Source organism: Vicia villosa, unplaced genomic scaffold (genome assembly GCF_029867415.1).
Source record: "Vicia villosa cultivar HV-30 ecotype Madison, WI unplaced genomic scaffold, Vvil1.0 ctg.002723F_1_1, whole genome shotgun sequence".
Taxonomy (NCBI): Eukaryota; Viridiplantae; Streptophyta; class Magnoliopsida; order Fabales; family Fabaceae; genus Vicia; species Vicia villosa.
Window position 1 is genome coordinate 145,670 of NW_026706012.1, and position 72,089 is coordinate 217,758.

The window sequence follows — 72,089 nt, forward strand, 5'->3', positions numbered from 1 at the left end:
TGTCAAGCACTCTTAATTCAGCAGTCAAAGTCTGGAATCTTGAAAACATTGCTTCAAGTTTCTCATCTTCCTCCATCTTGAAAGCTTCATACTTCTGGATCAAGGCAAGAGCATTTGTCTCCTTGACTTGGGCATTACCTTCATGAGTCATTTTTAGAGACTCATACATGTCATGAGTAGTTTCTCTGTTTGATATTTTCTCATATTCAGCATGAGAAATAGCATTCAGCAGAATAGTCCTTGACTTATGATGATTCTTAAAATATTTCTTTTGATCATCACTCTTTTTTTTTCTTGACACTTTTACTCCACGAGCATTTACAGGATGTTTGTAACCATCCAAGACTAGATCCCATAAGTCACTATCTTGACCAAGAAAGTAACTTTCTAGTCTGTCCTTCCAATACTCAAAATTTTCTCCATCAAAGACAGGAGGTCTGTTGTAACCACTGAAGCCATTGCTTCCATTGTTACTATTGTTGTTGTTTTCAGCAGGAACAAATGTAGATGTTGTTTCAACCATCTTGACTTAGTGTTTTTCCCCCTGAATCTTTTGTCTAACATGGTTAAGTGCTTGCACCTAGAACCGCCGCTCTGATGCCAATTGAAGGAGTGAAAAACACTTAGAAAGGGGGGATTGAATAAGTGTAAATTTAAAACTTGGAAGATAAAAACAATGAACACAATTATTTTTATCCTGGTTCGTTGTTAACGAAACTACTCTGTCCACCCCTGACAAGGTGATTTACCTCTACTGAGAATTTAATCCACTAATCCAACTGATTGCAATGGTTTTCCACTTAGATACCCTCTAAGTCTTATAGAGTCTACATATCACAACTTGATCACTCTAGGAATCTTTTTACAATCAATGTAAAAATAAAGTTTACAAGAGTTTGTTTTGCTTCTAATAAAGCTGTAATCACAACAGTGATATTTCTCTTAAGTTCTAAACTTAACACTCACTAAATATTACAAGAGTTTGTGAGGTTGATGATGAAGTTCGTAAGCTTTTAGAATTTGACAGCGTTTCAATATAATGGCGCAAGAGTTCTGTCCAGCTTCTGATGAGAACTTCTTTATATAGGCACTTCAGAGGAAATGACCGTTGGGAGCATTTAATGCTTTGTGTGAATAGTACAACGCCGCATTTAATGTTTCACACTTTTGTCATCTACCTCGAGCCTTGCTTTTCCTGCTTTTACTGACTTTGCCTTTTGTAGCTTCTAACGTTCCTTTTGTCAGTCAGAGATTAGGCTTAATAGCCTGTCATCTTGTACTTTCTTCTGGACTCATATTTGTTGAATAACAACGTTTGAATATCAGAGTCAAACAGCTTTGGTGGAGAGCATCTTCTGTCTTCTGACTTTGAAGAGCTTCTTAGCGTGATACCATCAGAGCTTCTGCTTCTGACTTCGTTCTTCTGATGCTTTACAATTCATGTTCTGATTCTGCTTGATCATCTTATGATGTCTTGCCAGAGCATGTTCTGATGCAGCCATCCAAAACCTTCTGAGTTAGTGCTTCTGAGCGCTGATTTGTGCATACTCTATATATATCTCCTGAAATGCAAAATGCAAAGGATTAGAGTACCACATGTCTTATACAAAATTCATACTTAATGTTATCATTAAAACATAGAATATTGATCAGAACAAATCTTGTTCTAACAATATTGTGGTAATAGTGACCCATGAGATAAATAAATTTTTAATTAATTAAAATTAAAATATAAATCATTTAAATTTTTAGTAATAATAAATAAATAGAGACAATACCAATTATTTTGTATTTCAATACCAATTCAATTTCAATTCACAAGCCACAATCAATTTTATTTGAGGGCAAGCAGTCTAACTTATCAAAATAATTTTTACACATTCAAATCAACTTGTAAAAATAATTTTTAAACATCCAGATCAATTCTGAATCATTGGAATGTGAAACCAAACATATTCTTATGGTTTAGTATTAGTATTTTTTATCTATAGTGTGTTTGTTTAGTCATAATTTGTCTTCTAACATTCCATTTCCAATGCATCATGTTCCCAAAGGAGATGTTCACAGTAATTTAATTTTTTTGCTACTATTTAGATAAAATATTACTCCTATGTGAAGCACTTGATTAAAGATAACAGTTTTTAATCGAGGAAATCCTTCTGCAAATGTAATTAAAATAATCTATATGAATACTTGAATCATAACATTACTGAAACTCTTATTGTCAAAAGATTAGTTGAATGCTCATGGTTTTGAAATTCTTATAGTTTAATGCATTTTAGTTAATTGGCATCTTGTCATTAAATTTATAATTTTTTTAAACCAGATATACACATGACTTTGGACGTGTGATACAAAGACAAGTTGTTACCATTTTCCAATATCAATTCATATATGCTTGTACGTAGATGAAGGTTAACATGGTGAATCATATTTACTGGTCTATCATGGTGAACTAAAAGTCACCTACTATTATGAGTTAAACAAGTTTTCTTCAATTTAAATAAAAAAACTAATATACTACATTAATGACTTTATAATTTTTACAAAAATACCTACAAATATAATTACTTAGTGGTCTAATAAATATTTTATTTATAAATTATGAAATAATTAATAAAATAATGTAAATAAAACTTAAAAAATGTAAAATAAAATACATTAAAATACCGTTGCCTTACATAAAACAAAAAGAGAAAAAAGAATATGCATTGACAGTGTAAAATATTTTTACACTGTCAACCAATCACAACCATCTATTCAATTAAAATACAGTTTTAATTTAAAAAAAAATAATATGACATAGCAAATATAAAGATTTTGATTGGTTGTATGTGTAAAGTTAATTTTCACTGTCAGTGCACTACCTTTAAACTCAAACATAAAACATTAAAAATTAAAAAAAAAAAATATATATTAGAAGATGGTACATTAAATATTTGAATATCACAATCATACTTTAAAAGATTATTATTAATTACATATACAATATATAATTAAATAACTAAATAAAAAACGAGAAAAATAAGAAAGTGGAGTCGGGGAAGAAAGTAATATTAGAAAATAAGGTCTTTTGTGTAAGATTTTTTAAACATTTTTAATTAATAAAAAAGAAATTATATAATAAGAAATTGAAGAATTCCATTGAAGGAGTGGAATGATACAATATTAGCAACCTCTACCGCACATTTCCTAGTTTCCACTATTATTTACATATTTTTTTATTTAAAAATGTTGCATTTTATTTATATATAAAATTTTAATTAATAAAGTTATAGCTTTAATTGTAATTTGTGATAATTATTAGAGTCTAGCTAAAAATATATTATAGGATATAAATGTAAATATTTAATTCATTAGATATTACTTGTATGTTAGGTTGCTTATAATCCATCACAACGATTGAATTTATTTATTATTAAATCAATGGTAAATTAAGTAGTTCACCATGATAAAGAAATAAATTAAGTTCACCATGATAAAGAAATTAATTAATTAAGTTCACCCTGCTATCCTCCACCATGTATGGATTGTTTTATTAGTATTGGTTATTAGTATCACATTCATTTGATTATTGAATATTAAAATGTGAAATATTTGAGATTAACAACTAGTTCATGATACATCTATACTATAAAATTATGGTTCTAGTTGAGTTTGGACTAATTTGTTTTTAGACAAACTGAAATAGTTACTATCCTCTCATGAAATAATCTATGTAAAATTTTTGGTTGCAGTCCATTTGCAATGCTTTTTCCATTTTGTCAATTGGCTTCTCGGGCGTGGCATAATTCTGCAACATGCTATGCTATGAAAGGGACAAATTTGTATGAAATCTTATAAAATAAACAATGGTAATAGTAACATATTATACTATAGTTAAAGGCGCATCTAAGGTGGGAGACCCTCATAGGTCTCTCACGTGAGAGACAGATTTTTTTTTTTTTTTGGGCTCAAATGAACAAGGACCATTAGATTAGGATTAGATTAGGTGTCTACACTATCAACCAATGCACTATCACACACAATATCACTACCTTCCCTTACACATTCTCCTCCCTCTCCATCTCTCACATCCTCTCTCTTCATTCTTTTTTTGCATAATTAATTTGTGTTCATGAACATAATTAAATATGAGACATATATTTATTACTATTAAATAAATAAATATTAAATAATTTGACCTATATTTATTGTGCTATTAACAATAATTAATTCCACGCTATTTCTCTTACAAATATGATTCATTTTTTTTACATTTTTATTAATAATATTTTAAATCAATTTATTATATTTATAGCTTCTTAAACATATTAATCCATTCATAATCATTATAAAACTTTGATTTCAATTAAAAGCAAAATTTTATTAAGATTACAATAAATAATAGTTCATTTGTATTTAAGATAGCATTTAATTCGATAAAAAACAGATAATATTTAATTTTTAGATTAATATTATTTTTATTTTAATTTAATTATAAGAAAAAGTGTGTTATTTTTCAAATACGGAAAAAGTGTGATATTTTTCAATCAACAAAATATATTTACAATACAATAGATGTTATGTTATTGATTAAAAAAATAATTAAAAAGAATTACAAAGACATTGCGGTCTTATATAGACGCATCCTATCAAATATAAAGATAAATATACTATTTAAATTTAGAACCTATTTTTATCAACTTCCAATGTATTTTAATATTTATGTAAATTAACAATAATGTTAAATTATTCAATTAATTTTTATTATACTATTTTTGAATTCATGATAATATTAAGTATTAAATTATATGAACAATAATTATAAAATTTGTTTTAATTGTTAATAATGTATTAAATTATATGTTTAATCTTTTAAATATACGCGTAAAGAAATATTTTGATCCAAATTCTATTAAAATAATTAATAAAAAAATCGGTGTCATTGATTTAAAAAGACGAAAAAATAAATATGTCAGTTTATAAGTTGTTGATTAATACAAAAAAATTCTAACAATAATTGTATTAAATTTTTTATTAAAATATATTAATTGGTATTAAATTTTAAATTTGTACTATATGATCATTATAACAATAATAATTACTTTTTTTGTACAATTAGTAAAAAATAAAAGTAGCTATACTTAAAATAATTTAGGAATTTAAACACGAGAAAAAATATATTATTATTTTTAATTATTTTTATTAATAATATTTTTATTTTGAAATTATTTTTAATTTAAAATACAATAAGTTTTAAGAGAATATATGTAAAAGTGAGCTATATATTATTAATAATAATTTTTAAGAGAATATATGTAAAAGTGAGCTATATATTATTGATGTAATAATTTAGTAATATATGTTATTAATGTGAATAAGAGAAATATATGTCTCTTATAAATTTATTTAAAATACTTCCGAATTAATGAGTAGCTGGAAATAAGTTTTTGATTGATCAAAATATTTTTATAAATAATATCGAAACAAAAATAATATTTACATATAGCAAATATATTGGTCCAAATAATATTTACAAATATTTTTTGGTCCCTATAAATATCTAAAATTTCATTTCTAGTCCCTATTAAAAAACGGCCTATTTTAGTCCCTATAAAAATTTTATGCATGCAGTTTTAGTATTTGTTATTTTTTAAAATTTTGAAAAATGTTTAATTACCCTTAAACATCTAAATTTTTTGAATAATTTTTTAATATTGACTATTTATAAAACTAAATGATTGCATGAATATTTGTTTATATGCCGTTCATAAAAATAACTTTTGAAATGAAAACATTCTATTTATGATCCATATATAAATCAAAATATGTATGATTTTTAAAAATAATAAGCTCTTTTTTTAAAATAATTTTGTTTTTCTTTTTTACATTATTATTATACTTTGATAACAAATACACGTAACACACTCGTAGTTAGGGGTGGACAACGGTTCGGTTTGGTTCGGGCCCAAAACCCAAAACCGGACCAACCCTCGGGTGAGAGATATGGGCCCGATTTTCGACCCTTTTGTGTATCGGTTTTTTCAGGTTCGGTTCACTTCGGTTCGGTTTATTAAATCGGTTTTTTTTGGTTAAGCACATTATTGGACCATATCAAATTTTAAGCTCAAGTTAAACTCAATTAAATACTATTTTATATTAATTTTTTTAAAATTTAGCCTGTTTCCGGGCCAGTATAAATTAAGGGCCAACTTATGATTTTCAATTAGTTTTAAATTATAAAAATTAGTCTATTTTTAAAGAAATTACAATATGATGAGACTATTATATAAAAAATTTCATTAATAATCAAAGTTATTCTACAAAAGTATAAATCTTTTGTAAAATTATCAAAGTTAAAAGATTAAAAGGCATAATAAATAATATAATATTTGTTTTGTCCATGTTTTTGTGGCATTTTGATGTTTCATCCAACTGTGCCTATTTGTATTCTATTTCTCAGAATATAATCTTTCTTGATGTCTTCTCAAATTTGTCTCTTCAAATTCAATTTTCTTATTTTTCTTTCTAGTTCATGTTTACTGGATTGAAGATGTCTTCTCTCAAAACAACCTTATTATGCTATAATCCAATTGCAACAAGGTTATGATATAATCCAATTGCAACAAGATCCTACATAAAAAGAAGAAGTGATATTAGAAAAATTAATAAAACAGAAACAATTTTATAAAATCTTAATTGAACAAGCCATTAGCAACATAAATCTAATGAATTAATTATATAGCAACAAACTCTATTGAATTAGTATCATACCTCTGCACATGAATATCAGAAACATCATCTTCCTGCAAACAATGTTATTTTATTAGAATTCATAACAGAAATTGCTTTATCATTATCATTTTCTTCTGTCCCTGAAAATCTAATCAAAATTAGGTATCATTTATGTCAAGATCATCCTCATATGCAACACTTCATTTCATCTTCCACAATCAATATTCCACATAACTTACATATTTAAAGACTTTACTATGACATCAAAATATAAAACAATCATATACTAATATATAGAAAATCATACAGAACTATCATATATTTAATTTACCATGAATGCAGGGCCTGAAAGTGAACCAAAACTCCCAAGATGCAGGGCATGAAAGTGAGCTAAAACTCCAAGATCTATTTTACCTGCAAATATCAAACAAATATATAAATCATTTACAGGCTAAAACTACCAAGATCTATTTAACCTGCAAATATCAAACAAATATATGAAAAATTTACCATGAAACACCTTGAAGTGAACCAAAACTTCCAAGATCTATTTTACCTGTTAATACCAGATCTGGATAACTTGAAAGTTAAATCTAAACATCTTTCAGACACTAGATCTGCATAGTGCACACCCAACAATCTAAATCAAAACATAAAACTAAAATATTACAAAAACTCATACAAGAAAGAAAAATCATTTTTATAAATATAAAACTTCATCAGTTTAACAACAGATACACAAACTTTACTGTGAAACCGAAATGAGACTTTACTTTTTTTTATACACAAACAACACAAAACAACCAAAAAAACCCAAGAATAAATCATTTTATAAGATAAGTAACCTAAAATCTAAAACAATCTTAAAAAAAACTTAAAATTTCACCTTTTAAAGAAAACCATGTCTTTAAAGTGGTAGATCTGGCTTTTGATGCATCAAATCAACTGATGTATGAATGCAGAGACGTTGGTTAAAAGGAATCAATGGTGAGACCATGATGAGAGAGGCTGATGAAGAGAGAGAGGCTGATGAAGAGAGAAGTTGAAACGAGAAAGAAGGGTAACGATGATATCGAAGAAGCGGCGGCAGGGACAAGAGAGAATGAAGGAGGATGAAGTGAGAGAGAATGCTAGGGTTTTCACTTTTCTGTGAGGTGATTAAGACTGAGAAGAATATATATAATTAAAACAAGTGATATAAATATATATATATAATTAATAATTAATAATTAAAATAAAATATTAATTAAAAAAAGTGGGAAAATTTGGTTTAAGCTTAAAATAAAAGAGGGAAATTTGAAAATAAAAGAGGGAAAGTTTTAGAATATGAGAGGGAATGAAAAAAAAAAAGTGGGAAACCTTCAGCATATAAGGGAGAAAGGAAAATAAATTCTAAAATTTCAATTTTTTTTAAATTTATTAATAAATTTATTCAAAATATATCTTAAAAATTATTCATTAAAGTTAGTAATTGAAATATAAATAGAGAGACAATGCACTAATTATATTATTTAAATATGTCTTAAAAGTCATTTATATATATACCAAGAATAATCAAAATTCACTCATAGGTTACACTAATAGCTATAGTTAATTTAAAATTTTTATATCATTCTAATTTAATGGTTATAAATGACCACTTAATAACTCCATGATTATTTTTAAAAATAGTCTCTCCCAATTTTAGTAATAAATAATTTCTTATTTATCCAATCTAATACCTTATCATATAATAAAATATATTTTTCTCACTATTTCTAAAAACTCAAGTTATTCTTCATATTAAAAAATGTGATTCTAAAAAAAATGAAATTATGATGCTAAATATTTTAATAAAAAACTCACGATTCTTAATAAAAAAATCAATTTGACTCTCAATTTTAGAAAATTTCATTATTTTTTATTTAAATAAAATTCTATTTTTAGCAGCATTTTATTTTATTTTATTTTAAAATTACATGTTATTTACATTTTATTTCATTATTTTTTATTTAAATAAAATTTTGTAACATGGTACACATACAGTCGACATCATCGCTTGACTCCTTGACATGGTTCACACATAGTAGGACATTATCAGTTCATCTGTAATATGATACAGGCACAGTTAACCATCATCAGTTGACTCTATAACATGGTTCAGGCATATTCGGACATCATCAGTTCATATGTTACATGGTACACACAAAGTTGACCATCATCAGTTTACTCTCTGTTATGGTTCAAACATAGTTCGACATCCTCAGTTGAATCCCTGACATGGTTCGCACATAGTTGGACATCTTCAGTTTAATCCTTGACATAGTTCACACATAGTTTACCATCATCAGTTGAATCCCTGACATGTTTCACACATAGTTCGACATAATCAGTTGAATCCCTGACATGGTTCACACATAGTTCGACATCATCAGTTGAATCCCTGACATGGTTCACACGTAGTTCGACATCATCAGTTGAATTCCTGACAAGGTTCACACATAGTTCGACATCATCAGTTGAATCCCTGACATGGTAGACACATAGTTCGACATCATCAGTTGAATCCCTGACATGTTTCACACATAGTTCGACATCATCAGTTGAATCTCTAACATTGTTCACACATAGTTCGACATCATCAGTTGAATCTCTGACATGGTTCACACATAGTTCGACATCATCAGTTGAATCCCTGACATGGTAGACACATAGTTCGACATCATTAGTTGAATCCCTGACATGGTTCACACATAGTTCGAAATCATCAGTTGAATCCCTGACATGGTTCACACATAGTTCGACATCATCAGTTAAATCCCTGACATGGTTCACACATAGTTCGACATCATCAGTTGAATCCCTCACATGGTTCACACATAGTTCGTCATCATCAGTTGAATCCCTGACATGGTAGTAACATAGTTCGACATTATCAGTTGAATCCCTAACATGGTTCACACATAGTTCGACATCATCAGTTGAATCCCTGACACGGTAGACATATAGTTCGACATCATCAGTTGAATCCCTGACATGGTTCGCATATAGTTCGACATTATCAGTTGAATCCCTGACATGGTTCGCACATAGTTCGACATCATCAGTTGAATCCCTGACATGGTAGACACATAGTTCGACATCATCAGTTGAATCCCTGACATGGTAGACACATAGTTTGACATCATTAGTTGAATCCCTGACATGGTTCACATATAGTTCGACATCATCAGTTAAAGCCCTGACATTGTTCATACATAGTTGAACATCATCAGTTGAATCCCTGACAAGGATCACACATAGTTCGACATCATCAGTTGAATCCCTGACATGGTTCACACATAGTTCGACATCATCAGTTGAATCCTTTACATGGTTCACACATAGTTCGACATCATCAGTTGAATCCCCGACATGGTAGACACATAGTTCGACATCATCAGTTGAATCCCTGACATGGTTCACACAGAGTTCGACATCATCAGTTGAATCCTTGACATGGTTCACACATAGTTCGACATCATGAGTTGAATCCCTGACATGGTTCAGACATAGTTCGACATCATCAGTTGAATCCCTGGGTAGACACATAGTTAGACATCATCAGGTGAATCCCTGACATGGTTCGCACATTGTTCGACATCATCTGTTGAATCCCTGAATTGGTAGACACATAGTTCGACATCATCAGTTGAATCCCTGACATGGTTCACACATAGTTCGACATCATCAGTTGAAGCCCTGACATGGTTCACACATAGTTCGACATCATCAGTTGAAGCCCTGACATGGTTCACACATAGTTCGACATCATCAGTTGAAGCCCTGACATGGTTCACACATAGTTGGTCATCATCAGTTGAATCCCTGACATGGTTCACACATAGTTCGACATCATCAGTTGAATCCCTGACATGGTTCACACATAGTTCGACATCATCAGTTGAATCCTTGACATGGTTCACACATAGTTCGACATCATCAGTTGAATCCTTGACATGGTTCACACATAGTTCGACATCATCAGTTGAATCCCTGACATGGTTCAGACATAGTTCGACATCATCAGTTGAATCCCTGGGTAGACACATAGTTAGACATCATCAGTTGAATCCCTGACATGGTTCGCACATTGTTCGACATCATCAGTTGAATCCCTCATTTGGTAGACACATAGTTCGACGTTATCAGTTGAATCCCTGAAATGGTTCACACATAGTTCGATATCATCAGTTGAATCCCTGACATGTTTAACACATAGTTGGACATCATCAGTTGAATCCCTGACATGGTTCACACATAGTTGGACATCATCAGTTGAATCCCTGACATGGTAGACACATAGTTGGACATCATCGGTTGAATCCCTGACATGGTTTACACATAGTTCGACATCATTAGTTGAATCCCTGACATGGTTCACACATAGTTGGACATCATCAGTTAAATCTCTGACATGGTAGACACATAGTTCGACATCATCAGTTGAATCCCTGACATGGTTCACACATATTTCGACATTATCAGTTGAGTCCCTGACATGGTTCACACATAGTTCGACATCATCAGTTGAATCCCTGACATGGTTCACACATAGTTCGATATCATCAGTTGAATCCCTGACATGGTAGACACATAGCTGGACATCATCAGTTGAATCTCTTACATGGTTAACACATAGTTGACCATCATAAGTTCATCTAAAACACGCTTCACGCATAATTCACCATCATCATTTGAATATCTGACATGGTTAATACATAGTTAATCGTCATCAGTACATCTGTAACATGCTTCGCACATAGTTCACCATCATCAGTTGAATCCCTGACATGGTTAATACAAAGTTGACCGTCATCAGTTCATATGTAACACACTTCGCACATAGTTCACCATCATTAGTTGAATCCTTGAAATGGTTAACACATAGTCAAACATCATCTGTTCATCTGTAACACACTTCACACATAGTTCACCATCATTAGTTGAATCCATGACATGGTTAACACATAGTTCGACATCATCAGTTGAATCCCTGACATGGTTCACACATAGTTCGACATCATCAGTTGAATCCCTGACATGGTTCACACATAGTTCGATATCATCAGTTGAATCCCTGACATGGTAGACACATAGCTGGACATCATCAGTTGAATCTCTTACATGGTTAACACATAGTTGACCATCATAAGTTCATCTAAAACACGCTTCACGCATAATTCACCATCATCATTTGAATATCTGACATGGTTAAAACATAGTTAATCGTCATCAGTACATCTGTAACATGCTTCGCACATAGTTCACCATCATCAGTTGAATCCCTGACATGGTTAATACAAAGTTGACCGTCATCAGTTCATATGTAACACACTTCGCACATAGTTCACCATCATTAGTTGAATCCTTGAAATGGTTAACACATAGTCAAACATCATCTGTTCATCTGTAACACACTTCACACATAGTTCACCATCATTAGTTGAATCCATGACATGGTTAACACATAGTTTGACATCATCAGTTGAATCCCTGACATGGTTCACACATAGTTCGACATCATCAGTTGAATCCCTGACATGGTAGACACATAGTTTGATATCATCAGTTGAATCCCTGACATGGTAGACACATAGCTCGACACCATCAGTTGAATCCCTGACATGGTTCACACATAGTCGGACAACATCAGTTGATTGTCTGACATGGTTCACACATAGTTAACCATCATCAATTGACTATCGTCCATGGTTCACACTAAGTTGACCATCTTAACTGCCCCCCTGACATGATTCATACATATTTAACCATCATCACTTGATTATCTTCCATGGTTCACGCATAGCTGACCATCTTCAATACATCCCTGACATGGTTTACACATAGTCTGACATCATAAATTGACTGTCTGACATGATTCACATATAGTCGATCATCTTTAATACATCCCTGATATAGTTCACACATAGTTAACCATCATCAGTTGAATATCTTATATGGTTCACACATAGTTGACGATGATTAGTGCATCCCTGACATAGTTCACACATAGTTAACCATCATCAGTTAACTATCAAACATGGTTCACACATGGTCGGCCGTCTCCAATGCATCCCTGTCATTGTTCATACATAGTCGGGCATCATCATTTGACTGTTTGACATGGTTTACAAATAATCGACCCTCTTCAATGCATCCGTGACATGTTTCTCACATAGTCAGACATCACCAGTTGTTTGTCTGACATGGTTAACACATAGTTGACCATGTTGAGTGCATCCTTGACATGGTTCACACATAGCTAACCATCATGAGTTGACTATCTTCTATGGTTCACGCATAGTCTACCATCTTCAATGCAGCCCTGACATGGTTCACATATAGTCCCACATCATCAATTGAAATGGTTCACACATAGTTTATCTTCTTTTGTTGAATCCCTGACATGGTTCACATATAGTTTACCATCATCAGTTAAATCCCTGACATGGTTCACCATCATCGGTTGAATCCCTGACATGGTTCACACATAGTTTATCATCATCAGTTGAATCCCTGACATGGTTCGCACATAGTTTACCATCATCAGTTGAATCACTGACTTGGTTAACACATAACTTACCATCATTAGTTGAATCCTTGACATGGTTCACACATAGTTTACCATCATTAGTTAAAAACCTGACATGGTTCACACATAGTTTACCATCATCAAATGAATCACCGACATGGTTAACACATAGCTTACCATCATTAGTTGAATCCCTGACATGGTTAACACATAGTTTACCATCATCAGTTTTATCCCTAACATGGTTCACATATAGTTTACCATCATCAGTTGAATCCCTTACATGGTTCACACATAGTTTACCATCATTAGTTGAATCCCTGACATGGTTCACACATAGTTTACCATCATCTGTTGAATCCTTGACATGGTTCACACATAGTTTACCATCATCAATTGAATCTCTTACATGGTTCACACATAGTTTACCGTCATCAGTTGAATTCCTGACATGGTTCACACATAGTTTATCGTCATCAATTAAATTCCTGGCATGATTCACACATAGTTTACCATCATCAGTTGAATCCCAAACATGGTTCACACATACTTTACCATAATCAGTTGAATCCTTGACATGGTTCACACATAGGTTGCCATCATCAGTTAAATCCTTGACATGGTTAACACATAGCTTACCATCATCCGATGAATCCATGACATGGTTAACACATAGTTTACCATCATCAGTTGAATCCTTGAGATGATTAACACATAGTTGATTGTCATCTGTTCATATGTAACATGCTTCGCACATAGTTGACCATCATTAGTTGAGTTTCTGACATGGTTAACACATAGTTGACCATCATCAGTTCATCTATAACACACTTCACACATAGTTTACCATCATCAGTTGAATCCCTGACATCGTTAACACATAGTCGGACATCATTAGTTCATCTGTAACACGCTTCACACATACTTTACCATCATATGTTCATCTGTAACATGCTTCACACATAACCGACTATCATTAGTTGACTCCGTGACATGGTTCACACATAGTTGACCATCACCAGTTCATTTGTAACATGATTCACACATAGTCGAACATCGTTAATTTAAATAAACGTTCATTTTTAAATTTCAAAAAAATAAAATTAACGTGAAATTTATTATTCAAAAGTTTAAAATAAACGTAAAAATTTAAATTTTAAATTAACGTGACATTTCTTAATTTAAACATAATTTATTTTGTAAATAAAAAAAAGTCAAAATTTATAATTAGGCGTGAGATTTCTTAATTTATACATGATTAATTTTTAAAATTAAAAAAATAGACAAATTTAAAGTTAACGTGACATTTTCTAATTTAAACATAATTTATTTTTTAAATTAAAAAAATCAAATTTTAAAAATAAATTTAACGTCAAAGCTTTTTATTTAAACATTATTTATTTTTTAAAATTTAAATAAACATTAAGTTTTTAAATTAAAAACAATAATAATTCTAATTTTAATTATTCAGTTATTCCCTAATTAATTTTAATAACATTAATTATGCAGTTAGTATTTTGTAACGTTAATGTTATATCATGAAGGTATTGACATAATGCTATGTTGCTATATGCTTGGAAAGTCCATTTTTCTTTTCTTTTTTCAATTTTTTAAGTATCATTTAATGCTAATCATTTGTTAAAATTATTTTAGTTTTTACTGTAGCATGCAGACATTGGAAATCGTAAAGCACATGCACCATTATTATGAAATGTTATTGTGTGTGTTAGGTACACCATAATATCATGAAGTCCAATCTGATCCAATGGCAATCTAACTATTTAAACCCAAAAAATAAAAAAATGAAGTCTCTCACGGTGAGAGACCTAAACAGGTCTCTCACCCTAGCCTGAGCCATAGTTAAATAGTTAACTTATTGACAGTTTGGAATATCATTAATTATATATATATATATATATATATATATATATATATATATATATATATATATATATATATATATATATATATATATATATATATATATATATATATAAAAGTTAATGATTCATCAGTCCTAGTATACAACAGATCTTGCAGACCTAGTGTTAGAAATTATAAAATAATAATTACCATAGTGTGTTCTAATGTGAAAAAAAATGGGAATAAATTTTTGGTTGTTGCATAAATTTGTTTTTTGAATTCAAATTTACAACATTTCATGAAGGGGTGTCTTGTGTCATTATAGATGAACCATTGCAATATATGGTGAAAAGGTGTTGTTTCATCAAGAGTTGCAAACTTATGAAACAACACATGCATGACCTATAAATACACATTTATGAATCCAAAATGAAATACACAAAAATCATAAATTCTCTTCATTATTCCAGACACTCTTCCTTGCATTCGAGTTCTTCATCGGTCTTGTGCAGACTCGAGTAAGGCTAAATTATCCTGGGTATTCGGGTCGTTCCAACTCTAAGACAATCGAGAGTGTGCTTGAAATACTTTTAAGGAAAGTGATTTCGTTCACGATTCTAGCCTCGGTCCATTCAATTGAAACTGATATTTTCTAACAATCTTAAAAGTAGTTCATATAATGGCAACCGAGGCTTCCGTATTAAGAATCAAGAATAATAATTGTCATCATAAATCCGGGTATGTTCTTATTATTATCTTTTGGAATTATAGATCGTAAAAAATTATGATAACAATTGATATCATAGGCATCGTAAAAAAATTTATGATATAAATATCTTGAATAATTTTTTTTTACAATTGTTATCATAACATGGTTATTAATATTAAGTTTTTTTCTATTAAATAATATTCAATTGGTTGTGTTGAAATGTCTGAACTTAAATTTCCAAAGAAGTGCTTTACTGTGTATTCACTTCCATTAATATTTATATTGATGAATTGATCCGGAATATATTTAATATATTGTGTGAAAAAAAAAATGAAAAAAAAAACTTATTCATTGGCTTTGCTTAATATATGCATTCACTTTTATATATCCATGCATATGCATATAGCAGTAAGTGGGACAGTACCGAAACATACTAACGGTACGATGGTACGATGTATGTTGGCGTTGATTGAAGAAAAATAAATTGTTTGAAACTAAAATTACCATTTTTGTTTAAATGGACACGTAATAGTGCTCAGTCCAATTTTTTCTTTTTTAAAAAAAATGATACATGTATTAGTGAAAACCTTTTAACATTTACTATTACTTAAATGTCTCTATGCATATATATACACCTAACCAGACCACTTGTTACTTAATAGGCAGTAATTATGCTTCCCTTAATATTAAATAACATTAATGGAAATTAGTACTGGATGGTAATTTTGAAGAACATGTTTTTGTCACTTAATCTAATTTATTCTTCACAATTGATTAGAGATTTTGAAGTTAAACTTAATAATATATTTTAATTGATTTATTAAATTTTTAAATCTTACATTTATTTTTTGGAATTATATATTAAAGTCGAAAGTTGTTGACTATCAAAGTGATCAAATAATTAAAGTTTATAATTATGAATTATACAATTGAACTATGATTCTTGTTTTACGAGACTTATTATTATAACATATAAAGATCATTAAAAGATGATTCATAATGAGATGTAGAATTTTGATAACCTTATCGCGGAGGATAAGGAATTCGAGATTCCTACAAATATGAAACCTCGTGAGGAAGGTTCTCCACGGATTGTTGAAACACAAACCAAAAGTTCGTCGATGATTGTTGTAAAACAAATCAAACTTAGAATAAGCAGAAAGTCTAAAGGCTAAGGATCTAGGACCGAACAAAATCGTTTTTCTACTTATTTCTCTTGTGTAGAAGGAAATAGTGAGATATTTGTTCGTAATATTCCTATTACTCTTCAAGTGGAAGACGATCCTAAGAATTACAATGAAGAAGTAACTTCAATGGACTTCTCTTGGAATGATGTTATCCAAGATGAAATGAATTCAATAATGTCAAACCACAGTTGAAAATTTATCAATCTACCTAAAGGATAAAAAACTCATTGGATGCAAATGGATGTTTAGAAGAAAGTATCATAGTGATGGTATATTAAACATCTACAAGGATTGATTAGTAACCAAGAGTTTTAGACAAAATGACAATGTTGATTATTTCGACACATATGCACTAGTAGCAAACACAACGAAAATTAGAGTTTCGTTTGTATTAGTTTCCTTAATGACCTTATATAGTTCATCAAATGGATGTCAAGACGACATTGGGAAGCCAGAAGATTATATGCTTCTTGATAATTAACAAAAGGTGTGCAAGTTTGTCAAATCTTTGTTTGGAAACAAAATATGCACCAAAACAATGACACAAGAAATTTGATTCTATCATTACAAGATTCCCAAATTAAAAAGGGAGACGCACAACTTAGGGGGAGATTTTTAATTCTTATCAAAACAAGAATTCAAAGAGTTTGTCATCATCAAAAAGGGGGAGATTGTGAAGAATATCTTATATCTTGTTTTGATGAGGACAAAGATTATCAAAGAAGAGAAGGATCAAAAAGTGTCATGCACATCAATGATGAAGTTGATCAAGAAGTTCTAGCAAAGAAATTCAAGTGAAGAATTTGAGAGAAGTGAACATACTAAGGTACTCGTTGCAATTTATACTATACTACTTTAAATTGCTCATAATTTTATCTCTCACTTCATCTAAAACCTTCTTGCATCATCATGCATGATTATCTAAAACCTTCTTCATCTACATCTTGTGACAAGTGTTTGTACACAAAGTTGTGTAAGAATATTGTGATATTCATTTTTCTCTATGTTGATTATATGTTGATCATTAGAAATGAGATGAATTGAATCTTAGAAACAAAGAGGTTTCTAGCTTCCACACTCAAGATGAAAATCTTGAAATAGTGGACACTCTTTTCGATCAAAGTAAAGCGAAAGAATGGGGGTTTAAAACATAGTCAAACACACCATATTGAGAAAACTTCCATATTCAAGATGAAAGATCTTGGATTATTTGAAACTCTTTTGGGGATCAAAGTAATACGAAATAGTGGGGGTTATGAACTTAGTCAAACACACTTTGTTGAGAAAGTTATTGATAAGTTTAAATTGCCACGTTTCAAGAAACTAAATATTCAATTTGATCTTAGTGTCAAAATGATGATGGAAGAGTTGTGGCTATATTTGAATACGCAAGTGCAATTGGTTCTCTAATGTAATGTATTAGACCTGACATAGCATTTGCACTTAGTAAATGAGTAGATTTACTAGAAATCCAAATGATGAGCATTGGAAGGCCATCACAAGGATTTTCGATTATCTTTTAAAGAAACCAAAATCTTGACCTCCATCATGGTAGGTTTCCTATCATATTAGAAGGATATACCAATATGAGTTGGATATCGAGTGTTGGAGATCATAAAATTACAACTGAGTAGATATTTACATTAGTTGGAGGTGAGATTTCTTGGAAGAGCAAGAAATAAACATGCATCACTCTCTTGACCATGGAGCCATGGTGTGTGGATCTCGCTTCCGCTAGTCAAAGAAGTTAAATGGTAGACGGACCTATTGTTTGAAGTTCCATTGGCTAAATACAGTATTTCAAAGGTGTTAACACAATGTGTTAGTCAAGCCAATTTAGCAAGAGAATTCAGAAAGGTGTAAAATGGAAAGTCTGGGCACTGAGGCCTTAGACATTCGTGAGAAAAATGATTAAAGATGTAATCATTTACTCGCATATATACGATCGATCTATAATTTGGGGAATTCATTTACTAAGCCATTGGCCAGAGACTTAGTAAAAACAACCTCGAGAGGAATGGGGTTGAAACTCCTTGAGTAAGAGTTCCGACAGCGGTGGCAACCCAATCTTACGTTAACAGAACATTAACCTCAAGATTTTCAATGGGTAACAACAAGTCGTTGATTTGGATAATTGTCGAACATTTCGTGATAATGTTGACCTTAAAACGAGGGTTGAGTTTTATTTTAAAACTCTTAATGAAGTTCAATACCGAGGGTACGTGTCTCATGGAAAAAGACACAAATATGAACTTCACCTATGTGAATTTCGAGATGGTGCCGTCTCAAAGTGAGAGTTGGAGTTTCTCTCATGAAAAATTCATGAAACAGGATAGCACATGGCCATAAATAAGTGCTAAGCGAGTTATGCAGAGGAAGAACCTTTAAAGAGTGTGTGTAAGGCAACACCGGTCTAATCATATGGATTCATGGTTTAAAAGCTTTGCTACCTAATATTCCGATTAAACTTTGTGTTGTACTCACTAAGGTTAAGTTTTAAATCGAAAGATACCTAACTGTATTAACACTCTTTATATCTCATTTCTGGAATTATTAATTTTGTCATTATTAGAACAAGTGGGGGATTGTTGGAAATTATAAAATAATAATTACCATAGTGTGTTCTAATGTGAAAAAAAATGGGAATAAATTTTTGGTTGTTGCATAAATTTGTTTTTTGAATTCAAATTTACAACATTTCATGAAGGGGTGTCTTGTGTCATTATAGATGAACCATTGCAATATATGGTGAAAAGGTGTTGTTTCATCAAGAGTTGCAAACTTATGAAACAACACATGCATGACCTATAAATACACATTTATGAATCCAAAATGAAATACACAAAAATCATAAATTCTCTTCATTATTTCAGACACTCTTCCTTGCATTCGAGTTCTTCATCGGTCTTGTGCAGACTCGAGTAAGGCTAAATTATCCTGGGTATTCGGGTCGTTCCAACTCTAAGACAATCGAGAGTGTGCTTGAAATACTTTTAAGAAAAGTGATTTCGTTCACGATTCTAGCCTCGGTCCATTCAATTGAAACTGATATTTTCTAACACCTAGTACCATCAGTCAAGTCAAATGCAGGTAACAATATTGAGAAGAGAGATTTTGTAGCTGCATAAGTGAATATTTAAATCAGTGATATACTACAAATGAAAAAATTGTAATGATGAATAAAAATGGGCCCTACTAAAGGCACTCTCGACAAGTGAAAAAGATGGTCATCTCTTCTAAATGAGAGAGCAACAATGTTAGTTGGATATTTTGAATACTACAAGAAATGGTAATTTAGTAATTGTTGCACTTGTAGCATAAGAAAAATTTGACCTCTTAAATCACTAAAGACTAATGAGAAAAAATTTAGAAGATTATTTCAAAAAGTTTTATTTCTTTGTTTTAACATAATTTCAAAAACTGGTAATTTAGTAAGTGTTGCAGTTGTAGCATAATTTATTTGTTTTTAATATATCTAAAAAATTTATTTAAACAATAATCTTCTAAAAAATTTGTTTTAACAAAAATGTTTGTCATTATAAAAATAGACTAAATCTAGCAGTGACACAAAATGAAATGTGAATATTTAATTCAACCCAAAAAGATATTTAAGTTATATTTGTAGCCTCTATTAATATATTCCTGTCAGACTATTTTATTTGTAGCCTATCTCCAATGTAAGAATCCTAATTCAAAGTTTATAGAAGAACTAAGTTTTCAAGGTCTCAATCCTCTTACCGATAAAATTTTAAAATGGAAGACTTAACCAAAAACGAATGCAATTGCAACCCCTATATTGACTTTAGTGAGAATAACTTCAACCTGCAATGCTCCAAACTGCAGCCAGCAACAGGTTATCAATTTTGTAGAGTCCTAGTAGCTTCTCAATGCAAGAAATTTCTCATATATGGAGACAAATTAAAAACGAACCTTCAACGCCCTACTTTCCTCTTTGAGTTGTTTATCAATAACTGCAGATGTTGAATTAGCAGATAAAGCTATCCCAGCCGCAATAATTTCCTTTGCAATCTATAGAATATTTCCACATGTCAATGTTACAACTTACAAAGATAAAAGTCACCATTTTAAATATGGCAAAGTTGATTCTATGTATTAGTATAATTGTTTAGCCATGTTATTTTGTGCACATGTGATCTACTCCCTCCGTCCCACAATAAGTGGCCCAACACACCATTTCACACAGATTAAGAAAAGTGTAAAAAAGTAAGAGGGATAATATTGTTTTTACCATAATACCCTTATCATGTATTGAGAATTGTGAACTTTTTAATAATTAGAGGGTAGAATTGTAAAAAAAATATTGGAAATTGAAATGGATCATTCATTTTGGGACATCATTTTATTCCAAATGGATCACTCATTGTGAGACGGAGGGAGTAATGAAATTGCTAACCTGGTGTGTGTTTTTCTGACACATAACAATAGTAATAGTCTTCAAAAAATAACTGACTTGAAAATGCCAATGAATAGTCAGACGGGAATTTGGATTCAAGGGATAATTCTTGTAAAATCCCGTTCTCAAGAGTATGGACTCCAGTAACTTAATATAATTCAACACAAAGAGAAAATAAATGTAGATATAATTAGATAGTATAACAATGAGCTGACACCTATGACCTTCAAGAGCTTGGATTGAAAACTTCACCAGATGCAAGCTGACATAATAAATTAAGTCAGTGGAGATAAGTTGCATGAACATTAAAGGCTTGTGCTTGACCAACATGGTCCTTATTTAAATCAAAGACATGCTCACTTTGAAAAGCTGATAATGGGAAATCATTCCAGCAGCACCTGAGACTGCATTGTTAGTTAATTTCTTCCACGATTTTGTCTCCTCTTTTTATAAATACATTGGCCAAATGTTTCCACAAGAGATCAACACATAAAACAGACTGTAAAATTTAACTGTGAATTGACATCAAAGAGCCATTAGATTAGATATTCAATTGAATATTTAAACATAAAACTGGATAGTCATTGTTACATTAATTGGTGTTTCGTTAATCGTTACATTAAGAATAACCATCAAGAAATTTGAAAAGAAGTTACATAAAACAAATGATTTAGTTCTGAGACATCAAATCTTTGTATCAAGTACACATTTAAACACAGACATGTACTAAGTAGTTCCAGTTATCTAAACCCAATACACATTATCATGGTGGTTGTGAAATCTACATAATTTGGAAGATTGAGGAAAGTTAGACAATTTTGAATCTTGGGCGGAGCATTTATTAGCCAAGCTTTACTTAATTCCCAACCGAGCTCAAGAAAATACATTTGAAAATAACAAACAAATTACCCAGTTCATGCCATAATAGAACATGTAAGGATTTCCTAGATTTCTGGCATATTCGGTCTCGACATTTCCATTATTTGCGTTATAACCTGGGCCTACAAATAAAATCAAAGTAGAAGACAACAAACAAATTTAAAACATTCCTAGTCTAAATTCTTGATTTTTAGAGAAAGAGGCAAGATGTAGATAATATATCAGCAAAAATTCCACAAGGATGGTCTTTGAACTACCCCGAAGATCTCGAAGCACGATCGGAATGTTATAATTGCTTCAACCTGAATAGATTCCTCATGTCAACCGAACAACAATCCTATAGCGAAAAACCATAAAAAAACAAAAGAGAAAGAATCAAGAAATCAGCGAAGGAATTTCATCGAACAGTTTGTAAGCAAGATTGAAAGAAATTTTTTTTTCTCCTTGACTTTGGGAACCAAAACCCTAATTTAGAAACCAACCTTGATCTTTTGATATATTCAACCATAAACCAAGTAACCTTGAATCTCTAATCATTCTTGATCATTGAATAAGATCTTTTAAGAATTAGATACTCTTTTGCTCCCTTGATTGCAAGCTCCTACATTGTACAATAAGAAAATAAAGAGACACGTTTTTTGTATTTTGAATAAGGTTAGCAAAGTTAGTTGACAAAATATAAACAATCATAGATGGAAAAATAATAAATAGAAAGGGTGCTTGGTGATCTCCCACAAAAAGCAAACCAAAGGGTTAAGGATTAGGAGGATGTCATGCTTGTGATCTTTGGTTGGATGCACATGATATGATAATGAATGGAAGCTAGAATCTTAGGGATACAAATTAGGGTATAACACCCTAGATCAAAAATTGATCTCCATTATACCCATAATATCATGGTTCATCCATTTTACCTTTGACTGAGGAGATTTCATGAAGTGTTTCATGCTGGTGAGACCTTTTCATGAATATATAATCGAATATAGGGAAACAAGGTCCCATGCCATGCATAAAGTAAAAGTACTGTTATATGTCTTTTCTAATTCTCATTAACTCCTTCCCTTTTTGCTTCAATTAGCCATTCTTTTCTATTTTGAAATGAAACTTAGTCTGCAAGGGTCCTTTTGTTGACGCAACTTTACGTCAATTTTCAAGCAATCGCCATCCATCATAAACAAAAATGAAAAGTGAATAAATTAGAAATTATTTCAAATAAATTGTGGTAAAAGTTATTTTTGAAAACATCTTTAAAAAATAAAGAACTAGGTTAATATATTTAAATTACTGTAAGTAGCTTAATTATATTGTTACAAATGTTTGTTATTATTAATAACTTATTAAATATGAAAATTACTTTTAGTTTATAAAAAATGAATTTGAAATAAAATTAATATTTTGTATATAATTTCACTAAAATTAATATTACTATTTTTTAAACATTAATAAAGGGGATATTCTACTATTACATAAAAGAACATTAATATTTTTGAAAATTACTTTTAATTTATAACAAATGAATTTGAAATAAATTTATTAATTTTGAATATGATTGCACTAAAATTATTTTCAAAAAATATAAAATCAATTTTATTATTTTTTAAACATTAATAAAGGGGCGATTATGTTATTCCAAAATATAATATTAAAATTTTCAAAAATTTATTTTAAATATTGAAGGACCTAATATTAAATTTATAAAATAACATCTACCAGCAAAAGTGTTGGAAATTAAAAAAAAATCAAGAGCAATAACATAATCAATACTTCAAAATCACACGAGACAAAGACATATATTTTCATCCAAAATATTAAGATAATAGATATATAAATCATATATCTTATAAATTTAACATTGATCAACTAATTCATGGATAATCAACATTTTAAACAACTTATCCTTTCACTAAAAACTTTTCTTAGAGTGCAAATTCTCATATCTCATAACAATAAAATATTAAATTATGAAATCTTAATAGTCAAATAAATTACATATATGCATACTCTAAATTAGGATTAATCATATAAATTAGAACTTTAGGTAAGGGGTGTAACCTTTTTATCTTACCGAGCAGATCAGATGGCTAGCAATAATGAAGGCTTGAAATTCAGAGCGGTTTAAGAGGGAAAAAAAGGGTTGTACCTGCAAGGCACTCCGATGCCAAAGTAAGTATGTATTCCACAAGGTACAACAGAGTGGGAGAATTTTAGGGGTAAGAAAAGATTACCTTGCCCTCGGTGTGGAGAGGGCTATTTATAAGGTGTTTCTGCGCAGATTGGGCTCCTCCTTCTAGGGCGGATATTTAGGGGACGCGTGAACTGATTGTTTACCGGGCACAGGGGTCCCTCGTGGTCGGTTGCCTCGTGAAAATGCCCGGAGCGATCGGGCGGAATCTGACACGCGTGGTTCAAATTGTTTTGGGCCGAAGGCTGGATTGGCCCAATTATATTGATTGGGTCGGTCCAGAACAGGAGACCCCAATTTGTTGCTTCCGGTCGAGGGAGTGACGACTTAAGGGAAGTTGGTCCGAGGAATCCCCTGAGAACCCGAGCCTGGGCATCCGAGGAGGATAGGCCTCAAGTTTCCGGGGAGAAGAAAGGTCGGGCCGGGTGTAGAGAAGCGTGGCGTTTCAGAAAATTTGGTAAGGGGGAGTGTCGCATTTAATGCGAAATGATGGCTACCCTAGTACCTAGGCAGTTAGGGTTAATGATGACCATGCTTTTACACAGTGTGGCACGTGCGGCGCGTGTGATGCCTTTGGAAGCCTATAAATACAAGGATCCATCATTTCCCCCAAAATTTTCAAATCCTGTTGCTTCGTTCTTCCCCCTCTGCCGCCGACCGTGAGCATTTGTTGTGGTGTTTTTCTTCTAATTCTTCAATCTTTTCGTCAGAATCGTACTTGTAAGTTTGTTTTTTACTTCTGTGTTCAGTGTTTTATGCTTTGATTGTTGTTTTAGAATCATTTGCATGTGGATAGGATAGATTTTTAGGATTATTTTGACGAAAATGTAAGGTGAAGAATGGTGGTGAGTGGTGAAGATAGGTGGTTTCTCCGTCGTTCACGACTGTGTATGGTTGAATCCTCCGCGTGAGATCAGTTCTCTGTTTCGCTGATAATTTTTTGCGAATATTGGTCCACTGTTGACTGTGATTTTAGTATTTTCTCTAGGGTCGTAGGTCGTTGCGATATGACCTGCATTTTTGCCCTGTCCTCGAGCGCGAACCTCGTCTAACTCGGAGTCTGCCATTTTGGAGGGGGCAAGGACGCAGATCATTTGGTCTCTGGGCCTTCGGTGTGCCCTTTCACTCTGAACGATGGTGGAAGGGTGGAACAATGTTGTCTTCCTCGGTAAAGGAGGCTTCTCTTTATTGGTCTCAGGCCCCTGCGGAGGACGAGACGGACGAGGAGAAAGCCCTCTAGACCCGGGCGGACTTGATTCAGTGCATCCGAGTCCTGGGGGGTGATTGTGTTGCTGCTGCCGAGGATACATACAATTCTACTGTGGCCCAGCTAAAATTGAAGAATCCTGGGGTGGAATTGGTGACCGAGGGCACGGGACCCTATCATCGTGTGGAGGGTGACCAGATAGTTTCTCCGGTCTTCGGGGAGGAGCCAGCGATGCAGGAAGCCGAGGAAGTCCTTGTTGAAGAAGGTGTTTAAAGGTTTCTAGTTTATGTGTTTAAGTGTCAGGCCTGCGAGCCTTTATTTTGTAATGTTGTTCTGGGGGGTATGCCCCCCGTTTTGATTTTGTATGTACATTTACCAGCTCGGCCTTGATAGTCGTAGTTGGGCACATTCTCGGGCTTGTTTGCCCGTCTTTATTTAAAAGTACTTAGTTTTTAGCGCTTTTATTAGTTTCCTTGGAACTTGTGTGCATGCGTTAAGAGTTTTTGGGAGGTGTGTTACCGGTTCCCAACGTCTTTACTCATTAAAGGCTTCGTTCGTTTCCCTAGGTTTGTGTTCCCCTTCTTTCCTTATAAAAGGAGGTCTCATGGACCTCTTTTTCTTCATTTCTCGCAGGAATGGGTGGAGCTAACAGAAAGAAGGTATCTTCAACCTCGTGTTCACGTGGAGTGCAAAAGGTGAAGGAGAAGAAGAAGGCTTCAATCGGCTCTTCTTCTCGTTCTCATGGTTCTTTGAGTTCAGACGCTCGTGCTCAGGCGACCGGTGTGAGAGTCGTGGTTGACGCGAATGGTTCCGAGACCGAGTGGGATGAAGATTGGTATCAGTATCTTCACTCGGAGGAATTTTCCCGTCGGGAGGAGTGAAGCGTTTTTCTTTTTATTTGACGTTTGTTTTGTAATCTTCATGAAATATGAATAAAGTACCATTGCTGTCTTTTGTGTGTTTATTTTGCATGTTGGGAAGGTTTGCTCGACTTATAATGTATTGATCGCCCAGTGTGTGGAATTGTGGTCGACTGCCGGGGACATGCGCCTGGCGTTTGGTGAGTCTCGGATTTCGTTGTGTTGAGCTCCGGGGCTCATGGCGTGAACGGTCCCCTCGCGAGAGGGGCGTTCCGCCTTCGTGGTAATTGATTACAACGAGGATGCTCGATATTCGGGTCCCCCGAAGGACAAGGAGTCTGTTCGATTAAGAGAGCAGGCTTCTGTCGTTTTGTTTCATTTAAAGGTGCTCGGCGCGTACCAGGCCGCACATGTGTTTTTAACTGTAATATTGTTTAAGTTTTTCAGCGTTCCAAGGTCGAGCGAGTTCTTCTCCTTGCAAATTCTCTAGGTAGTATGCCCCGTTTTTTGTCCTTGCTCGGACACGATAAGGGCCTTCCCAATTCGTGGCCAGTTTGCCTTCTCGGGAATCTTTGTGGTTTCTTTTGAGCACTAGGCTGTCTACTTTAAATTCTCGTTTAATGACCTTCGCGTCATTTCTTAGGGCGATTTTTTGCTTGAGTGAGGCTTCGCGCAGAGCGGCCCCGGAGCAGATTTCCTCGACCAGGTCGAGCTCTTCCCTGATCGCCTCGACGTTGCCCTCTGTTTCGAGTGGCTCTTCGATGCGTCTTGAGGGTATATGTATTTCGACGGGGATAACGGCCTCAGTTCCGTATGTTAGTCGGCAAGGGGTTTCCCCGGTGGTGGAATGTGGGGTGGTGCGATAGGCCCAGTGGACGCTGTGCATCTCTTCGACCCATCCCCTCTTTATTTCATCTAGTCTTCTTTTGAGGCCCCTCAGAATTACCTTGTTGGCGGCTTCTGCTTGCCCATTAGTTTGTGGGTGCTCGACTGATGTAAAATGTTGTTTGGTTCCTAATTTCGTGACAAATTCTTGAAAACGTCCGTCGGTGAACTGGGTGCCGTTGTCGGTGATAATGGCCAAGGGCACCCCGAACCGGGTGAGGATGTTTCTTTTGTAGAAGCGAAGCATGTTCAGGGATGTTATTTTGGCCAATGGTTCGGCTTCGATCCATTTGGTGAAATAATTGACTGCGACTATTAGATACTTGTTCTGATTGCTCCCGGTCACAAACGGGCCGAGGAGATCCATGCCCCACCACGCGAACGGCCAAGGGGAAGACAAGGACTTAAGCTCGTTGGGGGGTGCAAGGTGCATGTCTGTGAAACGTTGGCAGTTGTCGCACTTCTTTATGTATTCCTGTAACACCCCACACATATATGTCTAGAATAATATGCATAAAGTATTAATTATGGTTCATAGACGACAAATACATAATATTCACAGCGGAATTAGAAGTACACAAATACATAAGCTGAATGTATCATGGCCAAAATACAAGTACATCATAGGAGTACATGTCCAAAACATAAGAACTAGTAAGCACGATAAAGAACTAAGAGAAACATCCAAGCACCGCCAAAAGATCTAATCCATCTTTCCCTTACCACGATCTTGTCTCGAACCACCTGGAAAAAAATATAATTGGAATGGGATGAGATTACTAAATCTCAGTGAGTCCGCCTATCCTATTAGTCCACTCGGGTCTAAAGGGAACATACAAAAATGAACGAATCCACCATTGATTCGGGGTTATTCTTACTTCCGGTATAAATACGGAGAAAATAATCAATTCATCCTCCATTGGATGAATAATGCAAATATACAATTATATAAGCAACCAAGTATGCAAAACCCGCATCCATATACGGGGAATCCAGAAACGCATTAATGCCTCGACTAGGTTATAAAAACACACCCTCGATGAATCACGCCCATGCCTATTGTCAAGAGACTTGTACAAGCACACCGCAAGATGATTAGACGGGTCCGCACAAGCCTAAATGGCCGCGAGATGACCTTGGCCTAATTGGCGTCATTGTCCCGTTAACCATCTTCACGCACATGTGTTAACGCCGAGTACAATACGCCATCTTGACACATGGGTCCATCGGGCGAAAGCCTAGTGATGTAGCCTACATGGCACCACTAGAGATGGTTTACCTGTCATGCGTAGGCCTACTTGGCCGCACAACGCCACCATACCGAGCACGCAAGTGTGTTAACGCCGAGTGGGAAAATGCCTCAAGACCCTCACAAGCACACTGCAACGGTAGCTCAGGTGTGAGCCCAAGATCACATGATCGGGGTTGTCCCATTGATCACAAAGCCCGGGACATAACGCAACCTAGCCCCCGACCCGTTTCGATTCAAGCATACGCACATATCAATCGCCAATCACACAGGCACACAATCCCAATTGTTTAACCGAAACAACGGGCATCAACAATATATTCATGTCTCATCACAATATAGCATTCACATGTAAACATAATGTAGCAATCAAGTGCAATGAGATTAATTCATTCTAATCTTGCATAATTCACATATTAAAATTAGGGTTATTACCATTTTACCCCCTGCCATATAGGTCTTTTCTGGTTTTGCCCCCTGTAATTTATTTTTTTTGAAAAACAACCTTGTCATTTCAAAAAGCTAACTTTTTAGCCCCTAAAGTCAAAATTCGCAGGAAAATCTGCAGTTTCCTGCGGATTTTCTTTCGGATTTTCCTGCGGATTTTGACTTTAAGGGCTAAAAAGTTAGCTTTTTGAAATGACAAGGTTGTTTTTCAAAAAAAAAAATTACAAGGGGCAAAACCAGAAAAGACCTATTTGGCAGGGGGGTAAAATGGTATTAACCCTTAAAATTACCACATCCATGATCATATATGACATTAGCATGTTTAAATACCAATTAAACAAGTCTCACATGACTAAGGAGACATTCGGTTCCCTTTACAGAACGAAACTGTTCTCAGGGGAAATAGCAACATTCAATTTCACTTGACGCGACACACTAAGTGGGGTTCAAATATAATTAAATCTAGCATTCTGGTTTGGGGACCAATTTTATTAGAAAGTACACGTCGCTAGCTTTCCAACGATATAAAGTTTGCGCGAAACGGACTTACGACGCAAAAGTTACGAAAGTTTGCTGATTTTTTTCCCTCTGCGCCTAGGGTAACCGATTACCCAAACTCAGTAACCGATTACTGGCACTAAAAACAGTCCAAAATTGCATTTTTAACAGAGTAATCGGTTACCCAAAGACCCGTAACCGAATACCCTGTAGCAGAATCAATTTTCTGCGTTTTAGAAGCTCTAAACCAGTCCCAAACATCCCATGGTTGATCCCCTACACTTATAAAACAGTCCCAATGAAATTGCATCATACAAATACATTTAAGAACATCAGCATGCAAGGATTATAGCAGAACAACATAGTTAGCATCATTGATTCATGATTTGCTCACAATCCCTAAACTCCAATTGAATCCCCACATGCAAAACCCCATGGTTGCTAACTAGGGACTCACCTTAGAGATGAAGAAGATGATGATGAAGCTGTAACAAGATGGAGGTTATGGTAGAATCAAGGCTAGGACAGAATCTGCTGCATGCAAGTAGTGAGCTTTGGACCAAGTTGGAACTTTTCTCCTCCTCCTCTCTTTCCACACTTCTTTTCTTCTTCTTCCTCACAAAAATTCTGTTTTGACCAATGAGAGAATGAGGGAACCAAACAAGTCCCAATTCTATTTAAGAGTGAAATTACCAATATACCCCTCTTATTGCCACTAATAGGTTTAGTTAGAACAATAGACCAATTAGTAGAAATATATATCATATTTATCCATCTTCTTTTATACCAATCACATTAGTAGTAATAATGATTGAACAAATATGATATCGGGTATTACATTCTCCCCCCCCCCTTAAATAGAATTCGTCCTCGAATTCAAAAACTTACCAAAACAAGTGAGGATAGGATTCCCGCATCTCTGACTCAAGCTCCCACGTAGCTTCCTCAGGACGCGTCTCATCCCATATCACTTTCACGATAGGTATCTCCTTACTCCGTAGGGACTTGTTAGCACGCTCTAAGATACGGTAAGGTCGAGGATCATAGGAAAGATCTGGTTCTACTTCAACAAAATCCGGAAGAATAGGGTGAAAAGTATCGGGCACGAACTTTCGGAGCTGAGATACATGAAACACATCATGCAGCCCGGATAGTGAAGGTGGTAATGCTAACTGATAAGCCACTACACCCACCCGGCTCATAATCTGATATGGTCCCACGTATCTCGGACTGAGCTTACGCGTTTTAAACGGTCCTCCCAACCTCAATCTCGGAGTGACCTTCAAATACACGTGATCACCAACTTCAAATTCTAGAGGTCTTCTCCGCTTGTCTGCATAATTCTTTTGTCGGTCTTGGGCTTTCTTAAGATTATCTTGGATCATTTTGACTTTCTCGGTAGTCTCCTGTATAATCTCTGGTCCAATAATACTCTTCTCCCCTACTTCGGCCCAACATAGTGGTGATCGACATTTTCTCCCGTATAGAGCCTCATAGGGAGCCATACCCAAACTAGCATGGTAACTGTTATTATATGCGAACTCTACCAACAGCAAATGATCCTTCCAACTCCCAACTTCTTCTAAAATGCAGGCTCTCAACATGTCTTCTATCGTCTGGATTGTCCTCTCCGTCTGCCCATCGGATTGGGGATGGTTGGACGTACTCATATCTAGTCTAGTCCCTAATTCCTTATGAAACATCTTCCAAAATCTCGAAGTGAACTTTAGATCACGATCGGACACTATACTAGATGGCACCCCATGCAACCGTACAATCTCCGCTATGAAAAGCCTTGCGAGATGAATCACCTTGTGAGCTGTCTTTACAGGTAAAAAGTGAGCAGACTTAGTCAACCTGTCCACTATTACCCATATAGAATCATACCCGCCTCGAGTACGAGGTAATCCCACAATGAAATCCATGGAGATAGAGTCCCATTTCCACGTTGGTATCTCCAGTGGTTGTAACATTCCTCCTGGCCTCTGATGTTCAATCTTAACTTGTTGGCAAACGGAACATTGTGCTACATACTCTGCAATCTCCTTCTTCATTCCCGGCCACCAAAAGTCTTTCTTCAAGTCTTGATACATTTTGGTCGATCCAGGATGAATAGAAAATCTACTCTTGTGCGCTTCATCAAGAATCAAACGCTTCAACTCAAAATCATTCGGTATGCACATTCTCTGTCTAAACAAGATTACTCCATCAGGTGCTCTTACGAAATCAGACATGCCTTCGCTCGCTTGCAATTTCTCACCATACCCCTGTGATATCCGAATTCTTTCTTGTAGCTCATTCTGGATGCTCAAGTTACTAATCAACACACCATTGGGCGTCCATTCAAACTGGAGGTTAAGATTTCGAAACTTCTCCAATAATTCATACTCTAACATCATCAACTCCGCGACTCAAAATTCCCTCCTACTTAAGGCATCTGCCACTTTGTTAGCCTTTCCTGGATGATACTTCAATTCAAAGTCATAATCTTTAAGATACTCCATCCATCTCCTTTGTCGCATATTCAACTCCTTCTGGTCGAAGAGATATCTCAAGCTTTTATGATCACTGAACATGTCAAAGTGAACGCCATATAGGTAATGTCTCCACACTTTGAGTGCAAAAACTATTGCAGCAAGCTCAAGGTCGTGGGTCGGGTAATTCTCTTCATGAGATCTCAACTGCCGAGACGCATAAGCTACCACCTGGCCATCCTGCATCAATACTCCGCCTAAACCTTTCTTAGAAGCGTCGCAGAACACTTCATAGGATCAGTTTGGGTCCGGAGTCACTAATACAGGTGCAGTAGTCAACTTCTTCTTAAGTTTCTGAAAACTCTGCTCACACTCGGAATTCCATTCAAAAGCAACCTCCTTTCGTGTAAGCTTTGTTAATGGTAAGGCTAACTTAGCAAACCCCATAATAAATCTCCGGTAATAACCTGCCAAACCTAGGAAGCTTCTGACTTCAGTCACACTCCTCGGTCGATCCCAATTCACCACCGCTTCTACTTTAGAAGGATCTACTGCCACGCCTCCACCAGAGATGACGTGATCAAGAAAACTTACTTCGGATAGCCAAAATTCACACTTACTGAACTTGGCATACAATTGTTTCTCTCGAAGCGTAGACAACACAATTCGCAAGTGCTCTTCGTGATCTTCGGGAGTACGGGAATACACCAGAATGTCATCAATGAAGATTACCACAAACTGGTCCAGATATGGTTGAAAGATTCGATTCATGTAATCCATGAAAACTGCCGGAGCATTAGTCATACCAAATGGCATAACTAAAAACTCGTAGTGACCATATCGAGTCCTGAATGCAGTCTTAGGTACATCTGAGCTCTTCACTCGGATTTGATGGTATCCTGACCTAAGATCAATCTTCGAGAACACACTAGCTCCTTTCAACTGATCTAGGAGGTCATCAATCCATGGTAATGGATATTTGTTCTTTATGGTAACTTTGTTCAGTTGACGATAATCGATGCACAAGCGCATACTTCCATCTTTCTTCTTTACCAAAAGAACAGGAGCTCCCCATGGAGAAACACTGGGTTGGATAAAATGCTTAGCAAGAAGCTCTTTTTATTGGCTCTTCAGTTCTCTGAGTTTAATAGGAGACATCCTATATGGAGTGATAGAAACTGGGGCAGTTCCAGGAACAAGATCAAATGAGAATTCCGCTTCCCTTTCCGGAGGAAGAGAAGTGATATCCTCAGGAAATACATCAGGAAATTTGCAAACCACAGGAATCTCACGTAACTCTACCCTTACAGTAGGTTTCTTAGAAAGAACTAGAAGAAAGGATCTCTCTTGAGAAAAGAGATAATTAACCGCGCTGATCGTACCTTTTATCAACTTGGTAATTGCATCATCGGAAGAAGTCTCTTCTGCAGGAATGAATATGGCCTTCTCCTTGCAACCAATATACACTGAATTAAGAGACAACCAATCCATTCCTAGAATAACATCAAGCCTCTTGAGGGGTAAGCAAATTAGATCAATCGGGAAGTCACGACCATTAAAAGACACCGAACAACCCTTACAAATCAGTCTAGCTTCCACGGTATCATCCGTTGCTGAAGAAATAATCATAGGATTGGGTAATGGAGTAACTTCCAAACCAAGTCGGTAAACACACTCGGTAGAGATAAAAGAATGAGTAGCTCCACAATCGACTAAAACACATAAAGGTTGGTTGTTAACATAACACGTACCCGCAATGAGATTGTTGTTTCCCTTGGCCTTTCTTGCATCAAGGGTGTACACACGACCTGTAGTCTTCTCAGGAGCTCTCTTCTTGGGGAAGAATCTAGATATGTGGCCTGGCTCGCCACACTCGTAACAAGTCACTGAAGAGTTGGTGCACTCCCCGGTGTGCTTCCTATTACACTTGCGACAATAAGACGGTTGAGCTGATTGGTCACCATAAACCTACTTCTTCTTTGATGGAGGATTACGGGGCCTCAAGTGTTGAGTAGATCTTCCTTGCTCTCTAAAATTAGTCCTGTTCTGGTTCCTCTCTTCTTGAACCCTCTTCAAGCTGTTTTTAGCAACATAGCATTGCCTCAAACATTCAGCATAAGTAGTGAACTCTCTTTGGGAAACACTGTGAGCAATGTCGGCCCTTAAACCCATCATGAACTGATCAATCTTCCATAGTTCATCTGGTGCATAAACAGCTTGTCGGGAGTAATCAGCCAAGTCTTCGAACTTCTCTGCATATTATGAAACAGACATGTTGCCTTGCTTGAAGTTCTGGAATTCTTGCTCCTTCTGAGTCCTCACACTATTAGGGAAATACTTCTCCAAGAATGCCACTTTGAAGTGTTGCCAATCCTTAGGAATCTCTTATGTGGTGAAATAAATGGATGCAGTGTTCCACCACCTAAGAGCCGGTCCCTTTATCTTCTGAGTAGCAAAGATCAACTTTTCTTCTTTAGTACACTGAATAGCTTGGAACACCCTTTCCATACTAGCTAACCAGTCATGGGCCAAAAGAGAGTCAAGTCCGCCAACAAACTCTGGAGGATCCATCCTGAAGAAGGCACGAAAGTCTGGTCCAGCTGCAGCTTGAGGAACGGGAACTTGAGTAGGAGGTTGTTGTCCCTGCATGCTTTGCATCATTTGAGCCATCATCTGATTTTGCTGCATCATCTGCTGCATCATCTGTTGCCAAGGCACACCTGCACTTCCGGTTGCTTGCTCGGGCTCCACGTTCCTAGTTCTGGGCCTTCCGGGACCTCTGCGTTGCTCAACCATCTCCCCGTCTGTCCTACGCATGGAATCAAGTTGATCAGGCTCAATGCCATAAATAAGACATAAGGAATCATACTGATTATACACATATGAGGCAGAATTGTACTGCATTATGATGCGTCTTAGCAAAGTCGAGGATCGACCTGCTCTGATACCAACTGTAACACCCCACACATATATGTCTAGAATAATATGCATAAAGTATTAATTATGGTTCATAGACGACAAATACATAATATTCGCAGCGGAATTAGAAGTACACAAATACATAAGCCGAATGTATCATGGCCAAAATACAAGTACATCATAGGAGTATATGTCCAAAACATAAGAACTAGTGAGCACGATAAAGAACTAAGAGAAACATCCAAGCACCGCCAAAAGATCTAATCCATCTTTCCCTTACCACGATCTTGTCTCGAACCACCTGAAAAAAAAATATAATTGGAATGGGATGAGATTACTAAATCTCAGTGAGTCCGCCTATCCTATTAGTCCACTCGGGTCTAAAGGGAACATACAAAATTGAACGAATCCACCATTGATTCGGGGTTATTCTTACTTCCGGTACAAATACGGAGAAAATAATCAATTCATCCTCCATTGGATGAATAATGCAAATATACAATTATATAAGCAACCAAGTATGCAAAACCCGCATCCATATACAGGGAATCCAGAAACGCGTTAATGCCTCGACTAGTTTATAAAAACACACCCTCGATGAATCACACCCATGCCTATTGTCAAGAGACTTGTACAAGCACACCGCAAGATGATTAGACGGGTCCGCACAAGCCTAAATGGCTGCGAGATGACCTTGGCCTAATTGGCGTCATTGTCCCATTAACCATCTTCATGCACATGTGTTAACGCCGAGTACAATACGCCATCTTGACACATGGGTCCATCGGGCGAAAGCCTAGTGATGTAGCCTACATGGCACCACTAGAGATGGTTTACCTATCATGCGTAGGCCTACTTGGCCGCACAACGCCACCATACCGAGCACGCAAGTGTGTTAACGCCAAGTGGGAAAATGCCTCAAGACCCTCACAAGCACACTGCAACGGTAGCTCAGGTGTGAGCCTAAGATCACATGATCGGGGTTGTCCCATTGATCACACAGCCCGGGACATAACGCAACCTAGCCCCCGGACCGTTTCGATTCAAGCATACACACATATCAATCGCCAATCACACAGGCACACAATCCCAATTGTTTAACCGAAACAACGGGCATCAACAATATATTCATGTCTCATCACAATATAGCATTCACATGTAAACATAATGTAGCAATTAAGTGCAATGAGATTAATTCATTCTAATCATGCATAATTCACATATTAAAATTACCACATCCATGATCATATATGACATTAGCATGTTTAAATACCAATTAAACAAGTCTCACATGACTAAGGTGACATTCGGTTCCCTTTACGGAACGAAACTGTTCTCAGGGGAAATAGCAACATTCAATTTCACTCGACGCGACACACTAAGTGGGGTTCAAATATAATTAAATCTAGAATTCTGGTTTGGGGACCAATTTTATTAGAAAGTACACGTCGCTAGCTTTCCAACGATATAAAGTTTGCGCGAAACGGACTTACGACGCAAAAGTTACGAATTTCCGAAGTTTGCTGATTTTTTTCCCTCTGCGCCCAGGGTAACCGATTACCCAAACTCAGTAACCGATTACTGGCACTAAAAACAGTCCAAAATTGCATTTTTAACAGAGTAATCGGTTACCCAAAGACCCGTAACCGAATACCCTGTAGCAGAATCAATTTTCTACATTTTAGAAGCTCTAAACCAGTCCCAAACATCCCATGGTTGATCCCCTATACTTATAAAACAGTCCCAACGAAATTGCATCATACAAATACATTTAAGAACATCAGCATGCAAGGATTATAGCAGAACAACATAGTTAGCATCATTGATTCATGATTTGCTCACAATCCCTAAACCCCAATTGAATCCCCACATGCAAAACCCCATGGTTGCTAACTAGGGACTCACCTTAGAGATGAAGAAGATGATGATGAAGCTGTAACAAGATGGAGGTTATGGTAGAATCAAGGCTAGGACAGAATCTGCTGCATGCAGGTAGTGAGCTTTGGACCAAGTTGGAACTTTTCTCCTCCTCCTCTCTTTCCACACTTCTTTTCTTCTTCTTCCTCACAAAAATTCTGTTTTGACCAATGAGAGAATGAGGGAACCAAACAAGTCCCAATTCTATTTAAGAGTGAAATTACCAATATACCCCTCTTATTGCCACTAATAGGTTTAGTTAGAACAATAGACCAATTAGTAGAAATATATATCATATTTATCCATCTTCTTTTATACCAATCACATTAGTAGTAATAATGATTGAACAAATATGATATCGGGTATTACATTCTCCCCCCCCTTAAATAGAATTCGTCCTCGAATTCAAAAACTTACCAAAACAAGTGAGGATAGGATTCCCGCATCTCTGACTCAAGCTCCCACGTAGCTTCCTCAGGACGCGTCTCATCCCATATCACTTTCACGATAGGTATCTCCTTACTCCGTAGGGACTTGTTAGCACGCTCTAAGATACGGTAAGGTCGAGGATCATAGGAAAGATCTGGTTCTACTTCAACAAAATCCGGAAGAATAGGGTGAAAAGTATCGGGCACGAACTTTCGGAGCTGAGATACATGAAACACATCATGCAGCCCGGATAGTGAAGGTGGTAATGCTAACTGATAAGCCACTACACCCACCCGGCTCATAATCTGATATGGTCCCACGTATCTCGGACTGAGCTTACGCGTTTTAAACGGTCCTCCCAACCTCAATCTCGGAGTGACCTTCAAATACACGTGATCACCAACTTCAAATTCTAGAGGTCTTCTCCGCTTGTCTGCATAATTCTTTTGTCGGTCTTGGGCTTTCTTAAGATTATCTTGGATCATTTTGACTTTCTCGGTAGTCTCCTGTATAATCTCTGGTCCAATAATACTCTTCTCCCCTACTTCGGCCCAACATAGTGGTGATCGACATTTTCTCCCGTATAGAGCCTCATAGGGAGCCATACCCAAACTAGCATGGTAACTGTTATTATATGCGAACTCTACCAACAGCAAATGATCCTTCCAACTCCCAACTTCTTCTAAAATGCAGGCTCTCAACATGTCTTCTATCGTCTGGATTGTCCTCTCCGTCTGCCCATCGGATTGGGGATGGTTGGACGTACTCATATCTAGTCTAGTCCCTAATTCCTTATGAAACATCTTCCAAAATCTCGAAGTGAACTTTAGATCACGATCGGACACTATACTAGATGGCACCCCATGCAACCGTGCAATCTCCGCTATGAAAAGCCTTGCGAGATGAATCACCTTGTGAGCTGTCTTTACAGGTAAAAAGTGAGCAGACTTAGTCAACCTGTCCACTATTACCCATATAGAATCATACCCGCCTCGAGTACGAGGTAATCCCACAATGAAATCCATGGAGATAGAGTCCCATTTCCACGTTGGTATCTCCAGTGGTTGTAACATTCCTCCTGGCCTCTGATGTTCAATCTTAACTTGTTGGCAAACGGACCATTGTGCTACATACTCTGCAATCTCCTTCTTCATTCCCGGCCACCAAAAGTCTTTCTTCAAGTCTTGATACATTTTGGTCGATCCAGGATGAATAGAAAATCTACTCTTGTGCGCTTCATCAAGAATCAAACGCTTCAACTCAAAATCATTCGGTATGCACATTCTCTGTCTAAACAAGATTACTCCATCAGGTGCTCTTACGAAATCAGACATGCCTTCGCTCGCTTGCAATTTCTCACCATACCCCTGTGATATCCGAATTCTTTCTTGTAGCTCATTCTGGATGCTCAAGTTACTAATCAACACACCATTGGGCGTCCATTCAAACTGGAGGTTAAGATTTCGAAACTTCTCCAATAATTCATACTCTAACATCATCAACTCCGCGACTCAAAATTCCCTCCTACTTAAGGCATCTGCCACTTTGTTAGCCTTTCCTGGATGATACTTCAATTCAAAGTCATAATCTTTAAGATACTCCATCCATCTCCTTTGTCGCATATTCAACTCCTTCTGGTCGAAGAGATATCTCAAGCTTTTATGATCACTGAACATGTCAAAGTGAACGCCATATAGGTAATGTCTCCACACTTTGAGTGCAAAAACTATTGCAGCAAGCTCAAGGTCGTGGGTCGGGTAATTCTCTTCATGAGATCTCAACTGCCGAGACGCATAAGCTACCACCTGGCCATCCTGCATCAATACTCCGCCTAAACCTTTCTTAGAAGCGTCGCAGAACACTTCATAGGATCAGTTTGGGTCCGGAGTCACTAATACAGGTGCAGTAGTCAACTTCTTCTTAAGTTTCTGAAAACTCTGCTCACACTCGGAATTCCATTCAAAAGCAACCTCCTTTCGTGTAAGCTTTGTTAATGGTAAGGCTAACTTAGCAAACCCCATAATAAATCTCCGGTAATAACCTGCCAAACCTAGGAAGCTTCTGACTTCAGTCACACTCCTCGGTCGATCCCAATTCACCACCGCTTCTACTTTAGAAGGATCTACTGCCACGCCTCCACCAGAGATGACGTGATCAAGAAAACTTACTTCGGATAGCCAAAATTCACACTTACTGAACTTGGCATACAATTGTTTCTCTCGAAGCGTAGACAACACAATTCGCAAGTGCTCTTCGTGATCTTCGGGAGTACGGGAATACACCAGAATGTCATCAATGAAGATTACCACAAACTGGTCCAGATATGGTTGAAAGATTCGATTCATGTAATCCATGAAAACTGCCGGAGCATTAGTCATACCAAATGGCATAACTAAAAACTCGTAGTGACCATATCGAGTCCTGAATGCAGTCTTAGGTACATCTGAGCTCTTCACTCGGATTTGATGGTATCCTGACCTAAGATCAATCTTCGAGAACACACTAGCTCCTTTCAACTGATCTAGGAGGTCATCAATCCATGGTAATGGATATTTGTTCTTTATGGTAACTTTGTTCAGTTGACGATAATCGATGCACAAGCGCATACTTCCATCTTTCTTCTTTACCAAAAGAACAGGAGCTCCCCATGGAGAAACACTGGGTTGGATAAAATGCTTAGCAAGAAGCTCTTTTTATTGGCTCTTCAGTTCTCTGAGTTTAATAGGAGACATCCTATATGGAGTGATAGAAACTGGGGCAGTTCCAGGAACAAGATCAATTGAGAATTCCGCTTCCCTTTCCGGAGGAAGAGAAGTGATATCCTCAGGAAATACATCAGGAAATTTGCAAACCACAGGAATCTCACGTAACTCTACCCTTACAGTAGGTTTCTTAGAAAGAACTAGAAGAAAGGATCTCTCTTGAGAAAAGAGATAATTAACCGCGCTGATCGTACCTTTTATCAACTTGGTAATTGCATCATCGGAAGAAGTCTCTTCTGCAGGAATGAATATGGCCTTCTCCTTGCAACCAATATACACTGAATTAAGAGACAACCAATCCATTCCTAGAATAACATCAAGCCTCTTGAGGGGTAAGCAAATTAGATCAATCGGGAAGTCACGACCATTAAAAGACACCGAACAACCCTTACAAATCAGTCTAGCTTCCACGGTATCATCCGTTGCTGAAGAAATAATCATAGGATTGGGTAATGGAGTAACTTCCAAACCAAGTCGGTAAACACACTCGGTAGAGATAAAAGAATGAGTAGCTCCACAATCGACTAAAACACATAAAGGTTGGTTGTTAACATAACACGTACCCGCAATGAGATTGTTGTTTCCCTTGGCCTTTCTTGCATCAAGGGTGTACACACGACCTGTAGTCTTCTCAGGAGCTCTCTTCTTGGGGAAGAATCTAGATATGTGGCCTGGCTCGCCACACTCGTAACAAGTCACTGAAGAGTTGGTGCACTCCCCGGTGTGCTTCCTATTACACTTGCGACAATAAGACGGTTGAGCTGATTGGTCACCATAAACCTACTTCTTCTTTGATGGAGGATTACGGGGCCTCAAGTGTTGAGTAGATCTTCCTTGCTCCCTAAAATTAGTCCTGTTCTGGTTCCTCTCTTCTTGAACCCTCTTCAAGCTGTTTTTAGCAACATAGCATTGCCTCAAACATTCAGCATAAGTAGTGAACTCTCTTTGGGAAACACTGTGAGCAATGTCGGCCCTTAAACCCATCATGAACTGATCAATCTTCCATAGTTCATCTGGTGCATAAACAGCTTGTCGGGAGTAATCAGCCAAGTCTTCGAACTTCTCTGCATATTATGAAACAGACATGTTGCCTTGCTTGAAGTTCTGGAATTCTTGCTCCTTCTGAGTCCTCACACTATTAGGGAAATACTTCTCCAAGAATGCCACTTTGAAGTGTTGCCAATCCTTAGGAATCTCTTGTGTGGTGAAATAAATGGATGCAGTGTTCCACCACCTAAGAGCCGGTCCCTTTATCTTCTGAGTAGCAAAGATCACCTTTTCTTCTTTAGTACACTGAATAGCTTGGAACACCCTTTCCATACTAGCTAACCAGTCATGGGCCAAAAGAGAGTCAAGTCCGCCAACAAACTCTGGAGGATCCATCCTGAAGAAGGCACGAAAGTCTGGTCCAGCTGCAGCTTGAGGAACGGGAACTTGAGTAGGAGGTTGTTGTCCCTGCATGCTTTGCATCATTTGAGCCATCATCTGATTTTGCTGCATCATCTGCTGCATCATCTGTTGCCAAGGCACACCTGCACTTCCGGTTGCTTGCTCGGGCTCCACGTTCCTAGTTCTGGGCCTTCCGGGACCTCTGCGTTGCTCAACCATCTCCCCGTCTGTCCTACGCATGGAATCAAGTTGATCAGGCTCAATGCCATAAATAAGACATAAGGAATCATACTGATTATACACATATGAGGCAGAATTGTACTGCATTATGATGCGTCTTAGCAAAGTCGAGGATCGACCTGCTCTGATACCAACTGTAACACCCCACACATATATGTCTAGAATAATATGCATAAAGTATTAATTATGGTTCATAGACGACAAATACATAATATTCGCAGCGGAATTAGAAGTACACAAATACATAAGCCGAATGTATCATGGCCAAAATACAAGTACATCATAGGAGTATATGTCCAAAACATAAGAACTAGTAAGCACGATAAAGAACTAAGAGAAACATCCAAGCACCGCCAAAAGATCTAATCCATCTTTCCCTTACCACGATCTTGTCTCGAACCACCTGAAAAAAAAATTTAATTGGAATGGGATGAGATTACTAAATCTCAGTGAGTCCGCCTATCCTATTAGTCCACTCGGGTCTAAAGGGAACATACAAAATTGAACGAATCCACCATTGATTCGGGGTTATTCTTACTTCCGGTACAAATACGGAGAAAATAATCAATTCATCCTCCATTGGATGAATAATGCAAATATACAATTATATAAGCAACCAAGTATGCAAAACCCGCATCCATATACAGGGAATCCAGAAACGCGTTAATGCCTCGACTAGTTTATAAAAACACACCCTCGATGAATCACACCCATGCCTATTGTCAAGAGACTTGTACAAGCACACCGCAAGATGATTAGACGGGTCCGCACAAGCCTAAATGGCTGCGAGATGACCTTGGCCTAATTGGCGTCATTGTCCCATTAACCATCTTCATGCACATGTGTTAACGCCGAGTACAATACGCCATCTTGACACATGGGTCCATCGGGCGAAAGCCTAGTGATGTAGCCTACATGGCACCACTAGAGATGGTTTACCTATCATGCGTAGGCCTACTTGGCCGCACAACGCCACCATACCGAGCACGCAAGTGTGTTAACGCCAAGTGGGAAAATGCCTCAAGACCCTCACAAGCACACTGCAACGGTAGCTCAGGTGTGAGCCTAAGATCACATGATCGGGGTTGTCCCATTGATCACACAGCCCGGGACATAACGCAACCTAGCCCCCGGACCGTTTCGATTCAAGCATACACACATATCAATCGCCAATCACACAGGCACACAATCCCAATTGTTTAACCGAAACAACGGGCATCAACAATATATTCATGTCTCATCACAATATAGCATTCACATGTAAACATAATGTAGCAATTAAGTGCAATGAGATTAATTCATTCTAATCATGCATAATTCACATATTAAAATTACCACATCCATGATCATATATGACATTAGCATGTTTAAATACCAATTAAACAAGTCTCACATGACTAAGGTGACATTCGGTTCCCTTTACGGAACGAAACTGTTCTCAGGGGAAATAGCAACATTCAATTTCACTCGACGCGACACACTAAGTGGGGTTCAAATATAATTAAATCTAGAATTCTGGTTTGGGGACCAATTTTATTAGAAAGTACACGTCGCTAGCTTTCCAACGATATAAAGTTTGCGCGAAACGGACTTACGACGCAAAAGTTACGAATTTCCGAAGTTTGCTGATTTTTTTCCCTCTGCGCCCAGGGTAACCGATTACCCAAACTCAGTAACCGATTACTGGCACTAAAAACAGTCCAAAATTGCATTTTTAACAGAGTAATCGGTTACCCAAAGACCCGTAACCGAATACCCTGTAGCAGAATCAATTTTCTACATTTTAGAAGCTCTAAACCAGTCCCAAACATCCCATGGTTGATCCCCTATACTTATAAAACAGTCCCAACGAAATTGCATCATACAAATACATTTAAGAACATCAGCATGCAAGGATTATAGCAGAACAACATAGTTAGCATCATTGATTCATGATTTGCTCACAATCCCTAAACCCCAATTGAATCCCCACATGCAAAACCCCATGGTTGCTAACTAGGGACTCACCTTAGAGATGAAGAAGATGATGATGAAGCTGTAACAAGATGGAGGTTATGGTAGAATCAAGGCTAGGACAGAATCTGCTGCATGCAAGTAGTGAGCTTTGGACCAAGTTGGAACTTTTCTCCTCCTCCTCTCTTTCCACACTTCTTTTCTTCTTCTTCCTCACAAAAATTCTGTTTTGACCAATGAGAGAATGAGGGAACCAAACAAGTCCCAATTCTATTTAAGAGTGAAATTACCAATATACCCCTCTTATTGCCACTAATAGGTTTAGTTAGAACAATAGACCAATTAGTAGGAATATATATCATATTTATCCATCTCCTTTTATACCAATCACATTAGTAGTAATAATGATTGAACAAATATGATATCTGGTATTACAATTCCTTGGCGTCGTTTTGCATCGTGGGCCAATAGTATCCGGCTCTGAGGGCTTTCCAAGCGAGGGATTTCCCTCCTAAGTTCTGGGAATTGATTCCTTCGTGTATCTCTCGGAGTATGTGAGGAGCCGTGCCCTCGTCTATGCACTTAAGGAGGGGTATGGAAAATCCTCGCCGGTAGAGGCGGTTTTCTACCAACACATATGAGCAGGCTCTCCTTCGGATTACGGAGGCCTCTTTTGGGTCGGCGGGTAGGAGGTCGCTAGTTAGGTAGTTATATACGGGGGTCATCCAGCATGACGCATCTCTGATCGCGTTTACGATGGTTAACACGGATGGAGATTCAGTATTGGGTTTTGGCAATATTTCCTGGATCACCGATTTGTTGCCCCCTTTCTTCCTCATACTAGCTAGTTTAGACAAGACGTCTGCCTGGGAGTTGTGTTCCCTCGGGATGTGTTTCACTTTTGCGCTCTTAAATCGAGTAAGTCTTTCTCGTACGAGGGCCAGATATTCGGCGAGGGCTTCGCTTTTGACTTGGTATTCGCCCGAGATATGGGATGCGACCAGTTGGTAGTCGGTGAATACCTCGATGTCCTCGGCTTCTAAATCGTTTGCGAGGCGCAATCCAGCGATCAGGGCTTCGTATTCGGCTTGGTTGTTGGATGTTGGAGATGAAAGCGAGAGGGAGACCTTTATGAGGGTTCCTTCCCTGTTCTCTAGAATGATCCCCGCTCCGCTTCCCGTTGAGCTTGACGCCCCGTCCACATATATGGTCCATCTCCGGGCGTCGCTGTTTGTTGTTTCGGGGAAGGCCATTTCGGCCACGAAGTCTGCTAAGACCTGTGCCTTAAGGGCCTTTCTCCCTTCGTATTTAATGTCGAACTCTGCAAGTTCTAATGACCAATGGAGCATCCTTCCGGCCATACCGGGGCGCGCCAGCAGTTGTTTCACAGGTTGCTCGGTTAGGAGGATTATGGTATGGGCTAGGAAATAGTGCTTGAGTCTCCGTGATGCGGTTTTTAATGCGAGTACGAACTTTTCAATCTGTTGGTATCTTACCTCGGGGCCTTTGAGTGCTTTGCTTGTGAAGTAAATGGGTTTCTGGCCTTCCGGGGTTTCTCGTATTAGGGCCGCGCTGACAGCCTCGGTGGCTACGACGAGGTAAAGGTATAGGGTTTTTCCGGCCTCAGGCCGAGATAAAACCGATGGGCTAGAGAGGGCTCGCTTGAGATGGGAGAGGGCGCGTTCGCATTCTTCCGTCCATTCGAAGGCGGTTTCCTTGCGCAAGAGTTTAAACAAAGGAAGGGCATGCTGGGCGGATTTGGCCACGAACCTGGATAGTGACGTGAGCATGCCGTTTAAGGTTTGGATTGACTCTTTCGAGTTCGGGGTGGGCAATTCCGAAAAGGCCCTGCATTTATTCGGGTTGGCCTCGATTCCTCTTTTTGTTAGGTAGAAACCGAGGAATTTTCCATCCCGGACGTCGAATGTACATTTCTAGGGGTTGAACCTCATCTTGCACTTTCAGGCTTGCTCGAAAACCCTTTTGAGCTGAGCGGCATGATCGGTTTCTTTTTGGGATTTTACGATCATACCGTCTATATAGACTTCGAGCATGTCGCCTATTTCTGCTCGGAACACTTTGTTCATCATGCGCTGGTATGTCGCTCCGGCATTTTTCAGATCGAAGGGCATTACGTTGTAATAGTAGTTGCCCGATTCGGTCATGAAGGCCGTATATTTCTTGTCAGTTTTAGCCATGGGTATTTGATTATACCCAGAGTAGGCGTCCCTAAATGAAAGTAATTTAAAACCAGCGGAATTATCGACTAGTTTGTCTATATTAGGAAGATGATAAGCATCTTTTGGGCAAGCTCTATTAAGACCGGTGTAGTCAGTGCACATGCGCCATTTTCCATTTGATTTTTTAACAAGTACAACATTGGAGAGCCAAGTAGTATAATTGGCCTCAGATATAAATTTGGCCTCTAGGAGGTCTTTTACAGCGAGTTCGGCCGCGACCGTTTTCTCTGGTGATTGTTTTCTTCTTCTCTGAGCGACGGCCTTGCAGGCGTGGTCGATGGTCAGGTGATGGCAAGCCACTTCTGGATCGAGCCTAGGAATCTCTGTGGCGCTCCAAGCGAATAGGTCGGCGTTTTCACGGAGGCAAGCTCTGAGTTGCATTTTTGCCAGGTCCGGCAGGTCTGCTCCGATATTGACTCCTCTGGTCGGATCTTCTCTGAGGGCCACGAGTTCGAAGTCTCTGTCTGGAATTGGTCAGGGGATCCCTTCTGATGTGCCTGAGTTGATGATATGCTCGGGTTCTCCCAGAAAAGGACTGTCGAGGTCGACAGTGTCGATGCGGGGCGTAGATTTGTTGGTCTCTGAGACTGCGCTGGTTGCTGTTTTATCTTGGGCCGATGTCTTTATCGTGCTCAAGCCCTTGGCGAAAGCTTCAAAGCACCTCCTGGCTGCTTCGATGTCCCCATTGAGTGTTGCTACTTGTCCTTTGGTCGTATAGTATTTAAGCTTGATATGCACGGTCGAGGGAACTGCGATTAACTCGGCTAGTGTTGGGCATCCGAGGATGCACTGGTATATCGAGGGGCAGTCGATGACCAGGAAATGGACTTTGACGGCCCTCGCGGTTTCCGCCAATCCGATCGTAACAATGAGCTCGACGAATCCCCATGGCTTTGTCACCGTGCCGTTGAAACCTTGTAGGTCTGATCCTACGTAAGGGGTGAGGTGACTGTCGTTCAGTTGCAGCATTCTGAAAAGTTGGGAGTACATGATGTCAACTAAACTTCCCTGATCGACCAATAGTCGTCGAACGTCAAAATTGGCCATGCGCGCCCGGATGAGAAGGGGAATGGTGGCATTGGGTGCCCCATCAAGCAATTCCTCTTTGTAAAAGGAGATGGAGGATGGGCTGCCTTTGGCATGGTCGAGCGTGGTGGCCTTGCTTGCGCTGGCTGAGATCAGTTCGTCAAATTTGCGTTTTACGGATCCCACAGTGAGCTTGCTGAATCCTCCACCCGATATGACCGTGGCGGAGGGGAACATCTCCCATGCACTGTGAGGGGAGGTGGTGGTCGCCGATTTGGCCCAGCCAGGGAGGTAAAAGTCTTCCGACCTGGTGATGCTCACGGCTACTTGCATGGCGGGCGTATCTTCCGCCGTCTTTTCCTCGGTGACTGGTTTAGCTTCTCTGGCGGCCTCCTGCTTCTTCGCATATTGCATCCAATGTCCCTCCCTGATTAATATCTCTATGGCATCTTTTAGGTGGATGCAATCCTCGGTGTTGTGCCCGTGGCCTTTGTGGAATTGGCAGAATTTCAATTTATCCACGTTCGGTCGTGCAGGCATGGTTTTAGGAAAGCGGACCTTGCCCGTCTGGAATTCAGCATTAGCGCACTCATTTAAGATGCGTTCCCTTGAAGCGTTAAGCGGGGTGTATTCTCGGAACATCCCAGATAGGGCCTTGTAATCTTTGGGATCCCGGCCCTTGTCGTATTTTTTTTTGTCCGTTCCCCGACGGGACTCGTCTTGGCGACCATTCTTGCAGTTTTCCTCTTGCCTAGAATTGCATACCGCATGAGCGGCCTCCTTTTCCTCGTATTGTATGTAGCCTGAGATTTGAGGAAGGATTCGTCCAGAGTGGCTGGTGTTTCTATCCCGACGGCTTTAGCGAAGTCCGAGCGGGGTCGGAGGCCACGTTCGAGCAAGAATTTTTTCATATGGGCAGTGGTGGACACTTGTACGGCTTCCTTGTTAAATCTTTCTATGTAAGCCCATAGAGACTCGTCCTTTCCTTGGATAATAGATTCCAAGGAGGCTTCTGACTTGGGGTGTCTTCGGGAGGCCGTGAAGTGTCTGGAGAAAAGTTTTCTGAGCACCTTCCATGATGTGATGGTCTCGTCGGGCAAACTTTTATACCAGGTCATGGCTCCTTTGCGTAGGGTGGTAGGGAATAAACGACATTTGATGGAGCCGGGCACTCCTCTATAGTCGAGAAGGGCGTCAATGTTCTCGATATGTTCGTCCGAATCGGTTGTCCCGTCGTATGTGCCCAGCGGAGGGGGTTTTTCGAGACCGGTTGGCAGGGGAGCCTCTAAGATTGCCGGGGATAGAGGACCATGGAGCTCCTCTTCGTCGTCGCTGGCGGACGGAGAAAAAGATCGGCTCTGGCTACGCCTGCGTCGCCTCCGGTTGTCGTCGTGCCTTGTCGGGGGTGATCTAGACTTCCTTTTTGGCCGAGGGGACGGCGAACTGTGTCGGGAACGCTGGTCGCTCGACCCTTTCTTGGAAGATGGGCCTGCATTCTCCCTGTGGGAGGGGGAACGAGGGCGTTCCTTGGTGACTACGTCGCTTCGAGAACGTGCTTTGCGATCGGGGGGATTTTTTGAGCGGCGCTTCTGTTCGAGGGCCCCGATCCGGTCACTTTGCTGCTGTATGAGCGCATTGGTCTGAGCAAGAGCAGCGAGAACAGCGTTTATGGTCTGGTCTTGAGGAGTCTGTCCTTTGGAGAGGAAAGGGTTGCCCAGAATTTCTTCGTGGTTGTCCTTCCCGTTTGTATCTTCGAAACGATGAAATGGATCACCTTGGATATCTTTTGGAGAAGGGGACACCGTGACACCATCTCGAGGGACAATGTTTCTGGAAGGGGGAACGACAGAGATGTCGTTTTTCTTGAGTATTGCAGCGTCTAATGAAGAGGGATCTTCGTTATTGCCGGCCATGAGTAATGATTTGATTAAAGCTTTGGTTCATGGGTTCTTGCGGGAGGCAAGAATGAATCAAGAAGGTGCAAGAAGAGGAACGGGGGAGCTAAGATTCCCACAGACGGCGCCACTGATCTTACCGAGTAGATCAGATGGCCAGCCACAATCAAGGCTTGAAATCCGGAGCGGTTTGAGAGGGGAAAAAAGGGTTGTACCTGCAAGGCACTCCGATGCCAAAGTAAGTATGTATTCCACAAGGTACAACAGAGTGGCACAATTTTGGGGCTAAGAAAAAATTACCTTGCCCTCTGTGTGGAGAGGGCTATTTATAAGGTGTTTGTGCGCAGATTGAGCTCCTCCTTCTGGGGCGGATATTTAGGGGACGCGTGAACTGATTGTTTACCGGGCACAGGGGTCCCTCGTGGTCGGTTGCCTCGTGAAAATGCCCGGAGCGATCGGGCGGAATCTGACACGCGTGATCCAAATTGTTTTTGGCCGAAGGCTGAATTTGCCCAATTATATTGATTGGGTCGGTCCAGAACACTTTTTAATTTTAAAAATTGTGAATTATCACCTAATTAAACAGACCCCTTAGGTCCACAAATTCTTGCTATTTTATAAATAAATTATAAATATATAAGAAAAGAAAAAAATGCATAATTAAAATGTATAGGAGAACAAAGTGTATAAAAATATGGTGTTTTACCTTTTTTTCTTAAACTAGGAATAATATTTACTTTTTAGTACGTACTACTCCGGCCTTATTTATAAGTAAAGATTCCTTTTTTAGGTTTATTGAATAATAAATGTACCTGGTCTACTATTCAGACCAGATACATTCGTTACTCAATAAACATAAAAATAAAATATTTACTTATAAATAAGGTCGAAGAGACTACTTTTATGACAATTTACAAGTACATATGGATGTAGTATTATTTTAAGAATCTCTGCCACTGACATCAATATTCAATGCATATGGATGTATTTTTTCTAAAGAATTAGTTACCCACTGACATCACAATTGATTTATTTATTAGTATTTTAATACTTGACTATAATTAAAATTTTAAGTCTCAGTTCACAACCTACATAATTGATTGATTGATTGATTCTATTTTCTAATCAAAAAAAGAAATATTTGTCTTTTCTTCTTTTCTAGTAACAGCCAGCTGCAAGCGACTTGAATTTTATGGTGTGTTTGTTTTGAGGGAAGGTGAGAGGATTGATAGTGGAAGGAGGGAAAACACATAAAACAATATGTTTCTTTTGTTTGGATCTTTTAAAAACCAGAAGGAATGATTACTTTTTGCTGGGCCCCACATAAAATGACTTTCCTTCCTAAATTGAGAAGACAACTGAACAATAGCATCAAAATTGTTTGAAAATACCAATGTAACCTTATGCTTCTTTGAAAATCTCAATTTCAATCATCCTCTATGTTATGCTACTTATTTTCTGATACTATTTATATACCGCTTTTATTTTTTATATGACCAATTCTTACCAAATAAATATGTTGCATGTTTTGTTTAGTTTTTATATTATTTTATATGATTTATCTTAGTAGCTTTTATTTTTATTTTTTGTTATATTATTTTTTCTTTAAAGTTAATTCTGTCATTTTATAAATATATATTTTAACTTTTTAATATTTTCTTAAAACTTTTAGCTTTCTTTTCTTTCATTTTCTCTCATACCAAACAACTAAAAAAATCATCTCACTTTCCACACTCAATCTTTCTTTCCTTTTATATTCTTTCCTTCAACTTTCTTCTTAACAACCAAACATACCATTAATCTATGGGTTAAGAATTCTCTTTCCCTTGCTCTCATTCTCATACACACCTTGAGTCGGGTTTTGAATGTGAAATTATTACTTTACCTGTTTTCATGTATGTATGTATTTTTCTCGCCAACATTACATGTATTACTATTAGGTGATAATTCACAATTTTTAAAATTAAAAAACATACACCCATACCCTAAAGTTCAAGATATGCCATTTACAGATTAATCCTGATTTAGAATATGCATGTATCTAATCTTAATAATTTATTGTTATAAGATATATATATATATATATATATATATATATATATATATATATATATATATATATATATATATATATATATATATATATATATATAGTTTTCTATTAAAAAAAATAAAATTAAACTAATTATTTAATTTTAATAGTTAGAATTAAATCAATATCAATATATTTAAAAGATATGTTATAAGCAAAATTCTACTTTATAATGTTACCAAAAAAAACCTACTTTATAAAATTAATATTCAGCCACCTATAATTTGAAATTAATTGTTGAAAACTTCAATATTATTTTTTGGAAAAATTAAAATGGCCCCTTTGTTAATTTTTTAAAAATAGTAATATTAATTTCATATTTTTAAAAATAATTTTAGTGAAAACTATTTCAAAAAGTAATAAAATATAATTTAAATTCATTTGTTATAAATTTGAATTATGATAATAGTTGTGGAACGGCTAGAAACAATAGTATATTTTTTTTAAAAAAATTTAAATACTTGTTGATACTAAGATATAAGAGGTCTCCTATTTATAAAACTTAGATTTATAAAGATTAGGATTTAATAAATTTTTAGAATATTACTAGACAATTTTTATCGCATTTTTTTACATGTCAAGTAAAATAGTTCCACATGGGATATTTAATTTTTACATGGGATAAAATAGATAATAAATTTTTGAATATTAATGACTAAAATTTATTAGATAATTTTATTTTACATGTATTTAATTTAAATTGATTTGTTATAAATATGAATTATGATAATAGTTGTGGAACGGATAGAAACATTAGTATATTTTTCAAAAAAAAAAATGAAATACATGTTGAGATTAAGATATAAGAGATTTTCTATTTATAAAACTTAGAGACGCTAGTATATTTCTTTTTATACATGTCAAGTCACAATCCATAGTTCATCTCCCTCTTCATCAATCACCACCGGGAATCATCACCTTCTCCCCTACTAGTTTACTAGTTTCCATAGCTGATTCTCTCTAAGCATCGTCATCACCATCTCCTTCAATTGCTCAACACTATAATCATCATCACCTTCATCATCGTGCCACTACAACCTTCAAGATTCACATCCTTTTTTTGAAGCAAGCTTCATCAGCATCAAATCTCCAAGATCGTACACAACCTCTGAGTTTATTTCTCAGAGGATTGGTTTCGCTTCCAAGTTAACAGCAAGGATCAAGTGGAAGGCAACACTGTAGAGTTTTCTTTCGTTTTCAATTCAAGAACTCTTCTGGTAAGTGTGCTAGAACTTCTTAGCATTCTAGAAACATGTGATTAGGGCATGTTGTCAGCTCCTACCATCAAGAGGCGGGGTTAGGATTAGCACCACTATTTGAGATGGATGAATGTGCATTTATGTGATTTTGCATTTCCTTATTTGTTTCATATGCGAATTGTTACTCTATATTTCCTTGAGTTTTGATGCTATATTTGAGCTATAGGCTTGGTGAAGAATCGATTGATATGATTATAATTGATTTTAGGGAGATTCTATGGTGAATTCGCTCAATTGACTGCTTTGAAGAAGTCACTCTAATCAACCAATAGAAAAAAACCCTAAGCCATATCAGCTTTGTAGTGGAGGTAACTTTACTGTGTGGGCCCATTTTAATAGAAACTTTTAAATATTGCATTTCAGTCTCCATTCACTTAATATTATTTTCCAAATTAAAAATAAAATAAATTGATTGTAATTTTTTTAAACACAGATTATACTCTTCGTTGTTCTTCTTCTTTCTCCCAACTTCCCTCTTCTTTCACCCAACTTCCCAATTGAATTATATTCTTCGTTCTTCTTCTTTCTCCCAACTTCCCTTTTCTTCATTCTCTCAACTTTCTAATTGAAGAATTCGAAATTGCAATTCAAAACCGAATAAACATCAATTGCTTTTGGTCTCGAATTTTTGCATCCTTTTATACTAATTAATTGTGAGAACAAATAAATGTAAGCACGATATTCTTTTCGAACTTGAACCTTCAAAATGTTCGAAATATCTTCTATTTTTTTTAACAATTTTCAAAATTAGCTTATATATTTCTCTTTAACAATTTTTTAATTTTTCTTTTTCTCCATTTTATTGATATATTATCTATTTTTTTTCCCGAAACAAACTGGTGATATATCCGTGGTCTACAGCAGAACTCGTGCGGACGCACGGGCTTACATGAGTTCACGCAAGCGTATGAGTGCGTGCACACTCTTTCGTGTGTTTGGTGTGTGAGTGTCATGTATGTAAATTTAATATGATTTTAACATAATATGCACGTGTGCGCGTGCGTACGCACATGTAGAGTTTTCTTTCGTTTTCAATTCAATAACTCTTCAGGTAAGTGTTCTAGAAATTCTTAGCATTCTAGAAACATGTGATTAGGGCATGCTGTCAGCTCCTACCATCAGAGGCTGGGTTAGGATTAGCACCACTACTTGAGATGGATGAATGTGCATTTATGTGATTTTTGCATTTCCTTATTTGTTTCAGATGCGAATTGTTACTCCATATTTCCTAGAGTTTTGATGCTATATTTGAGCTATAGGCTTGGTGAAGAATCGATTGATATGATTAGAATTGATTTTAGTGGAGGTTGTTCAAGTTAGGGTTTTGTAGAGGCTCACGGTTATGAATTTAGAGTAGATATTAGGAAAACGAATAGCATATTTGGAATCGGTGTTGAATTTCGTGTGGGACGGAACTCGTTGCTTTTATTCTCCTTGTTTCGATCCGTCAGAGAAGAGAATGAATATTACCACAACGGTACTGTTCACGTGAGAAGTCCATGCATAGAGACGTGGGGCCCTGGGTTCATGGTGTTTTTTTTTCATTTTTCTCTTTCCAGAACTTTAGTGGTGGATTGTGTGGGTTCAATAGGATAACATTCTGCTTAGTCCCTATGCTTATTACACACCCTAGCCTTGGCCCAATTGTGATTTGACGGGATTTAGTGCATTTTGAAACTGCCATGGTACCCCACCTCACTATTTCAATTCTGGTATCAAACTAAGTAATTGGGGTCGTCGCACGCACTATCCACACCTCCGATTTGAGCCCAATGCGGGCTACACTTGTATTCAGCTTATTTATAATTGCTATTACACTGATATTAGGCAGATTTCTACTTTTATTTCATATTTGTTCTTCCTTTTATTTCTGATTGGTTAATCTGTTTTAGATGAAATAAAAAAGGAGTAAAAATACTTCTTAGATACTTCAACATCTTAAGATATTTGTAATGTTGCACAGACAACCCTGTGACTAACAACCTGCACATGCAACTCCTGTGACTAACACCCAATGTATTTAAATGTTTATGATATTTAAATTGCAAATTACACTATATAGACTAATTGAAAATATAAATATATAATTTCCATATACTATGTATTGTCATCAACAATTTTGTCATGTAATATTACTATATATTTCTATGATAAATTATAGTGCTTCGAATGATCTTATATCTTGCATTGTGTATAACAACTGTAATTTAATTTTAGGTTATTAGCATATGGTTTTATTTGCCAAAGTCATTAAGGAAAATTGTTCTTCTCAAATGCACCTAGCCTTTTCTTTCATCATCAGGACTTTTGTCTTCCTCCCATTCTACTTAAGTGTTACCCCAGATGAAATAGACAATTCTTGTACACCTTTTAACTGCGGTAATTTCATTAACGTAACATATCCTTTTTGGAATTTTCACACTCAGCCATGTTATTGCGGACATCCCGGATTTAAGCTTTATTGCAAAAATGGTCACTTGACCGTTGAAATTAAGTCCCAAGAATTCTGTATTCTTCATCTAAACCAAACCTCCTAACTTTTAAGGATTTTTGGAGAAGACTTTTATGATTTAGATGCTAATCATAAAAGATATTGTCCTAAGGATTATATTAATATGGATGTGGATTCACATTTTTTCAACTACACTGCCAATAATGAAAATTATACTGCATTATATGACTATGGCCCTTTTCCTCCATATTTGATTTCTGAAACTTTTGATGTCTATCTCTTCCTAAAATAGTACATAACACAGGAAGTATATGTAGTCTGAAATTCTAAATTGGATGATTTTTTCACTATGAAGTGTATAAATAGTATCACAATTCAGGGAATAAAATACAAAGATTCCAATTCCACGGATGTCGTGATGGATTATATCGATAAAGGGTTTGAGGTTAAGTGGGGCGGAGTGGGAGAAGATAAATGTCATGCTTGCATAAGTTCTGGTGGAATATGTGGATTTAAAAACTCAAAAATCACATGTCTCTTAAACAGATCCTTGTCATCGAAAGGTTTGTCAAGTACAAGATTCAATATGAATATTGAAATATAATATTATCTTTGAATTATCATAATGCTAAATTATCTTTTCTTTCATCAGTAGCTGCTGCAGGAACATGGAATTTGAAAAAGAGACTCCTTGTTGGTAATAAAGTTAATTTTCTTCAATATTTTTCATATTTCTTCATGTATATATATATAAACACAACATAATGATTTACACTTTCTTTGTTTTTTCAAAGGTGTTATTTCTATGGCGTTGGCAACACTTGTTATTGCAATCATATATATTTATAGGCGCCGACAAAGTAATAACTATGTTGAATCATATGCACAATCATTGATATTAACTTCCCATCCGTCGAGACTAGAAAGTCAACGATTTGCTAGAAATAAATATTTTGGTGTTCAGTACTTTACATCTGATGATCTTAAGCAAGCCACAAATGATTTCTCAAAGCAAATAGGAGATGGGCCGGCGGGACAATATTTTATGGTAAAATAATTTTTAATTGATCAAATTTATGATGTTATCCACTTGGACTCTATCCATTTGTTGATACAAACTGACTGCAGTGATCGTGGGGCCTTTTAACTAGGAGAATTGAGTTTTTTTTGTTTATTTTACTATTTCCATTCTTTAATTTCAATAGTCTAAACAAATATTTTCATTCATGTAATATTTGTTATGTAGGAGAATTACCTGATGGTCGTCGTATTGCGGTTAAGGAGATTCATAACAAACATGGAGATGATCATTTCAATAATGAGCTCGATACTTTATCATATCTATCTCATCCAAATCTGGTATCTTTATATGGATGCACTATTTCACAACTTAAAGAACCTATGATTGTATATGAGTATGTTTCCAATGGAACTGTAAATGAACATCTTCAAGGTAAAAGAGAAACACATGGTAACCTACCGTGGAGTATCAGAATGAATATTGCCGTGGACACCGCTAGTGCACTGAAGTATCTTCATGCGTCTAATATTATCCATAGGGATATCAAAACTAGCAATATTCTTCTTGATGACGATCTTCATGTTAAGCTAGCGGATTTTGGGATATCACACATTTTTCCATCGGACCAAAGCCATGCCTTTACTAAACCAAGAGGGACTGTAGGTTATGTAGCTCCTGATTATGTGTAGCCCATGAAGACCGAAAGCACTGTGAACTTACTCATAAAAGTGATGTATTCAACTTTAGAGTAATATTGGTGGAGTTTATAACATCTCTACCTGCTTATTATGCTTTTAGACCTGTGAAAAATCTTCATGAAAAGGCTATTACGAGAATGCAAAATGGAACAATGCATGAACTTGTGGACATTACCCTATGTTATAGTTCGGATCCCAATGTAGAGAAAATGATAAATCTTGTGATAGAGCTAGAAGGTGAGTGTCTACATGAATCCAGAGAGGCAAGGCCTACCATGAATGAAGTGTGGCTAACTTTACATGAAATTCAGCTTGTGGGTAAGAATGAAATGCAACATGAAGACATGAACTTAGAAGGCACTAATGATGAGATTCAGTTGTTAAATCAATTCATGACCACCTAATTCCTGTCCTCAGAACTAATACTCAACACTTTTCGTGTGTTTGGTGTGTGAGTGTCATGTATGTAAATTTAGTATGATTTTAACATAATATGCACGTGTGCGCGTGCGTGCGTGCGCACATGTAGAGTTTTCTTTCGTTTTCAATTCAAGAACTCTTCAGGTAAGTGTTTTAGAACTTCTTAGCATTCTAGAAACATGTGATTAGGGCATGCTGTCAGCTCCTGCCATCAGAGGCTGGGTTAGGATTAGCACCACTACTTGAGATGGATGAATGTGCATTTATGTGATATTTGCATTTCCTTATTTGCTTCAGATGCGAATTGTTACTCCATATTTCCTTGAGTTTTGATGCTATATTTGAGCTATAGGCTTGGTGAAGAATCGATTGAGATGATTAGAATTGATTTTAGTGGAGGTTGTTCAAGTTAGGGTTTTGTAGAGGCTCACGGTTATGAATTTAGAGTAGATATTAGGAAAACCGAATAGCTTATTTGGAATCGGTGTTGAATTTCGTGTGGGACGGAACTCGTTATTTTTATTCTCCTTGTTTCGATCCATCAGAGATGAGAATGAATAGTACCACAACGGTGTTGTTCACGTGAGAAGTCCATGCATAGAGACGTGGGGCCCTGGGTTCATGGTGTTTTTTTTTTACATATTTCTCTTTCTAGAACTTCAGTGGTGGATTGTGTGGGTTCAATAGGATAACATTCTGCTTAGTCCCTATGTTAATTACACACCCTAGCCTTGGCCCAATTGTGATGTGACGGGATTTAGTGCATTTTGAAATTGCCATGGTACCCCACCTCACTATTTCAATTTTGGTATCAAACTAAGTAATTGGGGTCGTCACACGCACTATCCACACCTCCGATTTGAGCCCAATGCGGGCTACACTTGTATTCAGTTTATTTATAATTGCTAATACACTCCTATTAGGCAGATTTCTACTTTTATTTCAAAATTGTTATTCCTTTTATTTCTTCCTTTTATTTCTGATTGGTTAATCTGTTTTAGATGAAATAAAAAAGGAGTAAAAATACTTCTTAGATACTTCAACATCTTAAGATATTTGTAATGTTGCACAGACAACCCTGTGACTAACAACCTGCACATGTAACTCTTGTGACTAACACCCAATGTATTTAAATGTTTATGATATTTAAATTGCAAATTACACTATATAGACTAATTGAAAATATAAATATATAACTTCCATATACTATGTATTGTCATCAACAAATTTGTCATGTAATATTACTATATATTTCTATGATAAATTATAGTGCTTCGAATAATCTTATATCTTGCATTGTGTATAACAACTGTAATTTAATTTTAGGTTATTTGCATATGGTTTTATTTGCCAAAGTCATTAAGGAAAATTGTTCTTCTCAAATGCACCTAGCCTTTTCTTTCATCATCAGGACTTTTTTCTTCCTCCCATTCTACTTAAATGTTACCCCAGATGAAATAGACAATTCTTGTACACCTTTTAACTGCTGTAATTTCATTAACGTAACATATCCTTTTTGGAATTTTTGTTAGAACAAGATTTGTTCTTATCAATTATCTTAGTTTTGATGATAACAATAATATGAATTTTGCTTAAGATAATATGGTACTCTAATCCAATGCAATTTCCCTTTCAGGAAATATATAAAGAGTACGCATAATTCAGCGCTCAGAAGATGTGTCTCGAATGGTTCAGCATGCAACATCAGAACATGGTCTGGCAAGACATCAGAAGATGGTCGAAGCAGAATCAGAACATGGGTCTATGGAAGCATCAGAAGAACATGAGATCAGAAGCACTGAAGATCAGAAGATGGTATCACGCTCAGAAGCACTTCAAGGTCAGAAGATCAGAAGATGCTGTGCACCAAGCTGTTTGACTCTGATGATATTCAAACGTCGTATTCACAAACATCAGATCAGAAGGAAGTACACGTGGCAGACTACGCTGACTGACAAAAGGAACGTTAAAGCTACTAAAGGCTACGTCAGTAGACACAGCGTGAACAAGGCTCGAGGTAGTTGACAAAAGCGTATAACATTAAATGCAAAGCTGTACGGAACACGCAAAGCATTAAATGCATTCAACGGTCATCTTCTCAACGCCTATAAAAATGAAGTTCTGATGAGAAGCAAGGTTAACGATTTCGCACCAATACAATTCAAATTAACTTGCTGAAACGCTGTTCAAATCTAAACTCAGAATCTTCATCTTCATCAAAGCTCACTACATTGCTGTTGTAATATCTTAGTGAGATTAAGCTTAAACTGTAAGAGAAATATCACAGTTGTGATTATCGCTTTTAAGAAGCATTTGTAAACTCTTGAATTGATTACATTAAGTTGTAAGGAACTAGAGTGATCAGTTGATCAGTATACTCTAGGAAGTCTTAGCAGTTGGCTGAGCAGGAAGTCTTGGCAGTTGGCTGAGCAGGAAGTCTTGGCAGTTGGCTGAGCAGAAAGTCTTAGGAGTGAACTAAGCCTAGAGTGATCGTGTTGATCAGTAGACTCTAGAAAAAGTCTTAGGAGTGAACTAAGCAGTTGTTCCTGGAGTGATCAGGTTGTGATCAGAAGACTCTGGAAGACTTAGTTGCGGCTAAGTGGAAAACCATTGTAATCCGTGCGATTAGTGGATTAAATCCTCAGTTGAGGTAAATCATCTCTGCGGGGGTGGACTGGAGTAGCTTCGTTAACAGCGAACCAGGATAAAAATAATTGTGCATTTTATTTTTATCGCTCAAGATTTTTAGTCACACTTATTCAATCCCCCCCTTTCTAAGTGTTTTTCTATCCTTCAATTGGCATCAGAGCGCCGGTTCTAAGGTGCAAGCACTTAACCGTGTTTAGAAAAGATTCAGGAAGAGAAAAACGCTTCATTTAAAAGATGGTTGATGAAAGTGAAAGGACTATACCTACACCTGCATCTACATCTGGCTCTGCTGAGCAATACAACGGTAACAATGGTTATACTAGACCGCCGGTATTTGATGGTGAAAACTTTGAATACTGGAAAGATAAACTGGAAAGTTACTTTCTGGGTCTAGATGGTGATCTATGGGATCTTCTGATGGATGGTTACAAACATCCTGTAAATGCCAGAGGCGTAAAGCTGTCAAGGCAAGAAATGAATGATGATCAAAAGAAGCTTTTCAGGAATCATCATAAATGTAGAACTGTTTTGCTGAATGCTATCTCTCATGCTGAGTATGAGAAGATATCTAACAGGGAAACGGCCTATGACATATATGAGTCCTTGAAAATGACTCATGAAGGAAATGCTCAAGTCAAGGAGACAAAAGCTCTTGCCTTAATCCAGAAGTATGAAGCCTTCAAGATGGAGGATGATGAAGACATTGAAAAGATGTTTTCGAGATTTCAAACTCTTACTGCTGGATTGAGAGTTCTTGACAAAGGATACACCAAGGCTGATCATGTGAAGAAGATCATCAGAAGCTTACCCAGAAGATGGGGTCCTATGGTGACTGCATTCAAGATTGCAAAGAATCTGAATGAAGTTTCTCTGGAAGAGCTTATCAGCGCCTTGAGAAGTCATGAAATAGAGCTGGACGCAAATGAGCCTCAAAAGAAAGGTAAGTCTATTGCATTAAAATCTAATATCAAGAAATGCACTAACGCTTTTCAGGCTAGAGAAGAAGATCCTGAAGAATCAGAATCTGAAGAAGAAGATGAACTGTCCATGATTTCCAGAAGGCTAAATCAACTCTGGAAGACCAAGCAAAGGAAGTTCAGAGGCTTCAGAAGTTCAAGGAAATTTGAACGTGGAGAATCTTCTGATGAAAGAAGATTTGACAAGAAGAAGGTCATGTGCTATGAATGCAATGAGCCTGGACACTACAAGAATGAATGTCCAAATCTTCAGAAGGAAAGTCCCAAGAAAAAGTTTCATAAGAAGAAAGGTCTTATGGCAACCTGGGATGAGTCAGAAGATGATTCAGAAGATGAGCAGGCCAACTGTGCGCTGATGGCGACAGAAGATGACGGATCAGAATCTACATCAGAATCAGATTCTGAAGAGGTATTTTCTGAACTTACTAGAGATGAGTTAGTTTCCGGTCTAACTGAACTTCTGGAACTCAAGTCTCAAATTAGTCTCAAATACAAAAAGCTGAAAAAGCAATTTGAATTTGAAACAAAGAAGCTTGAGTTGGAGAATTCTGAATTAAAAGAAAAACTTTTAAAATTATCCAATAATGTTGGATCTCCTTCTGATTCAGAAAAATCCACTCCTAGTCTGAACCATATTCTGAAAGAATATGATTTAAGTTTCAGAAAGTTCTTATCTAGAAGTATTGGCAGAAGTCAGCTAGCTTCTATGATATATGCTGTGTCTGGAAACAAAAGAGTTGGCATTGGTTATGAGGGTGAAACCCCATACAAACTTGAACCTGTTGATGAAATGAAAATTACATACAAGCCATTGTATGATCAGTTCAAGTATGGCCACTCTCATGATATTAGGCACACCTCACATGCACAAAGTTTTCACATAACACACACTAAGAAGCATGTGACACAACCTAGGAAATATCATGAAACTCACATTAAGAATTATCATGCTGTTCCTCCTATTGCTTACAATGTTAAACCCAAGTTCAATCAGAACTTGAGAAAATCTAACAAGAAAGGACCCAAGAAAATGTGGGTACCTAAGGATAAGATTATTCATATTGCAGATATCCTTGGCTGCAAGAAGGACAAAGCACAACATGTCATGGTACCTGGATTCTGGATGCTCGCGACACATGACAGGAAGAAGGTCTATGTTCCAAGACCTGGTACTTAAGCCTGGAGGAGAAGTCAAGTTCGGAGGAGATCAGAAGGGCAAGATAATTGGCTCTGGAACTATAAAGTCTGGTAACTCTCCTTCCATTTCTAATGTACTTCTTGTAGAAGGATTAACACATAACCTTTTATCTATCAGTCAATTAAGTGACAATGGTTATGATATAATCTTTAATCAAGAGTCTTGCAAGGCTGTAAATCAGAAGGATGGCTCAATCCTATTTACAGGCAAGAGGAAGAACAACATTTATAAGACAGATCTGCAAGATCTTATGAGTCAGAAGGTGACTTGTCTTATGTCTGTTTCTGAAGAGCAGTGGGTCTGGCACAGGAGATTAGGTCATGCTAGTTTGAGAAAGATCTCTCAAATTAACAAACTGAATCTTGTCAGAGGACTCCCTAATTTGAAATTCCAATCAGATGCTCTTTGTGAAGCATGTCAGAAGGGCAAGTTCTCCAAACCTGCATTCAAGTCTAAGAATGTTGTCTCTACCTCAAGGCCATTAGAACTCTTGCACATTGATCTGTTTGGCCCAGTCAAAACAGCATCTGTCAGAGGAAAGAAATATGGATTAGTCATTGTAGATGATTATAGCCGCTGGACATGGGTAAAATTCTTGAAACACAAGGATGAGACTCATTCAGTGTTCTTTGATTTCTGCATTCAGATTCAATCTGAAAAAGAGTGTAAAATCATAAAGGTCAGAAGTGATCATGGTGGTGAATTTGAGAACAGATCCTTTGAAGAATTCTTCAAAGAAAATGGTATTGCCCATGATTTCTCTTGTCCTAGAACTCCACAGCAAAATGGGGTTGTAGAACGAAAGAATAGGACTCTGCAAGAAATGGCCAGAACCATGATCAATGAAACCAATATGGCTAAGCATTTCTGGGCAGAAGCAATAAACACTGCATGTTATATTCAGAATAGAATCTCTATCAGACCTATTCTTAATAAGACTCCCTATGAATTGTGGAAGAATAAAAAGCCCAACATTTCATATTTCCATCCTTTTGGATGTGTGTGCTTTATTCTGAACACTAAAGATCATCTTGGTAAGTTTGATTCCAAAGCTCAAAAGTGTTTCCTTCTTGGATATTCTGAACGCTCAAAAGGCTACAGAGTATACAATACTGAAACATTGGTTGTAGAAGAATCAATCAATATCAGGTTTGATGATAAGCTTGGTTCTGAAAAACCAAAGCAAGTTGATAATTTTGCAGGTTGTGATATTGACATATCAGAAGTTGTTGAGCCAAGAAGCAACGCATCAGAAGCAGAGCTTCTCAGAAGCAAAGAATCTGAAGATCAAGTATCAGCTTCTCTGGAGGATCTAAGTATTTCTGAAGAACCATCTGTCAGAAGATCATCCAGACTCATCTCTGGTCATTCAGAAGATGTCATTCTTGGAAAGAAGGATGATCCAATCAGAACAAGAGCATTCCTTAGAAACAATGCAGACTGTCAATTAGGTCTTGTATCTTTGATCGAGCCAACTTCTGTTGATCATGCTCTAGAAGATCCAGACTGGATAATTGCTATGCAAGAAGAACTAAATCAGTTTACAAGGAATGATGTTTGGGATCTTGTTCCTAGACCAAATGGATTCAATATAATCGGTACAAAATGGGTCTTCAGAAACAAGCTCAGTGAGAAAGGCGAAGTGGTAAGGAACAAAGCCAGACTGGTGGCTCAGGGTTATAGTCAGCAAGAAGGGATTGACTACACAGAAACCTTTGCACCAGTGGCCAGGTTAGAATCTATTCGTCTATTAATTTCTTTTGCCACTCAACATAACATCACTCTCTATCAGATGGATGTTAAGAGTGCCTTCTTAAATGGTTATATAGATGAAGAAGTTTATGTCCATCAACCTCCTGGTTTTGAAGACTCTATGTCTCCTAATCATGTTTTTAAACTTAAGAAATCATTGTATGGATTGAAACAGGCTCCCAGAGCTTGGTACGAACGCTTAAGTTCTTTCCTTCTGGATAATGGTTTCTCTAGAGGAAAAGTGGACACTACTCTCTTTTGTAAAACCTTTGAAAAGGATATTTTAATTTGTCAAATATATGTAGATGATATTATTTTTGGAACATCTAATGCTACACTTGGAAAGGAGTTTGCTAAGTCTATGCAGGCTGAGTTTGAAATGAGCATGATGGGAGAACTCAAGTATTTCCTTGGAATACAAATAAATCAAACATCAGAAGGAACGTATGTTCACCAAACCAAGTATGTGAAGGAACTTCTGAAGAAGTTTAATCTTCTAGACTGCAAAGAAGCCAAAACTCCTATGCATCCAACATGCATCCTAGGTAAGGATGAGGTAAGTAAGAAGGTAGATCAGAAGCTATACAGAGGTATGATTGGATCTCTTCTATATCTGACTGCTTCTAGACCTGACATTCTGTTCAGTGTTTGTTTGTGTGCTAGATTCCAATCAGATCCTAGAGAATCTCATTTAACTGCTGTTAAGAGAATTCTAAGATATCTGAAAGGTACTACTAATGTTGGTTTAGTTTACAGAAAATCTAAAGAATACAACTTAGTAGGATTCTGCGATGCTGATTATGCTGGAGACAGAATTGAAAGAAAAAGTACTTCAGGAAGTTGCCAATTTCTTGGAAGTCACTTAATCTCCTGGTACAGCAAGAAGCAAGCAACCATTGCTCTATCAACCACAGAAGCAGAATATGTCGCAGCTGCTGGTTGTAGTACACAGATGCTCTGGATGAAGAGTCAGTTAGAAGATTATCAGATATTTGAGAGTAACATTCCTATATTCTGTGATAATACTTCTGCTATATGTTTATCTAAGAATCCTATTCTTCATTCAAAAGCTAAACATATTGAGATAAAACATCATTTCATAAGGGACTATGTTCAGAAGGGTGTTATTTCTTTAAACTTTGTTGATACAGACCATCAATGGGCTGATATCTTTACAAAACCCCTGGCTGAAGATAGGTTTAAGTTCATTCTGAAGAACATCAGTATGGATTTATGCCCAGAATGAGAAGATGAGAAGTTCTCATGTATGAGTATCTTCTGAAATGAATGTGGAACAATTTTTTTTAGAAGTTCTGATTGAAATCTTTTAGAAATTATGATTCGGTTATTACTAACGTTTCATTGTCTAAGTTGATTCAGAACCTCTTTTAAAGCAAAACAGCTGTTACGTTTTATCTCGGGATGGTCAACCTGTTGTTACTATTCATGGATAAGCGCGCGTGCAGTTGAAGGGACGCCGACCATAGGTAACTGTGCAAGTCACTTCATTTGTCTTTATTATCTCTCCTCACGTCACGTAACATTAAATGCTAGTCATCATTCGTTTCACTTTATTTTCTTTTAAATACCCTTCAAAATGGTTTTTTGGTTTCCTATCTTTTTGTTTTCCTCTTAAAAGTTTTCTCTCTCTCTCTCTCTCGGTTTTCTTTTCTTCTCTCAAAACCTAGCGTTCACCCTAAGCCTGTTGAAGCTCCATGACTCAAAGGCGACAGATCTCTGTGCATCTCGGGATGGCTCTTCTAATACCGCTCAAGTCAGACTCTTCTTTGATGTTGTTATCAACTTTCATCCAAAGACAGAAGACTTTCTTGAGTTGTGGGAAGATATACTCAACTTCTATGTTGAGTTTCTTGACCGAATGTTGTATTTTTTATTTTTTTGTAGTCATTTCCTCTTTGGAAATTCTACTTTGTAGTTTTCTTTTCCTGCTGCTTCTGCTTGTTTTGTATTTGCTAGGAATGTTTTTCATCTTGTTAAACGTAGGAACCTTTTGTAATATCTTTTGATTATCAATGAAAAAGTTTCTTTGTGTTTTACATTCCAGTAAATGTTTTCTTTTGTCGTTTTATACATCTGAATCTTTTTATATATTCTTTTTGATGTTATGACAAAAAGGGGGAGAAAGATAAATGATAAATGATTTGATTAAATCTATCAGTTGCTGGGTAAAGGCTCCCACATATTCACTAACAAGAACTGCAAGTTCTATATGGTTTAAGTGTTTTGCAGGTACAGAGAAGTGAAGTGAATCTTCAAAGCAAACACTAGAAGCAAAACCATGGAAACTGAAGCAAGCTGAGTGCTGTCAAGCTTCAGAGATCAGAAGCAAGAAAGAAGAATGAATCAGAAGCACTGATAATAGAATTTGAATATCATTGTCTATCCTGTTATGACAAAATTCTATTTGCCCTGATACATATAATGTTATGGCTCTGATACATTATTTGCTCTGATACATGTTTTTAGCCTAAATGCTCTGATACATGTGGCTCTGATACATATCATGTATTTGAATATACATTTTATGATTCTAACACGTTCATGCTGACTTTTGTCGTTTAGTTTTTGTTCTGTAACATTTCAGGATGTAGAGATGCTCAGATGATGCTCTGGTACATTCAACAATGTTCTGATACAAATCTAGCATGAAGTGATGTTGGTAGACATTCAAAGTTCTAAAGCTATCCGAGGGAAGCAGAAATCAGAAGATGTGAATGTTCTAAAAGATCCAGAAAATTCAAGTTCTGAAGCTGTCCTGAATGGAAGCAGAAGTCAGAAGCTGTGAATGTTCTGAAGATCAAAGAAATTCAAGTTCTGAAGCTGTCCTGAATGGAAGCAGAAGTCAGAAGCTGTGAATGTTCTGAAGATCAAAGAAATTCAAGTTCTGAAGCTGTCCAATGGAAGCAGAAGTCAGAAGCTATGAATTCTCTGAAGGCAGAAGCTTATATGATCGTCTCTACCGAAATAATCAGGGAAGTCTTTTATTAAAAGTTCTTCGAGTATTTATTTCAGGGGGAGATTATTTATCTCAGGGGGAGATTGTTAATCTCAGGGGGAGACATATTCATATGCTTATGCTATAGCTGTGTAATTTGTCTTTTGCCGTCTACTCTTTCTGATCGCAAATTCATATCATTTATATATGTTTTTGTCATCATCAAAAAGGGGGAGATTGTTAGAACAAGATTTGTTCTTATCAATTATCTTAGTTTTGATGATAACAATAATATGAATTTTGCTTAAGATAATATGGTACTCTAATCCAATGCAATTTCCCTTTCAGGAAATATATAAAGAGTACGCATAATTCAGCGCTCAGAAGATGTGTCTCGAATGGTTCAGCATGCAACATCAGAACATGGTCTGGCAAGACATCAGAAGATGGTCGAAGCAGAATCAGAACATGGGTCTATGGAAGCATCAGAAGAACATGAGATCAGAAGCACTGAAGATCAGAAGATGGTATCACGCTCAGAAGCACTTCAAGGTCAGAAGATCAGAAGATGCTGTGCACCAAGCTGTTTGACTCTGATGATATTCAAACGTCGTATTCACAAACATCAGATCAGAAGGAAGTACACGTGGCAGACTACGCTGACTGACAAAAGGAACGTTAAAGCTACTAAAGGCTACGTCAGTAGACACAGCGTGAACAAGGCTCGAGGTAGTTGACAAAAGCGTATAACATTAAATGCAAAGCTGTACGGAACACGCAAAGCATTAAATGCATTCAACGGTCATCTTCTCAACGCCTATAAAAATGAAGTTCTGATGAGAAGCAAGGTTAACGATTTCGCACCAATACAATTCAAATTAACTTGCTGAAACGCTGTTCAAATCTAAACTCAGAATCTTCATCTTCATCAAAGCTCACTACATTGCTGTTGTAATATCTTAGTGAGATTAAGCTTAAACTGTAAGAGAAATATCACAGTTGTGATTATCGCTTTTAAGAAGCATTTGTAAACTCTTGAATTGATTACATTAAGTTGTAAGGAACTAGAGTGATCAGTTGATCAGTATACTCTAGGAAGTCTTAGCAGTTGGCTGAGCAGGAAGTCTTGGCAGTTGGCTGAGCAGGAAGTCTTGGCAGTTGGCTGAGCAGAAAGTCTTAGGAGTGAACTAAGCCTAGAGTGATCGTGTTGATCAGTAGACTCTAGAAAAAGTCTTAGGAGTGAACTAAGCAGTTGTTCCTGGAGTGATCAGGTTGTGATCAGAAGACTCTGGAAGACTTAGTTGCGGCTAAGTGGAAAACCATTGTAATCCGTGCGATTAGTGGATTAAATCCTCAGTTGAGGTAAATCATCTCTGCGGGGGTGGACTGGAGTAGCTTCGTTAACAGCGAACCAGGATAAAAATAATTGTGCATTTTATTTTTATCGCTCAAGATTTTTAGTCACACTTATTCAATCCCCCCCTTTCTAAGTGTTTTTCTATCCTTCAATTTTCACACTCAGCCATGTTATTGCGGACATCCCGGATTTAAGCTTTATTGCAAAAATGGTCACATGACCGTTGAAATTAAGTCCCAAGAATTCCGTATTCTTCATCTAAACCAAACCTCCTAACTTTTAAGGATTTTTAGATAAGACTTTTATGATTTAGATGCTAATCATAAAAGATATGGTCCTAAGGATTATATTAATATGGATGTGGATTCGCATTTTTTCAACTACACTGCCAATAATGAAAATTATACTGCATTATATGACTATGGCCCTTTTTCTCCATATTTGATTTCTGAAACTTTTGATGTCTTTCTCTTCCTAAAATAGTACATAACACAGGAAGTATATGTAGTCTGAAATTCTAAATTGGATGATTTTGTTACTATGAAGTGTATAAATAGTATCACAATTCCGGGAATAAAATACAAGATTCCAATTCCACGGATGTCGTGATGGATTATTTCGATAAAGGGTTTGAGGTTAAGTGGGGCGGAGTGGGAGAAGATAAATGTCATGCTTGCATAAGTTCTGGTGGAATATGTGGATTTAAAAACTCAAAAATCACATGTCTCTTAAACAGATCCTTGTCATCGAAAGGTTTGTCAAGTACAAGATTCAATATGAATATTGAAATATAATATTATCTTTGAATTATCATAATGCTAAATTATCTTTTCTTTCATCAGTAGCTGCTGCAGGAACATGGAATTTGAAAAAGAGACTCCTTGTTGGTAATAAAGTTAATTTTCTTCAATATTTTTCATATTTCTTCATGTATATATATATATATATATATATATATATATATATATATATATATATATATATATATATATATATATATATATAAAAACAACATAATGATTTACACTATCTTTGTTTTTTCAAAGGTGTTATTTCTATGGGGTTGACAACACTTGTTATTGCAATCAGATATATTTATAGGCGCCGACAAAGTAATAACGATGTTGAATTATATGCACAATCATTGATATTAACTTCTCATCCGTCGAGACTAGAAAGTCAACGATTTGCTAGAAATAAATATTTTGGTGTTCAGTACTTTACATCTGATGATCTTAAGCAAGCCACAAATGATTTCTCAAAGCAAATAGGAGATGGGCCGGCGGGACTGTATTTTATGGTGAAATAATTTTTAATTGATCAAATTTATGATGTTATCCACTTGGACTCTATCCATTTGCTGATACAAACTGACTGCAGTGATCGTGGGGCCTTTTAACTAGGAGAATTGAGTTTTTTTTGTTTATTTTACTATTTCCATTCTTTAATTTCAATAGTCTAAACAAATATTTTCATTCATGTAATATTTGTTATGTAGGAGAATTACCTGATGGTCGTCGTATTGCGGTTAAGGAGATTCATAACAAACATGGAGATGATCATTTCAATAATGAGCTCGATACTTTATCATATCTATCTCATCCAAATCTGGTATCTTTATATGGATGCACTATTTCACAACTTAAAGAACCTATGATTGTATATGAGTATGTTTCCAATGGAACTGTAAATGAACATCTTCAAGGTAAAAGAGAAACACATGGTAACCTACCGTGGAGTATCAGAATGAATATTGCCGTGGACACCGCTAGTGCACTGAAGTATCTTCATGCGTCTAATATTATCCATAGGGATATCAAAACTAGCAATATTCTTCTTGATGACGATCTTCATGTTAAGCTAGCGGATTTTGGGATATCACACATTTTTCCATCGGACCAAAGCCATGCCTTTACTAAACCAAGAGGGACTGTAGGTTATGTAGCTCCTGATTATGTGTAGCCCATGAAGACCGAAAGCACTGTGAACTTACTCATAAAAGTGATGTATTCAACTTTAGAGTAATATTGGTGGAGTTTATAACATCTCTACCTGCTTATTATGCTTTTAGACCTGTGAAAAATCTTCATGAAAAGGCTATTACGAGAATGCAAAATGGAACAATGCATGAACTTGTGGACATTACCCTATGTTATAGTTCGGATCCCAATGTAGAGAAAATGATAAATCTTGTGATAGAGCTAGAAGGTGAGTGTCTACATGAATCCAGAGAGGCAAGGCCTACCATGAATGAAGTGTGGCTAACTTTACATGAAATTCAGCTTGTGGGTAAGAATGAAATGCAACATGAAGACATGAACTTAGAAGGCACTAATGATGAGATTCAGTTGTTAAATCAATTCATGACCACCTAATTCCTGTCCTCAGAACTAATACTCAACACTTTTCGTGTGTTTGGTGTGTGAGTGTCATGTATGTAAATTTAGTATGATTTTAACATAATATGCACGTGTGCGCGTGCGTGCGTGCGCACATGTAGAGTTTTCTTTCGTTTTCAATTCAAGAACTCTTCAGGTAAGTGTTTTAGAACTTCTTAGCATTCTAGAAACATGTGATTAGGGCATGCTGTCAGCTCCTGCCATCAGAGGCTGGGTTAGGATTAGCACCACTACTTGAGATGGATGAATGTGCATTTATGTGATATTTGCATTTCCTTATTTGCTTCAGATGCGAATTGTTACTCCATATTTCCTTGAGTTTTGATGCTATATTTGAGCTATAGGCTTGGTGAAGAATCGATTGAGATGATTAGAATTGATTTTAGTGGAGGTTGTTCAAGTTAGGGTTTTGTAGAGGCTCACGGTTATGAATTTAGAGTAGATATTAGGAAAACCGAATAGCTTATTTGGAATCGGTGTTGAATTTCGTGTGGGACGGAACTCGTTATTTTTATTCTCCTTGTTTCGATCCATCAGAGATGAGAATGAATAGTACCACAACGGTGTTGTTCACGTGAGAAGTCCATGCATAGAGACGTGGGGCCCTGGGTTCATGGTGTTTTTTTTTTACATATTTCTCTTTCTAGAACTTCAGTGGTGGATTGTGTGGGTTCAATAGGATAACATTCTGCTTAGTCCCTATGTTAATTACACACCCTAGCCTTGGCCCAATTGTGATGTGACGGGATTTAGTGCATTTTGAAATTGCCATGGTACCCCACCTCACTATTTCAATTTTGGTATCAAACTAAGTAATTGGGGTCGTCACACGCACTATCCACACCTCCGATTTGAGCCCAATGCGGGCTACACTTGTATTCAGTTTATTTATAATTGCTAATACACTCCTATTAGGCAGATTTCTACTTTTATTTCAAAATTGTTATTCCTTTTATTTCTTCCTTTTATTTCTGATTGGTTAATCTGTTTTAGATGAAATAAAAAAGGAGTAAAAATACTTCTTAGATACTTCAACATCTTAAGATATTTGTAATGTTGCACAGACAACCCTATGACTAACAACCTGCACAGGAAACTCCTGTGACTAACACCCAATGTATTTAAATGTTTATGATATTTAAATTTCAAATTACACTATATAGACTCATTGAAAATATAAATATATAACTTCTATATACTATGTATTGTCATCAACAATTTTGTCATGTAATATTACAATATATTTCTATGATAAATTATAGTGCTTCGTTTAATCTTATATCTTGCATTGTGAATAACAATTGTAATTTAATTTTCGGTTAATTGCATAAGGTTTTATTTGCCAAAGTCATTAAGGAAAATTGTTCTTCTCAAATGCAACTAGCCTTTTCTTTCATCATCAGAACTTTAGTCTTCCTCCCATTCTACTTAAAAGTTACCCCAGATGAAATAGACAAATCTTGTACACCTTTTAACTGCGGTAATTTCATTAACGTAACATATCCTTTTTTGAATTTTCACACTCAGCCATGTTATTGCGGACATCCCTGATTTAAGCTTTATTGCAAAAATGGTCACTTGACCGTTGAAATTAAGTCCCAAGAATTCCGTATTCTTCATCTAAACCAAACCTCCTAACTTTTAAGGATTTTTAGAAAGTACTTTTATGATTTAGATGCTAATCGTAAAAGATATTGTCCTAAGGATTATATTAATGTGGATGTGGATTCGCATTTTTTCAACTACACTGCCAATAATGAAAATTATACTACATTATATGACTATGGCCCTTTTCCTCCATATTTGATTTCTGAAACTTTTGATGTCTTTCTCTTCCTAAAGAGGACTTAACACATGAAGTATATGTAGTATGAAATTCTAAATTGGATGATTTTGTTACTATGAAGTGTAAAATAGAATCACAATACCGGGAATAAAATACAAAGATTCCAATTCCATGGATGT

General features: G+C 36.7%; 6 protein-coding genes across 13 annotated transcripts; all 6 read right to left on the reverse strand.

Annotated features, from left to right (window-relative positions):
• Positions 1-19,290: 19,290 nt before the first annotated feature.
• On the reverse strand, positions 19,291-23,398 carry LOC131639637 (uncharacterized). 8 transcript variants are annotated; one of them, XR_009295009.1, is made up of 6 exons: positions 22,805-23,398; positions 22,580-22,659; positions 22,353-22,444; positions 20,960-21,955; positions 20,768-20,866; positions 19,291-20,149 (listed from the first exon to the last, which is right to left on the reverse strand). XR_009295009.1 is itself a non-coding variant. In XM_058910123.1 (4 exons), the coding sequence occupies exons 2-4, from the start codon at positions 21,771-21,773 to the stop codon at positions 20,792-20,794; spliced, it is 504 nt and encodes a 167-aa protein (XP_058766106.1). In that variant the 5' UTR covers positions 21,774-22,659; positions 22,805-23,398; the 3' UTR covers positions 20,557-20,791. The 8 variants fall into 8 exon arrangements, 1 of the variants encoding a protein (XP_058766106.1); XR_009295007.1 differs by having other exon boundaries at positions 20,960-21,058; positions 21,661-21,705; positions 21,804-22,659; XR_009295005.1 differs by having other exon boundaries at positions 20,960-22,659; positions 22,805-22,923; positions 23,237-23,398.
• Positions 23,399-32,421: 9,023 nt separating this feature from the next.
• Positions 32,422-32,904, reverse strand: LOC131639638 (uncharacterized mitochondrial protein AtMg00860-like). The gene has a single exon (XM_058910124.1). It carries the CDS (start codon positions 32,902-32,904, stop codon positions 32,422-32,424), a length of 483 nt encoding a protein of 160 aa, XP_058766107.1.
• A 6,356-nt stretch (positions 32,905-39,260) lies between these two features.
• On the reverse strand, positions 39,261-39,743 carry LOC131639639 (uncharacterized mitochondrial protein AtMg00860-like). The gene has a single exon (XM_058910125.1). The coding sequence runs from the start codon at positions 39,741-39,743 to the stop codon at positions 39,261-39,263; it is 483 nt and encodes a 160-aa protein (XP_058766108.1).
• Positions 39,744-40,082: 339 nt separating this feature from the next.
• LOC131639640 (uncharacterized) lies at positions 40,083-41,135 on the reverse strand. The gene is made up of 3 exons (XM_058910126.1): positions 40,936-41,135; positions 40,429-40,881; positions 40,083-40,266 (listed from the first exon to the last, which is right to left on the reverse strand). The coding sequence occupies exons 1-3, from the start codon at positions 41,133-41,135 to the stop codon at positions 40,083-40,085; spliced, it is 837 nt and encodes a 278-aa protein (XP_058766109.1).
• A 3,029-nt stretch (positions 41,136-44,164) lies between these two features.
• LOC131639642 (uncharacterized) lies at positions 44,165-45,523 on the reverse strand. The gene has a single exon (XM_058910127.1). The coding sequence runs from the start codon at positions 45,521-45,523 to the stop codon at positions 44,165-44,167; it is 1,359 nt and encodes a 452-aa protein (XP_058766110.1).
• Positions 45,524-46,447: 924 nt separating this feature from the next.
• LOC131639643 (uncharacterized) lies at positions 46,448-47,539 on the reverse strand. The gene has a single exon (XM_058910128.1). It carries the CDS (start codon positions 47,537-47,539, stop codon positions 46,448-46,450), a length of 1,092 nt encoding a protein of 363 aa, XP_058766111.1.
• Positions 47,540-72,089: the final 24,550 nt, after the last annotated feature.

Excerpts from the sequence above, each read along its gene's own strand:
- LOC131639637 (XM_058910123.1), bottom strand. The coding sequence starts at position 21,773 with ATGTTGGTCAAGCACAAGCCTTTAATGTTCATGCAACTTATCTCCACT. Across the intron at positions 21,059-21,443 it reads GTCAGAAAAACACACACCAG|ATTGCAAAGGAAATTATTGC; the intron begins GTTAGCAATTTC and ends AATATTCTATAG. Across the intron at positions 20,867-20,959 it reads AGGAAAGTAGGGCGTTGAAG|TTTGGAGCATTGCAGGTTGA; the intron begins GTTCGTTTTTAA and ends TGCTGGCTGCAG.
- LOC131639638 (XM_058910124.1), bottom strand. The coding sequence starts at position 32,904 with ATGGATTACATGAATCGAATCTTTCAACCATATCTGGACCAGTTTGTG.
- LOC131639639 (XM_058910125.1), bottom strand. The coding sequence starts at position 39,743 with ATGGATTACATGAATCGAATCTTTCAACCATATCTGGACCAGTTTGTG.
- LOC131639640 (XM_058910126.1), bottom strand. The coding sequence starts at position 41,135 with ATGGGTTTAAGGGCCGACATTGCTCACAGTGTTTCCCAAAGAGAGTTC. Across the intron at positions 40,882-40,935 it reads AATCCTCCATCAAAGAAGAA|GAAGCACACCGGGGAGTGCA; the intron begins GTAGGTTTATGG and ends CAAGTGTAATAG. Across the intron at positions 40,267-40,428 it reads TGGTTGTCTCTTAATTCAGT|GGTAGAGTTACGTGAGATTC; the intron begins GTATATTGGTTG and ends ACCTACTGTAAG.
- LOC131639642 (XM_058910127.1), bottom strand. The coding sequence starts at position 45,523 with ATGCTCACGTCACTATCCAGGTTCGTGGCCAAATCCGCCCAGCATGCC.
- LOC131639643 (XM_058910128.1), bottom strand. The coding sequence starts at position 47,539 with ATGCCTGCACGACCGAACGTGGATAAATTGAAATTCTGCCAATTCCAC.